We start from the raw sequence: 71,556 nt of genomic DNA, 5'->3' as shown, positions 1-71,556 counted from the left end.
AGGATGAATCCAAGAAGGAACCGGAGAGGAAAAAACTGGAGAATGCTCAAAATTCTAGCTCCAGTCCTAAGGAGCTAGGAGTACTGTAGCGGCAAATGATGGAAACCCTAATCCTAGTTCTGCAAGGATTCAAGTGGATACACAAGGAAAGGATGGTTCATTGGGTTCAAATAAGGTTTGGGGCTCCTAGAGAGGTATTAAATGTGACAGTGAACTAATCATGTCATGATGTGACCTCACAAACGATGGAGGAGTCTTAAAAGGCAATAAATCACACTAGAGCAACAAACAATGGTAATGCTTTGTGGAGTGATGAAGTAGACCTTATTGAGGATATTCCTGGAGTTAATTCTAGTGCTAGGACCAAGGATCAAAGGGGAAACACACAGGAGAAATAGGAAGACACAATTGACCCTAATGTTATAGTAAACCCTAGTTTGAAAAAAATAAAGTTGAGAATAATCAATGAGTTAAGAGGTAGTAGTCAATGCAACCAGCTGGAGTTGATAAAGGGTCATTAGAAAAGGCTAAAATCACTAGGGTATCAGATGTTGAAGCTTCAGGTAAGAAGAAGGCCAATGGAACAGAAAACTCTAGTGGTACTGCCTAGGTTATTGCTACATCTAGAGGTACTCTGGTGGAAATTGAATGTCTTGGACAAGTTGATAATGTTAATGTAGAGGTTTTAAGTTATATAGTGGGGTCACACAACAAAACAACTGATGGAAAGGTCCCTGAAACCAATAGTACAGTAATTCCTGCACCTACAACTATAAGGACTAGCTTAGGGTCTGCCTATGATTTACAGTTCAAGGTGATTCAAGAGGCAATGGGTGTTATGGAACAGAATTCTAAGGTGTTGAAGGAGGAAACCATGATGTCAAATGATCAAATTGAGTAGGCCATTATACCTAAGAACACATGTGCAATTGAGGAAATCCCAATGGCATGTGCTCCAGAAACTGGGCAGCCTATGCAACTTCAAATTAATGTACCATAGAAAATACCAAATCAGATCATGCATGACATAGTTATACATAATACTACTCTTGTGGACATTTAGAATGCCTTGTTAGAACAAAAGCAATTTGAGGAGGAAAGTGAAGATGAATCAACAGTAGGGAATTTCAAAGCAGTGGTAAGGGAGGCAAACCAATCACGTAGAGCTACTATTAAGAGTGGTAAGAAAGGAAAGAAACAAACTCAAAATTAAAGAAGTTCCGCGACCTACAAGAATTTTGCCCAAGAGGGCAGTGTCACATTCTAAATGATAATCAATACTTTGGTTTGGAATATAAGGTCTGTGAATACTCAACAAGACATTCATAGGGTGATCAACATGCAAAGGGAATATGTATTCTTTGTAGTTGCATTGATGAAACCATTTCAGAATTCAAGACACATTTAAAGATATAGGAGAAGACTTGGCATAGAGGTTGCTTTGGCTAACATTAATGGAAAGATTTGGTTGTTCTTTGATGCCTCTGCGGTGTGGGAACTAGTGATAGATACTAAACAATAATTTACCATTAAAATGTACCATCGGGACATTGTGCAAAACATTATGCTCATTTTTTGTATGCTTAATGTTCAGTACTTGATAGATTGGAGTTGAGGGATAATTTGTACTATCTTGCAAGTGATATGGAATTGGTTTGAGTGGTTGGTGGAGACTTTAATATGGTACTTCATGAAAGGAGAATATAGGAGGCCTTCTAGTTTACTCTCTTGGATATGAAGACTTTACCTTTTGTGTGAACTCTTGTGGACTGTTTGATCTTGGCTATAAGGGGAGTCCATTCACTTGGTAGAATGGAAGAACAAATGTAGAATGTATCTTTAAGAGATTGGATAAAATATTTGTCAATCCACCCTTCCAGAATTTCTTCCCATATATTAATGTGGAGCACCTTATAAGGACAAGATCAGATCATGCACCATTGTTGATGAGTTGTGGAGAAGAAGTTGCACAATTTGTGAAGCCATTCAAATTCCAAAATTTTTGGACCAAGCATGAGACATTTAAGGATGTTGTTAGGCAGAATTGGGTGGCAGACTTTATGGGATATCCATTCCTCATGTTCAAACAAAAATTGAAGAAAGTGAAGGTGGCAATATCCAAATGGAGCAAGAAAACATGTGGGGATATTTTCAAAAAACTTGCAAATATGGAGTATTGTGAGAGTCAAGGAGATGTTGTTTGAGGAAGAGCATACATTTAAGAACATGATATATTACTTCAAAGATTCAAGCTGAGTTGAAGAAGTACTTGAACATTGAAGAACAATACTGGAAGAAAAAGACAGGTGTGACTTGGTTTTCAGAAGGAGATAGAAACATTAGGTTCTTTCATAATCATGTGAATGGAAAAAGACGGAAGCTGCAACTTAAAAGGGATCCAAAATAGAGATGGTGATTGGATTGATACGCAAGACCTTATGGCCAATTTTGCAATGGAGTTTTTCAGAAACAATTCACATAAGAAGGGGATCCTACAAACTTTGAGACACTGAATAATGTTCCTTTTTATGGTGACCTTTGATCATAACATCGAGCTTTGTAGGTTTCCAACTATAGAAGAGGTTAAGAAGGCAATCTTCGCATTGAGTGGTGATAATGCTAGTAGTCCTAATGGCTTCACCGACATTTTTTATCAAGAGTACTCGGACATTATAGGTGAAGACATACTCAATATGTTGCTGGTGTTCTATGGTAGTGCCTCACCACCAAAGTCAATTAAATATATAAACCTTGTGCTATTGCCTAAGAAACCTATGTTGCAAACATTTTTAGACTTAAGACCTATAAGTCTAAAAAAATTATAAACAAGATGATCTCTAAGTTATTGCATAAAAGATTGGAGACGATACTGACATCCTTGATATCCTCAAATCAATCAGGCTTTGTGAAGGGTAGAAGCATTATTTAGAACATTCTTCTCACATAGGAGATTGTGACTGACATTAGGTCAAAAGGAAAGCCTGCTAATATGGTGATTAAACTAGACATGGCTAAGGCTTATGATAAGATGTCTTAGAAGTATTTAGTGCATGTATTGAGGAAGATGGGGTTTGCTGAGCACTTCATCAACATGATCTGGAACTTGCTTGCTAACATTTGGTATTCATTGTTGATCAATGGCCAAGCTTAAGGCTTCTTTCATTCCACAAAAGGGGTAAAACAAGGTGATCCTCTATCTCCAGTATTGTTCGTCCTTTCATCTGAGTTATTGTCAAGATCCTTGAAAATATTGTTTGAAGATAGGAGGTTTATTGGTTATGGCATGCCAAAGTGGGTTGATCCTTTGAGTCACTTGGCTTATGCTGATGACACTATCATATTTGCTTCTGCTGATCCTTATTCATTAGAGAAGATTGTCGAGGTGCTGACAAAGTATGAACAAACATCTGGCCAGTTGATAAACAAGTCTAAGAGTTCATTCTATATGCATTATAATGTGGCTGGGGCCTTGTTCAACTCAGTTGATGCTATCACTAGATTCACAAGAGGTGAGTTTCCATTTACTTACCTTGGGCGTCCAATCTTTTAAATAAGGAGGAGGAAGGATTATTATGATGATCTCGCCAAGAAGGTGAAAGCCAAGCTTCAGTCATGGAAAAGAAAACTACTATCCTATGGAGGTAAGGCTACACTTATATCAAGTATACTTTAAATCATGCCTACTCATATACTATCAATGTTGGATCCACCAGACAATATTGTAGAGCATTTGCATAAGACCTTTGCTAGGTTCTTTTGTAGTTCAAATGAATAAGGAAGAAGTAGGCATTGGACCAAATGGTAGAACTTATGTATACCTTTCAGGAGGGTGGCCTAGGGTTTAGATTACTGTTTGATGTGTCTAAATCCTGATTGTTAAGTTATTCTGGAAGTTCAGAACCTCTAAATCTCTATAGTCCAATTTTATGTGGAATAAATACTGCAAAAAATGAGCTACCTACAATGGTACAATTTATAGAGGATTTACATATGTGGAGGAAAATGTTAGAAGCAAGAGAAGAGGTGGAGCATGAAATATTATGGGAGATGAATAGGGGTTCTACCAATGTATGGCATGAGAATTGGACTGGAGTTGGTGCATTGTATCATGTGGTTCCTCCAAACTTCTACATCAATGAAGAGGTGCAAGAGGTCGCAGATTTGAGGGATGAGGATGGATAAAATAATCAATTACTGGACCAGACCTTCTTAGAAGACATTGCCGATCACATAAGGCAAGCAGTGTATTTTGAAAATAGTGATGAATTCTTTGACATTCCTATGTGAATTCCAACATCTTCAAGTTATAGTTTGAGGCATATATCTCCTACAAATCCTGAATATAAGTTGTTGTGGACCAAATAAAAATCTCCTTCTTCCTTTGGGATTATGGAAATGGAAACTACTTACTGATGATATGTGGACGAGGAATAGATACTTGACTGCTTCTAGGTGTTGGTGTTTCTTGCAGCCACAAGAGGAGACCTTGCAGCACTTGTTCCTAACTAGTACTACTGCTTCTAGGTTGTGGAAAACATTCTTTCAGGCTACATGTATAATTGTGAACTTAGTGCAGCTTCATCAAACAATTAAGGCATGGTGGAATGGTGAATGTTGTGCCAGGCTCAAGTCATTATTTCAGTTAGTACCAACTACTATTACATGAGAGATTTGGAAGAAAAAGAACATAACTGTTACATCCCGTACTTTAACGCTAGGATTCGTCGAAGTAATAACATATGAATTGGAAGGGATTAAGGTTATACATAAAGATATGGATGTAAGACCCTGTAAGTTTAAAGAATTTTGGAACTACTATATATTGGCTTGATATATATTTTCTTTGAAGTAAACTATTTTTGGTAAAAGTTGACAGATATAATTTTATGTGGTTGTGATAAGTTTTAAATTATATACATGACATGTGGGAGTTTATAAATGAGGATTTATTTATTATAAGAGTAGAGAGTATTTTACCGTAAGAAAAGTTATCCTTTTTCCGTTTTGAGAATTTATAGTACAAAAAGAATTTCTTTATTGTAAAGATAAAAATTATTTTCTCACAAGAAAAGAAGGTTATATTTTTACCATTTTAAGAATTAAGTGAACAAAAATTTGTACTCTTTATATGAGACTAGGAAGATTAGAAGTTGATAAAATATATGTATTTTTTTACATGGATGTTTTAATGAAATATTAGTGTATGTATTTATTTTATACGGTCTGAACTATAATACCCGGTGTTTATAGACTAGTGTCATACAAGGTACCACATGACCATGATAGTAAATTATATAATGTGTATTAAAAATGAGTAGTATTTTAAATAATTTGAGATAACTTTTAATTATGTGGGTGATTGGTTAATTATTGAATAATGAGGTATTACCCAATTAATTAAGGATTTATTTTGGATAATGATCAAGGGCATGAGGTGGCAGCCCCCATTCAAATTAAAATGATTCATAGCTTTGAAAGGAAAAGAAGGTGTCCATTTGCCAACTCTTGCATATAACACGTTCATTTTCTAGCCCCCTCCATAACATTCATACAATTGTACACCTCTCTCTCTTCTTTGTTTTGATTCTTCCTGCAAATTAATTTTCCGATAGTCCCCAAATTATTTTTTGTTTGACCTCGTGATTACTATGTATTTGTTTCTAATTGTTATGTAGTACATTTGTTGTGTCTGTATTTCCTTTTCTTTTGGTTGTTTGTCTATCTGTTTTTTTTTATTTAGTTTAAATATGAATGTTAGGTCATACATGAATAGTTGCAATTGTACTGATGTAAATGGTTTGATATATGTTACATTTCCAACAGGTCTAACTGTGATTTTAGTTTTTTTGAATTAGAAATTCTGTGAAGTTGAATTATTAGAGTGATGATAGCATATTTTTATAGCCTACCCTGATTGTTCGAGCACATTTTTTGGTTGTCTTAAGTACCTACTAGGCGTTCGCTAGTGTACAGCTGTATAGTGCAGAGGCTGATTTAGATGACTTATCTAGGAATCCGCTGTTAAATCTGGACGTATACAAGTTGATGGACAAAAGGTGCATCTTTCATATGTAGTGCAGTCATCACAAAAGATTAGCCATTTCTTGCACAAGTATGTTAAGGCTAATCCTTCTTTTTTTTGGCATGATCCGAGTAACGATACGTAAATGTAATGTTATTCCATAAGTAATTCTACTCTTAGCAATTAAGGATGTCTATAATATTCATTCATATGTTGTGATATTTTCTAGTGAAGGTCTCATAAATAGTCTAGCTCTAACATATTCGTACGCAGAAAGTAGTACGCTTTGGAGGGCAGAATTTTTATGGAAAAAATATAAATGAGCTCGATCCAAACTTGTGGAAAATTTAGTTGGCTGGTTTATTGCTTTAAAATGTAATGCAAGGCCCAGAGTAGTGCCCTTGCCCCTTTGTTAATGGAACAAACGAATCTGAGTTAGCCCAGCTAATTTTATTTAAATTGTTCGTTGGACGCTTCATAGTCCTCCCAATTGACTAGCTTTCTGTTACAATGACAACACAAAGAAAAATGTACTACAATCCTTTTAGGAATCAAATTTTATTTCTACAAGGAAACAAAGTTATAAATAGAATTCCTAGGTCTAATTTCCTTTTCAGTCTTTGCTCTTCGTTTTGCGTAAATCTTCTTAACGAGTTTAACGTCTTCAACTTGTGAATATATATATTCGTGCTTAATATAATTATATATGCTTTTTGAAATTACGTAAGTGTAATAGAATTGCAAGTGCATCCTCATCAGCCGGCACAATATTCCTCTCTAACTGTTATTCCGATATCCCAAACCAAAAACAAAGAAAAATAAGAAACAAAAAGAGTAGAGAGGAATATTCTACAACTGTTGCGGGAAAAATACTTACATCTACCAAGCGACGTTTTAACTGTTGTGTGATTAGTTATAATTCTCTAACAATTAAGAGGTTTTAAGGAAGTGATTTATTTGTGTAACACATATATGATGTTTAGAAACTGATACAATACTTTGGTAGAATTAATCTTGCTATGGAACCACAAGAGAATCAATAGTACTTCCCATTCAAAAAGGCCACAAGTGGAATCAAGTTACGGATTGGGATATGACTCTACGAGTGATGATTATAAACTGTTTAGGATTGACGAGGAAGAAGCACTCGATGAAATTCTCGCATTGAAAAATGGTTCCGGGAGAAAAATTTATAAAACCTCAGGTAGAAAAATTTTATTGACGTACTTCTCATGCATTTCATACATTTATACATGTACATTTACCCATGACTCAGACAACGTTATATACGCGTATATATGTATATATATATATATATGGGATATGAGAAAAGGTTATGGCGTTATATACACACCACCACCTGATCAGCTGGTATACTTTGATGATTTTGCACACAGTGGCACCAGATGGTGTTATATATGCGTATATATGTAAATATATGTATATAGGATTTGGAAAAAGGTATTTGGTTGTATTCCCGAAGTCGGGAAGATCATGAGCAGCACCTGAGGACTGTGCTTCAGACTTTGAGAGAGAAGAAGTTATATGCTAAATTCTCGAAATGTGAGTTTTGGTTGGATTCAGTGGCATTTCTAAGCCACGTGGTATCGAGTGAGGGTATTCAGGTGGATCCAAAGAAGATAGAGTCTGTGCAGAGTTGGCCCAGACCATCCTCAGCTACAGACATCCGTAGTTTCCTTGGTGTGGGGGGTTACTACCGTCATCTTGTTGAGGGGTTTTCGTCGATTGCAACCCCCATGACCAGGTTGACCCAGAAAGGTGCTCCGTTTCAGTGGACGGAGGAGTGTGAGGCGAGCTTTCAGAAGCTTAAGACATCTTTGACAACAGCCCCAATTTTGATACTACCTACAGGTTCGGGGTCTTATACGGTCTATTATGATGCCTCGAGGGTTGGCCTCGGAGCGGTGTTGATGCAGGACGGTAGGGTGATTGCCTACGCGTCCAGATAGTTGAAGATACATGAGAAGAACTATACTGTTCACGACCTTGAGTTAGCTGCCATTGATCACGCCCTGAAGATTTGGCGCCATTACTTATACGGTGTTCCCTGTGAGATTTACACTGACCATCGGAGCTTGCAGCACTTGTTCAAGCAAAAGGATCTAAATTTGCACCAGAGGAGGTGGTTGGAGTTGCTAAAGGACTATGATATCACTATTTTGTATCACCCGGGCAAGGCCAATGTGGTGGCCGATGCTTTGAGTCGCCGGGCAGAGAGTTTGGGAAGTTTGGCTTATTTACCAACATCGGAGAGGCCTCTGGCGATGGATGTTCAGGCCTTAGCCAGCCAGTTTGTGAAATTGGATCTTTCGGAGCCCAGTCGGGTTCTAGCTTGCGTGGTTTCTCGATCTTCCTTATTTGATCGTATCAGGGAGCGACAGTATGATGACCCTCATTTACTTGTCCTTAAGGACAAGGTTCAGCACAGTGATGCTAGGGATGTGACTATTGGTGATGATGGGGTATTGAGGATGCAGGGTCGGATTTGTGTACCCAATGTCAATAGGCTTCGAGAGTTGATTCTAGAGGAGGCCCATAACTCGCGCTATTCCATTCATCCTGATGCCGCGAAGATGTATCAAGATTTGAGACAGCACTATTGGTGGAGGCGGATGAAGAAAAATATAGTTGGATTCGTAGCTCGGTGTCTCAACTGTCAGCAGATGAAGTATAAGCACCAAAGACCGGGTGGGTTGCTTCAGCAGATAGAGATTCCGGAGTGGAAGTGGGAGCGGATCACCATGGACTTTGTAGTTGGGCTCCCACGGACGTTGAGGAAGTTTGATGCTATTTCGTTATGTTGATACCCAATTTTTTCTGTATATTTTTAATATGCAAAATACTCTCAAAATAGCATGTATGTACATATATAAGTATGTCCCAAGGTTTTATTATTTTTCTCTTAATTTTTAAAGATTTTTAAATCAATTTATTGCCCTATTTTATCAAGAAAAACCCAGTAATTATCCCCAAAATTACCATTTTGGGTGATTCATTTATTGGATTCTCATATTTTTGTTAAAATATAGCTAGCATAATTTTTGCATATTTGTACAAATTTATTTAGTATTTTTAAAGCTAAATTGCATATAATTGCAATATTGGCCTCTTTCAAGATTTAATTGTAATTATATTTATAAAATCTACTCTAGTATTTTTAATTTGATAATTATGTATTATTAATCATTTTAGTACATTTAATTTATTTTCAGAAATTATTTTACTATTTTTTATAAAATAAATAAGGGAAAAATTGCTATTTAAATGTTAGCCCATTTGCATTTCAATTTTAGCCAGATTTGACACCCCAATTAAACCCAATTTCAAATCTAATTACCCAGCCCAAATCCTAAATCTACCCGACGCACGACCCTTTAAAATAACCCGCCCGGATTCCCCTTCAATCCAGCCCATTGATCAAAATGATCAACGACCACCCTTAACCCCTTCCTTTTTTAACCCGACCTAACTCCTAAACCTAATCATTTCCCTTTTGTAGCCGCCCTTTATTCCCCCCTTTCTCCCAGTTCTCTCTCAAACTCCCCTCAAACCCTAGCCGCCTCCCTCCGCTTCCACCCTAAAATCACCGGAATCCATGGCTTCCAAGGCCACTGAAGTCCTATACCAGCCTCCTATAAATCTTACACGCTTGGTTGCTATAGTTTCAAGGCCTGACCCTGAAGAAGTTTGGCCTAGATTTTGTTCGATTCGAGTTCTATGGTCGTTTCCGACCTTGCTCCGGCCAACCATGGCTATTCGAGCCTGATCTTGACTTCTCCTGCTTAGATCAATGACTTTCCAAGCCTTTCTCACCATGTGGGTTTTTTTGAAACCCTAACTTTTGAGGTTCTTCTGATTTCTTTAGATCTGTTCTAGATCCGTGTTTTCTCTAAACTTTCAAACGCTTTCTCAAAGTTTTTTTCAAAACTCTGCTTTCAAAACCTTTATCTTTTCCGATTTAGGGTTTTGGCAAGACATTTAGAAGTCTCTCTGATCTTTAGCATGTTCTACTATGTTTCTTATGTTGTTCTTCTACTATGACTCTTATGTTGACTCTTCTACTGTGTTTCTTTATGTTAAAGTCTTAAGTTCTTTCTTAGGGTTTTTTATTTTATTTTCTTTGTTGATATTTTTGCCTGATTCTCTTGTCTTTCACCTCTATACTCGATTGATGGCAAAACCCCTAAGATTTGGGGTTCATTCGAGTTCTGATATTATTTGCTATGTGATTTGTTTGTTCCTCATCTCCGAACTTGCTTGGTTTCAAAACCCTAATTTCTTTGGACCTATTTGAGTTTCTGAAGTTGTTTCATCTGTTACTCGACTGAATTTCAAAATCTTTTGTTTCTTTATATGATTCTGAATCCCTGCTAAACTCTTCTAAGGACTTTCCACTAGACCCTTTCCATGCTATTTGATACTATCTCCCTTCTCCATTGCTGAGTTACTAAAACTGACCTATGTGACTACCATGTTCCTATAGTCCACTACTTACTGATTTTGCAATTGCATGACACTTTTCTTTGTCCTAAATTCAACCTCTCATGCCTAATACATGTGTGCTCTTTATATATGATGAGCTTCTCCTCTAAAATGACTTTCAATTTTTGACTGATTTCAAACCTCCTTGTGTAAGTCTGATTGATTCTTTCCTTGTTTTACTAATTTCCCTGTTTCTTGGTTTGATTTGAAAACTTTCCTTAGCCTTTCTGACTTGGTTTATTCATGAACTGGTAATTTCGAATCTCTGACTCCTTGATTTACTATGTACTGATTGATTCTTACCTTATTTGTTTAACCGTGTATTTCAAAGATCCTTCCCTAATTAAACTCCTATGTATTTACCCCTAATTGTCTACTTTGCACAAAATGCTTATTTGATCTCTTTCCTTAAATGATTCCTGTTCATTACCGTTTAAGTTTGAACTCCTTAATTAAATGAAGTTCTTCTACTGATTAATTTTAATTGGTACATGGTTATTTTCTTGCCGTATTCTCTGTCTGTTTTCAAACTATAAATACCATGTTTTTTCATTGACACAAACACACGACCACTCTTAGTTTTCTGAACTGACACTCACATTCAAAAAGCGCTCTCTCTCTCTTGTTACTTGTACCGTGTCCTGTTTTCTTTCAAGTACTGATACTGCTGTATTTTGCTCCTTTGAAACTGGTATGTCCTGATTAAGGTTTTCAGCAACCACAACAATGTGTTTATTTAATACCTTCACTTGCATGTCTGCCTATTGCTTATGTTTAGTTCGGAATTTACTTTAGCATGCTATAATTTCCTTCCTATTATGAATCCCAAACCCCCTACCCTAATGTGTTTGATGTTAATGGTTTGTTTGAGGCATCACAATATTAAGTATTATTGTCTATGGCTCAAACTTGATTCCCTTGGAATCATAACCTCCATGCCACTATCATATGTTGTGTATTCTTGTTGATTTTAGGCATAACAACACTCTCTATTGTTGTGCATGCCCGAAATTAGCTAATGTCTAAGCACATGCACATGGACTCTTTGCAACTTCCTTATTCCCCTGAACCCCTTTTGTGTACTTGTTTGTAGTTGTTTCCCTCTCTTTCACCCCTTTACAACTTTGTTCCTCACTCGCACTCTCTCTTAGACTTTAAGTTCTACCCCCCCCTCTTGTGAGACTTGCCTTGGGACCCCTTGAGCTCCCTCTGAACTTGGACACTTGAGGGTTGGCCCTTCCACACTACACTTATCCCCATTTTGATAATGCAATTTGGGTGTGAGCATTGCCCGGAGTCCCATTGAGGCTCTAGGGAACTTTGACACACTCAGATTGGAGAAAGGCTTTGGATCAATGGTCTTTGAGGTGGGTCTATCATGTAACTCAGAGAGGAAGTCAGAATCAAGCTTCCTCTAGTTGTACTTTTTTTACTTTTTCTGATGTAATTTTATTTATTCTGGTTTGTAAATAATTTGTAATAAATATTTAGGGCTGGTTAGTGAAGAAGGGTGAGTAACAATGTATGCAAGGGGTAGAAATCATGACTATAGGACTACTATATTCCTGCATATTCAACCTCATATGAAACTATGTCTATAGGATTCTGCATATTCAAACTTCACTTAGAAATCATGTCTATAGGATTCTGCATATTTAACTTCACTTAGAAATCATGTCTATAGGACTTTGCTTATTCAAACTTCACTTAGAAATCATGTCTATAAGGCTTCTGCAGTTCGACGCTATGTCTACAAGGTCTTAAAATCAATAATGCCTAGAAAGCATGCCCATAGGAGTTTCTAATAAAAAATCTAATTCGCCTCACTCAGTGTTAGATATAAAACCAGTAGTAATGGCTGCTATTGTTTGTAGAACTTGTAATCAATTCGTTTAAATTCTGCCTCTCTCTTTCAACAACCTGAGCCCCTCACTTAGCAAGTTTAACGAGTATGCATTCAAACAATTCATTTCGAGCCTTACTATTTCATTGCTTTCTGAATCCAGTAGATACCATGCTTATAGGATCCTTGTCCAACATTTAGGCAAGCCCTAGGGTAATAAATATAAACTGAATTTGCTTCTGCTAATAATTACAACTAGCAAGCAGGCCTGATTCAGACTTCTTATCTGAGTTATGTGATAAGCTGAAACTGTCTCAACAATTTCCTCTCACTCGTCTTTAATACCTTTTAAATCAGACCTAAACAATATGTGTAAGTCATGCTAATTATGTGTTTCTTTGTTAAGGAGGTATATCTGAGCCTCTGCTTGTTATATACTTTCCCCAATTTGCAATACGTGTTTTGTATGTTGCCTTAGAGTTTTTCCTTTTTAAACTACAAATAAGCCTAATATCCCTCCCTTTTAGGATTAGTAGTCCTAAATACCTCCGGGACTAATAGGATTGGGACGGATAATAGCATGTAATAAGTAAACGAGATCAATCTGCACTTTAAATACCTTAATGGGGTGGGAAGGATAGATATGGATATGATGACCACGTGATAATGTCACGTGTAGCCCCCCATTGAGGAGTGATTACTGGATATTGTGTGGGGTGATCCATATTGTTAATAAACCTAGGACCCCTTTCCCTTATTTCTTCATTTCTTTTATCATTTCAACTCCTTTTAAAAAAATCAACTTTCTTTGCTCTTCCAAACTTTGTTTATTTGCAAACTATTATATGAAACCCTCTCTTATTTGAGCCCTATTTGTCTACATGTTAATTGCACCCCAAATTCACAATAATTGTCTGGTCGGGAACCACACTAGTGGATTCTGAGGGGTGCCTAACACCTTCCCCTTAGAATAATTTCAAGCCCTTACCCTAATCTTTGGTTATTCAAAATCAAACTCTTTTGGTGTCCTAATGTACCCTAATCATTAGGTGGCAACTCTTCAAGCGCAAACCCAATTCCCAAAAGGAATGAGTTGTCCCTCCAAATGTCATAAACCCAATTTTGCTCTAGAAAAAGGGGGCACGACAGGGTGATTGTGGATCAGCTGACCAAGTCCGCTCATTTTATTCCTATGTGTACTACTATTCCTCGGAGCGGCTAGCGGAGACCTATATCCGGGAGATTATTCGTCTGCATGGTATTCCAGTTACCATCATTTCAGATAGAGCCACTCAGTTCACATCACGGTTCTGGAGAGCCGTTCAGCATGAGTTGGATACTAGGGTGGAGTTGAGTACATCATTTCACCCTTAGACGGACGGACAGTCCGAGCACACTATTCAAATTCTTGAGGATATGCTCTGAGCGTGTATGATTGAGTTTGGAGGGTCTTAGAATCAGTTCTTGCCATTGGCGGAGTTTGCTTACAACAATAGCTACCAGTCCAGTATTCAGATGGCACCGTATGGGGCTTTATATGGGAGGCAGTGTAGATCCCCGGTGGGTTGGTTTGAGCCAGGTGAGACTAGATTGTTGGGCAAGACCTGGTTCAGGATGCTTTGGAGAAAGTTAAGGTGATTTAGGATAGACTCCGCACATCCCAGTACAGACTGAAGAGTTATGCAGACCGGAAGGTTCGTGATGTTTCCTATATGGTTGGAGAGCGGGTTCTGCTTCGGGTTTCGCCTATGAAGAGCTTTATGAGATTCAGGAAGAAAGGGAAATTGAGTCCGAGGTTTATTGGCCCTTTTGACTATTGAGGCGTGTTGGGGAGGTTTCTTATGAGCTTGCCTTACCTCCCATCTTGGCAGGAGTTTATCCGGTATTTCATGTTTCGATGCTCCGGAGGTATCACGACAATCCGTCGCATGTGTTGGATTTCAGTTCAATCCAGTTGGACAAAAATCTATCTTATGTTGAGGAGCCAGTGACAATATTGGACAGACATGTCAGAAAATTGAGGTCAAAGAACATTGCATCGGTGAAGGTTCAATGGCAGGGCGAGCCGGTTGAGGAGGTGACCTAGGAGACCGAGCAGGATATGCACAGCCATTACCCTCATCTTTTTACTACCTCAGGTATGTCTCTATGCTCATCCGAGGACGAATGAATGTTTAAGTGTAGGAGGATGTGACGACCTGGACGGTCGTCTTAAGAATTAATGCCCCGATCCCTTATTAATTGTTTATTTCTACTATTTTGATTTGCCGGAATGTTCGGTTTTGATTTTCGGGGAGTTTTGGGACACTTAGCCCCAGAATGAGAGCTTAAGTGTTAGAAAGTTGACCATAGTCGGAACAGTGTGAAGAAGGCCTCGGAATGGAAATTCAACGGTTCCGTTAGCTCCGTTGGGTGATTTCAGGCTTAGGGGCATGATCGGATTATGTTTTGGAGGTCCGTAGCTAATTTAGGCTTGAAATGGCGAGAGTCGAATTTTTGAAGTTTCCGGTCCGATAGTGAGATTTTGATCTAAGGGTTGGAATGGAATTCCGAAAATTGGAGTAGCTCCGTAGTGGTTATTGTGATGTGCTTGCAAAATTTTAGGTCATTCGGACGAGATTTGATAGACCTTTTGATCGAAAGCATAAGTTAAGAGTTCTTGGAGTTCGTAGGCTTGAATCCTATGTTAAATTGGTGATTTGATGTTGTTGTGAGCATTCCGAAGTTTTGAACAAGTTTGAACGATGTCATAGGACATGTTGGTACAATTAGTTTGAAGCCCCGGGGACTTGGGTGAGTTCCAAGTATGTTCTGGGATGGTTTAGGCCGAAAATCATAGTTGTTGCAGGTCCAGAAGAGTTGCAGGCCTCGAAACCCACCAGTGCGTCCGCGGTGGGGCTATGTGGCCGCACAAAATGCAGTGCGGTCCACGGTGAGGAAAATTTCATTGGTCTTACTTAGGAAGCTCGTATCTTTTGATCTACAAGGAATTTGGGGATGACTCAAAAATTAAAGTTGTAGCCCTTCATGTCTAGTTTCCAGAAAGGTAAAGAAATCAAAATTTGAAATCTGTAGAGAAAGTTATGGTCCAAATACTAACGCCTGTCACTGCAGTCAAAACCTGTGCGGACAGTACTGGTTTTGTGCGGACAACACTCGTTTTTGAGCGGTCCGCATTTGTGTAAATCTGGGGGGTGCCCTATAAATACGAGGTTTTGGGTTTTATTTCATATTTTGACCTAATGAGCTCAGATTTTTGGGGATTTTTCGAAGGTTTTTCAAGAAATTCATCGGGGTAAGTGATTCTAACTCAGATTTGGCTAGAGTACATGAATCCATCATTGAATTCGTGATTTGGAATGGAATTTGGGAAGAAAACTTGTGAAATCTTTCAAAATTTTAAAATGATGATTTGAAGGATCAAATGGTATCAGAATTGGATAATTTTGGTATGGTTAGACTCGTGAGGGTATGCGGATTCTGAAAATATGAATTTTACCCGATTCCGAGATGTGGGCCCGAGGGGTGTTTTGGTCATTTTGCATAATTTTGCGTATTAGCTTAGAATTTAATTGTAGAATCGGTTACTTGAAGTGTTATTTACATTATGCAATTGAATTGAATAGATTTGGGCCATTTTGAGTCGAGTACTCGTGGCAAAGACGTGGTGTTGGGTTGATTTTGAGCCGGTTCGAGGTAAATGGCTTGTCTAACCTTGTGTGGGGGACCTTCCCCTTAGGATTGATATATTTGGTAATTGAAATGCCTTGTACATGAGGTGACGAGTGCGTACTTTTGCAAATTATTGGAAATCCGATTTTTCTTTAGTATTTATTACTTATACTATTAAGCCCGTTCTTAGCTTAGAAAAGCATGTCTAAGTGATTTAATCGCTTTAATTGTTCAATCTGTTTACCTGAACTCAGTGCAGCCTGCTAGGCTAGAATTATTTGTTGCCTTAACATGAAATTTCCCTTCTCTAAATATTTTCTTACGGTTGTTGTGTATTTACATTGGGACTACGGATGTGGGATTCCGGTAGCTCCCCCTTGTCTGTTTACTTTGGGACTGCGGATTAGATTCCCGATAGATCCCCGTGCACATTTACTTTGGGAATGCGGGTTAGATTCCCGATAGATTCCCCTGCACATGGAACTCTGGGAATGCACTTGGTAGATTCCCCCAGTACTGGGTATTTACATTTGGGACTATGAATCGGCTTTCCGGTAGATCCCCGTGCATTGATAGTTGGACAACGGGATAGGATCCTGGGAGATCCTTCGGACATATATATGATGGACTATGGGACGGTATCCCGGGAGATCCACTAGACAGTTGTAATTGGGACTACAGGACAGTATCCTGAAAGGTGCCCCGGTTGTTGCCTCTGTGTTGAGTTGTATTTCTTTCCATGGTTTGTTTTATCTCTGTTCTAGTTGTTGTTGCTCTATCAATTCTATGTTATTTCTTACTGTTGCACTTATTTATACTATTTTATTCCACACTGTTAATCCTTATATTGTATTCAACCTCAGTAGGGCCTTGACCTTCCTCATCACTACCCAACCGAGGTTAGGCTTGGCACTTACTGAGTACCGTTGTGGTGTACTCATGCCTCTTCTGCGCATGTTTTTCATGTGCAGATCCAGGTACTTCTACTCAGGCCTACCATCCTTGAGGGAGGCGACTACTTAGAGACTTCGAGGTACATCTGCCTCATCTGCAGACCGTGGAGTCCCAATCTATTCCTGTTTTCTAGTATTTAGCCATTCTGTACTTTCTGTTCTTATTAGACAAATTCTGGAGTTAGAGCTATGTAGCATTTCTTTTTCTTAGCTAGTGATTTGTGGGTTTTCGGGTCTTGGATTTAGATATTGGTTTTGAGATCTATATAAATATGGTGTTGCCGAGCGGCACATTTAACACTATTATTGCCTTATTTCTATTTTAAAATTGTTTTACTTCCGCAAGTTTTGGTTATCTTTCACAAGTTTAGGCTTACCTAGTCGTAGAGACTAGGTGCCGTCACGATGGTTCATGGAGGACGAACTGGGGTCATGACAGGATCCTACATCACCTCAATCTAAATAAGTCCGCCAAAAACAAACTGACTAAAGACTCTTTATTCAACTTTAGTCTCTAAACCTCACAACCTAATCTCCAACATCCCAAATTTGTATAAGACTCGATTCTTGCATATATACATTGTATAAGTCTACTTAACAAGCTGCATCAAGCCCTAACAATACTCCAAGATATAATCACATGACGTACCACATAACTCATGAACTCGTAGTAATATCTTCCGACTATAATAGCTGCTCATTACCCAAATTCGGTACCGACAACACACCTAATATCATGTAAAACCTTCCTCCGAACCTTCACAATACAACTAATGATGAAGGAAATATGTGAAAACTCATAAACTCTCGCCCAATCAACAAGTCGTGGAGATCTCTCGCTCGACAAGGATCATTGTCGAATTCTAAGCTGAATAATGACATTATTCTTCCAAACATACTTTGTCCCAATCCGATTGCTTTAATTTCGGGTTCAATAACATCATCTTACCCAGTACAAGTTGCTCGGTCGACATGCCATGCGCAATACCACCTAAAGCCACATATGACACAATCCTCACCCAACAAGTAACTTCTCAAATATATCCATAGATAGAAAGAAAACCAAATAAGAGAGCCACCCAACAAGTTCAACAAATACCACCACAAAGCACAACTCTATAAACCCATCTCACAATTGAGAAGTAGAGCACATGAAGTAAGCATGAAGAATTATGTCCTATCATAACTCTGCTATGATGTGTAGCCCGATCCATATAGAACACCCATCGGGTCATAATGCTCACGATCCATAACCATGTGTGCATAAACAGAAAACACGTGAAGTGCATGATCATAATCATGAAGAAACATATAGCACCAAATACCATAAATAGAAAACCACAACAACGACGCAATAAATAATTCAACACACCAGGAACCATGTCAATCGATGCTCACTATAAAGCCCAAATAGAACCAAATCATGTGTGCAAATAGTCAAGTAATCTCACAGCCCATCGTAGCATAAGAGATCAACACATGAGACATACCAAAAAATTATCACAACCCAAAATCCCAACCAATCGGGATCGTTATGGATCCTAACAGTTCTTGCTAGGTAAGCCAACACACGATAGATAAATAGGAAGAACCACTATATAAGATTGACATTAGAATAATAACATAATATAAAGGCAGTTCTAATATAAACGTAATAAGTCTAAAAACAATATCTAACGCGAATATTCCAAGATCTGGAGTCACAAGTACATTGAGCTTCTAGATTAAACTAAATACAATATTTGAAAGAAATACAACATTGTCCGAACAAAATGGAAACAATATAATGAAAATTGGATAATGACTATAAGACCTGCAAATGGAATGCAGCTCTAAATTGGATCATTGTTTGGTATCCGCTAATTAACTCTTGGTACTCCGTTGGTATTAATATCCGAATCTGCATAAAAAGTACAGAATTTTAGTATGAGCACAACCGACCCAATGTACTCAGTAAGTGTAGAGCCTAAACCCGACGAGATAGTGATGAGGCTAAGATAAGACACATACTATAAATATGTGCAGTTACATATAACAAGAAGTCGCAAAATAACAGATAAAAGAATCAAACATAAAAATGGATAGGGACACGTAAAGGGGACAATAAACAAAAACAATAAGTAAGAATATTACCAAGTAAGCCTCTTTCCAACGAAAATAACAAAACCAACAAGTCAAGTTCACATTCCAAGTATCAAGATAAATCCCAATGAAATTATCAAATTTGATGGCATCACCTTCATGCTTTTACTCTTATCCTCATATGATAATAATAGTAAAGCAAGTGCACGACACAATGCTTCATGCTTTTACTCTCATCCTTACATATAAAATAAGAACGCAATTGGCATCACCCTTCATTCTTTATCCTCACGTTCACTCAAGCAATAATATCAATATACAAATACGTCACGGTAACATCCTTCATATTTTTTTCTCTTCCGCACCAAACAATCACAACAATACAATACTAAGCAAGGTGGGAAGCAAATTCCACTTCAACATTAGTATTTGAATACAACTCATCGTATGAGAAAATTTCAATAATTAGTTCCAACAACAAATCAAATAAGTCCATGACCTCAACACCCTATATCACATTAATCTCAATATAAGAATAAGCATAAAAGCGTGTAATCAAAGAATTAACAATCTATCTAAGGTATGGAAGACATAATACATAAAATAACATGGTACAAGTAAGACTAATTCCACCCGCATACTTATTCCATGGCCAACATATATAAACTTGCCACCTCGCATGTACGCCACCCCAACACATAATTCACGTAGAAAATAGACTTGATTCTACCTTATTTCCCTCGAATTAAGGTTAACCAAGACACTTACCTCTTTTCGTAAATAAGTCAACAATCCAACACAACCTTTTCTTTAAAATAAGCCTCCAAATCAATTGAATCTAGCCAAATATCATTCAAACAATTAAAAACAAGCTTTACAAACTACCCAAGAACGAAAAACGTTCAATCTTTAACTAAATTAAAAAATTCAACCCGGGCCCTCCTGGTCAAAATCCGAGATTAAGATCAAATCCTGATTATTCATTTATCCCCGAGCCCGGATATATGATTTGTTTCGAAATCCGACCTCAATTTGAGGTCTAAATCTCAATTTCATAAAGTTCCTAAATTCTACCCAAAACTCCCAATTTCTACTTTACAATTCATAGATTTAATGATGAAATTCATGAAAAAGTAATTGAATTTTATTGAAAAATTGTTAAAGTTGATTACCTATGAATTTTGGAAGAAAATGCTCTTCAAAAATCGTCTCTATGGAGTTTTGGGTTAAAAATAGTGTAAAATGAGTCAAGTCCCAAAATTCTCAACCTTTACCTAGCTGCAACTGTCGTAATTGCGAACTCTTGTACACAATTGTGACCATCGCAAAAGAAAACCATTGATCACAAATGCGATCAGTGTCTCAGCCACTCTGATATTGCAAAAGTGACAAAGCCTTAGCATTTGCGAAGGTCCCCTCTCTTGTAAATACGAACCAAACTTCTCTGTTAAGAAGCTCCTCAAAATTGCTCAGTGTTGCAAATGTGATACAACATTCGTAAATGCGATCGTCCAACCATTCGCAAATGCAGCTCAGACAATGCAAATGTGAAGTTCCCAATCTGAGCCCTCCTTCACAAATGCGAACAATCACTCGCAAAAATGATGCTCTCATTTGCGAGCAGTACCTCCCAAATGCGAGATCTGCAGTCATTCCATACAAGTAGTGCATCAATCAAACCTAAACCATGTACAACCCATTTGAAACTCATCTGAGCCCCTCGAGCTCCAATCCGAACATTCACTCAAGTGTAATAACATCATACAAACTCGGTCTCTATCTCAAATTATTAAAGTAGCATCAAATATCAAGAATTGATCATCAACTTTAAGAGTTATCTTTTAACTTTTCCCATAATGAGCTGAAACAGCCTCGGGACACCCGGGACCCCAACCAAACATGCGTACAAATTTAAAAAATCATACGAACCTGCCAAAATTGTCACAATACTGATCCGAGTTCGTTGACCAAAAATATTGATCGTGGTCAACTCTAGCCTCATTTTATGTAAAAAAATCACTTTTTTGTTGTTAAATTTTCGCATGTGAACTTTCCAAAAAATGACCCCATGCACGCAAGTCATAAATCATCAAGTAGAGCTACGAGAGGTCTCGAAACATAGAAAAGGGAGCTAGTACTCAAAATAACATATCAGGTCGTTACAAAAATAAATAAGGTCAACTCTAGCCAATGGCACCCCCTCCCCCTCCCAACAGTTGCTATGCTGAGTAAACAAACCCGATCCGATGTAGAATACACATTTTCATTAGGCGTACTAATGGGCCTCAAACAATTTTTAACAATTCCAAATTGGGTAAATAGCCTTCCAAAAGTCCGCAGTAACCTTTCCATAACACATACCATCAGTTGTCTAACTCTTAGTATCTTCACAGTCCACAGCCAAGGAATCTGCCTTGGAGAATATATTGTCTCTAAACCTCAAAGATTTAGTAATCTACATATATGATCCCAGGTCCACCACTTAAATGACTGACGCATCACTCCTACACAATCATCTTACATAAATCTTCTACGGCACGTAGAAAAACCTAAACCTTAGCAGCCAACAACTAGGCGATTAATGTAATACTAGTCATGGATCCACAAGTCAAAATACAGTGCGTCTCCTAACACGCATACCCTTCTCAAGCAATATAAGATAGTGTTGACATCTTCTTAAACATCTCAAATCTCCCATGATGTATAGAACTCATGACCTTCCTTTCGATTTTGAACTGCAACCTTATTCCTGCAAATCTCAATCCCCCAAGGTACACTGTAACTATCATGCTAACATATAAAAATACAAAAATCTCATAATCAAATCTAATTCACAAGTAGGATAGACACTTCATTAACCAAGGACCTTCTAGTTTACTCAATCCAGGAAAACATTACAACACATATTAGACCTTCTATACTCGTAGAAGACATCAACCTCGAACCATGGTAAAAACTGTCACGAACTCTTCAAAACCCGTTAGCACATAGTAAAGATATCAAAACTTAGTCTACAAAGTCAACCAAGTCATGCAAGTTGCCGAGCCCAAAAGCAGCACAAAGAAAAATGCTCGCTCAGAAAAGACTTCCTGTGAATCAGAAACTATTTCTTGCATCTCTCTAATATTTCCATGTAGAGTGGATAATGATGTAGAAGTGCCGCAAGTCTCGACACCATCCAATACAGATCTCAAGTCTTAGCCATACACAAATTTGAAAATCCTTAAATACAACATATGGATCTTGAACCCATTAGAACCTTCTCGATAATCATCCACTCTGCTCCAATCTCTAATGCACAGCTAATACGCACCGAACAACTTGTGCTCCACTAGCATATGAATATCCAAAAGAAGCAACCAAGCGATTCATTTTCCTTGCACACTACATCTACAACAAATATCAAACTCAAACTATGCCAAGATTTTCATATAGCCACATAGTATACCATGCCTCCAACCAATCACATGCTCGAATCATCCTAGAAGTCATCATTATCCAAGTCATAACTAATCTACAAATGTCCCTTAGTCCTGAATCTGATATAACATATGACCATGCAATCCAATTATCGATGACAGACTTCCCCACTTGGTTCGAAGTGATAGGACACATCATTTGTAACCCATAGTACTCTTCCTTTATAAATGCCCCGATCTCACACTACCAATCAACTGAATACTTCATAACTCATGTAACACCAGTCGTAAAAGACTCTTAAAACTCTATCAAGTGCATACTCATCCTTTGACAGTCGTGTGAGCTTCCTCATGCCCTCCGAAATGGTAGTATATACATTCCACTTAATAGAAGCCACACACGAAACATACAACCTAAAATCTTCTCCCAGGAGATAACCCACCTACTTAGCCTCCAACCGATATTCTCTATGACGCTGCCATGGTCACAACCACTTATGCAATAAATTAATCTTCCCAAGTCTGTACTCATCGACCAGATACAAGAACCCGTTTTATCCTATCAATGAACAGCTAAAAGATCTACCAATACATCCTCGTATAGGTCTAGACAACACATCGGGATGATAATCAAACATCTATAGACCCTCATAGTCCATCTGTAGCATCACAAGTCGTCGGTGAATAGTGATACCTAGTGCGCAACATCACATACGAGTGAATGGAAGGAAATCAAAGATATAAGCTCCAAGCTGAAACAAAGTTGCACGATAAGGAAGAAAGATGAGAAGTTTCCTAGATTCCCTATAGCCTCTCGAAGATAAGTATGGACATCATCATACAGATTCACAAGAATCTACTAGACATTTGCTTTTGACTCGTAGAACCTATGAACCTAGAGCTCTAATACCAACTTGTTATAATCCAAAATCCCACCAAGTCGTGATGGTACCTAACCCAACCTTCTAGGTAAGACAAACAATATAAGTTATTACTACAATGAGAAATTATCAATATAATAATAAAACTGCAATAGAATTTAATACAACTATCTCGAGTACTGGTAATATAAGTTATGAGTCTCTGTGATTAAAATTTACAAGGTTGATAAAAGAAATAAATACAATATTTTTTTAAAAGTTACATAAATAGAAATAATGTGCTAATCTACCATAAACAAATGGTAGCTCGAATATGGGATGCATCTACAAATTCAACATATGCCTTCGTCATCCACAAGAGCCCAGCTCAAAGAATCTGCACGCAAGGTGCAAAAGTGTAGTATGCATACAATCTCCCAATTGTACTGAATATGCATCTTGACTAACCTCAAAGAAGTAGTGACAAGGTTTTTAAATCAAAAGATACTCACTTTGCAAAATCTATGCAGCTCAATAATATATATAATACAGAAAAATATTCAAGAAAGATAATTACAGAATAAAGAGTATGAGATAGTAGGAGTGAAAAATTGAGATAAAGATCAATTTCCAAATAACATGTTCAAGAGAACTTACGAGAATCCAATGCATCAATGCATGATGATAATTTCTTTTTTCTTTTTACATCAATCTGTTATGCTACAACAACTCAACCAAACATGAGATATCAGCTCAACATGGGTAATTTCATCTTGAAAACCAAATTGTCAAATAACAATAGAGGCATAGATTAACATGTTAGATGAAACGTAAAAACATGTAAAATGCACCATAAATCATAAAGAATTCACTTGCACCATTAAGGTAACACCCAGTTTTGACAACAATTCATCAAATAGATACAAAAAAAATATGGCACCTCATGCCCATATTTTTCTGCCACAATAATAATATTCACCCTTTTCACACCGCCCTAACACAATATCACAATATCCAACCGTATCACTTCGCCCTGACACAATATTACAATATCCAATAGTATCCCTCTGCCCTTACACAATATCACAATATCCAACCGTATTGCTCCGCCCTAGCACAATATCACAATATCCAACCGTATCGCTCCGTCCTGACACAATAATCACACTCGCACGGAAAAACCTTGTGCCATCACCCTAATCAATCCACTCAACATGTCTACATGTGCCAAAATCACAACAATGCAAGACAACAAATAATCATCAAGAGACATATCCTCATAACTCATCAATAAAGCGCACAAGGATATGATAACAACAAAAATACAGATAGGGTTCAACATAAAAAAATATGACTATGTCTATATCAAATATAGCAGCGAAGTTTGAGTAGTCATACAAAGGATCACATATATGTCACAGAGTGCACACATCCCAATCAAGGCACACACAAAAATAAGTACGAATGTGTATTCATAACATACAAGATTAGTCCATCATATTCAAACTAAGATACCAATAGCCTTAACATTAGTTCTATCCTGGTTTATATGCTCACGTATTCAATTAATCGAATAATACGTAGAATCAAGTAGAACACGCAATCAAATAAGGCATAGAGAAATTTAAAATGCACCACGAGAATGAATACACATGGTACATGTATATATGTTTGTCACCTCCTATATACATTACCCCCACATGTAGCAAATAATACCAATTATTAGAAAAAAAATTCCCTCAACCAAATCTACACTAGACACTTACCTCAAACAAGCCAAATCAATAATCTAAAAATGCCTCCCGCGTGAATAGACACCCGGACAGATCGAATCTAGCCAAAAATAACTCAATAAAATCAAATAATTCCATAGGAATCAAAATCAAATAATAAAATTCGAATCTTTAATCAATTACTCGAAGTCAACAAAAAGTCAACACAGTCCCACACTCCGAAACCCGTCAAAACTCACAAATCCTAATTACCATGCGTATACGAGTCAATATATATATGTTTCATCAAAAATAGACTCAAATAGGGGATCAAATCTCTAATTTTTTACTTTAGAAAAGTTTTGCCGAAAATCCCCAAATTTCCTCTTAGATTTACCAATCAAATGTAGAAATCAAAGATAGAATCATGAATAATAATTTAGTCTGAGTCAAGAACACTTACCCAATCCAAGTAGGGAAAAATCACCTAAAAATCATCCTTATCCGAGCCCCTAATTCAAAATATGATAATGAGCTCAAAGTGCAAAATAAGAACTTAAAATATATTTTTCTGGAAGTACCTTTCGTGATTGCGATACCTACATCGCGATCGCGAAGTACAAGGATGATCACTGCCCAAATTACACTTCAAATTTGCGGCACACACCTCACGAACACGATGAGCAAAGATGTCAAACCTTCACAAACGTGTCCTAGACCTCGCAAATGTTGAAGAAATTGCACCAGCTCTCAGCTCTCAAACATGAATGCATCACATCTACGCGAATGTGATGAGCAATCGACTAAGCAACTGCGAATGCGACCACCATGTCGTGAACGTGTAGAGGAAAAATACACAGACCCAACAAACACCCTTTGCTAACGTGGTTCTTAACTCGTTAATGCGAAGAAAAAAACTCCTCAAATCCACTTCCTTATCCGCGAATGAGATGATTCCTCTGCCAACGCAATTCACAGCTGAGACCAGCAAAAACCAACAATACAAACATGAGAGAAATGGTCCTAAATCACCCTGAATCATACCCGAGGCCTCCTGGACCCCGTCCAGACCCTATCCAGTTGTACTAACAAGTCCAAATACATTATTCAAACTTATCCAAAGGTTCGAAATATCATAAATATCACTAAAATCAAGAATCGAAGATCAAGATCATTCTCTTAATTTTTAAACCTTCAAACTTCGTCGAACACGTCTGAATCCTTCCAAAATAACTCGGAATAGAACCAAACTTTGCGCAAAAGTTTTAAATGATATACCGAACCCTTTCAAATCCCTAAATAACAAATCGGAACCTGATATCACCAAAGTCAGTTCCTGATCAAACTCATAATTTTTAAGCCTTCAAATTGCCAACATTCGCTGAAATGAGCCAAATCAACCTAGGAACCTCCAAATACAAATTCAGACATACGTCTAAGTTTGAAATTACATACGAACCTATTGGAACCATCAAAACACTAATCATAGATCATTTACATAAAAGTCAAACCTTGATCAACTCTTCAACTTAAATCTTCCGAATTGAGAATTACTTTTTCGAACCACTCCTGAACTTTCCGAAAATTAAAACCAATCATGCATGTAAGTCGTAGTACATCATATGAAGCTACTCAATACCTCAAACCACCAAAAGAAATGTCAATGCTGAAAATGACTTGTCGAGTCATTATATATTTCTTCTATAACCCCTTTTATTACTTTCCATATCCCATTCGGGAAATTTTATAGCTTAGTAAGCCATATTAACTTGATAATCTTTGATAATTTACCATATTCCATTAACAGAAAAATTCGAGTTGCACCTCCAAATTTTAAAAAACGAAAAAAATTAGCTCTATATACTAGTAAAAATTATTTTCACATGCGAAGATTGTATGATTGGATGCTTTATTGGAGGATAGAGATATCTTAGTTGATTTCATGAAGTTATAGTTAGCATTTATTTAAAAAGTATATACATGCAAATGAAATGGATAGAGAGCTAATAATTCCTTTTTTCTGGTTAGTTCTCATTAGAACTAGGTGTTAGTGAGGGAATAGCTTAGTTGGTGGGGATGTTCACCTTGGTGTAAGGGTTTGATTCTTCACCTTGTAATCTCCTTCCCCAATTTTTCCTTCCCCTACCCACTATCCCCTATGTATAATAATTTTTTTAAAGCAAAAAAAAATATTAGTGGGAGTTTGTAAAGATGGAGACGTGAAGGATAAACAGAGCTCGATCTTGGGATCCAATTGTGGAACCTTAGAAGGTTCTCGAAGAGAGAGAAAAATGAGAGAATCTGTTAAGTGGGAAAAATGAACTAACTAACTTGGATTACCTGTGCAAATGAGTACATATATACAACACAAGTGAGAGACACACGTGAGACTAATCTAAGCTCAACTAATATAACTAACACTAACATAGTAGTTAACAGCTAAACTAAGTTTGTATATAATTAATACAATATCTCAATACCCCCCCCCCCCAAGTTGGAAGTGATGTTGTCACTGCGAACTCGCTCATAACTGATGGATGCTTGACTCCAGTAAGGGCCTTGGTTAAGACATCAGCTAACTGGCAATCAGTCCCAACATGATGAAGAGACAACAAGCCTTCCTACAACTTGTCTCTTACAAAATGGCAATCGACTTCAATGTGTTTGGTTCGTTCCTGAAAAATAGGATTTTGAGCGATGTGCAGGGTTGATTGACTGTCACACAACACTGGGACATGCTTAGGAAAAGGAACTGCCAGCTCATCAAATAATCTGCACAACCAAACAAGTTCACCAACTACATTTCTCAGGGCTTTATACTCTGTTTCAGCAGAGGATAGGGATATGGTGTCCTATTTCTTAGACTTCCAGCTGATTGAACTATTACCAAGAAGTACCAAATACCCACTAGCAGACTTCCTAAAGTCTGGACAAGCTGCCCAATCAGAGTCACAATACCAACTAATAATACAATCTGAATTGGCAGACATGAAGATCCCACGGGTAGGATCAGTCTTTAAATATCTAAGTAAATGATAAGAAGCCTTCAAGTGAGGTTCCCTGGGATCTTGCATGAATTAACTAAGGTGTTGAACATTGTATGCAATATCTAATCGTGTATTAGTGAGGAAGTTCAATTTACCTATCAGGGTCCTGTAGGTAGAAGGATCTGTTAGGGGCACACCTTCCTTGGCTCTGAGTTTGACATTAGGATCCAATGGTCCACTGAAAGCACTACAATGAAGGCACTCATACTCCTTCAGTAGATCAAGTGCAAACTTCCTTTGATTATGGCACCATCTTCCCTGTAGAAAACTTCCAACCTAGGAAATAATGCAATATTCCCAAGTCTTTAATTCTAAATTGAGCATGCAAAAAAAAGTTTCAACAAGACGATCTCCTTTGAGTTGTTCCCTGTAATGATTACATCATAAACATAAGCAACAACATAGATGATAGAGGAGTCAGTCTTCTTGTAAAACAGAATAGTCATTAAGGGAGTGAACATATTCTTTGGAGCATAGAGCCTCAGCTGGTTTAGCATACCACTGCCAATTGGCTTGTTTCAAGCCATGTAGTGATTTATTCAGCTTGCACACTAGTCCAAGTGCATCAACCAATAGGCCAGGAGGTAAATCCATGTACACTTCCTCATGGAAATCCCCATGGAGGAAGGTATTATTTACATCAAGTTGAAAGATTCTCCAATATTTTTTTACTGCAGTTGCTATGAGTGCCCTGATAGTGGTCATCTTCACAACTGCTGAAAAGGTCTCAGTATAATCAACACCAGCCTATTGGGTATACCCTTTTACCACCATAATGGCCTTAAATCTCTCAATACTAGCATCAACTTTGTGTTTGATTTTATACACTCATCGACAGCCTATTGACTTCTTCCCTATAGGCAAAGGAACTAAGTCCCAAGTGTGATTGGCATGGAGTGCTTCAAAATCTAGTGTCATGGTTGCTTGCCAAGCAGGGTCCAAAGTTGCTTCCTCATAAGAGTTTGGCTCACTGTCATGACAAATACTTTGCACAAGGTGCTGACTATCAGGAACTAAGGAGTAGAAGAAAACATGATGATGTGTGGAGAAAAGAGCATTAGGAGAGAAAGAGGAATCTAAAGTGGATGTGGTGACAGGAGATGATGAAACAGATGTAGGATATGTATCAGGGTGTAAGTTAGGCATGGAACATAGGCATTCAAAGCTTCTTAAGTGGGAATAGGTTGGTTTTTTGTTGTAGAGGACTTCAATTAGACATTTATTCTTCAGGTAAGTGGTGGGGAGTCTGCTTATAATATGAGTTGCAGCCAATACTCACTCACCCCAATACTGCAGGGTAACTTAGACTGAAAAAGGAGTGCGCTAGCAATTTTCAAAAGGCACTTATATTTTCTTTCTACTACCTCATTTTGTTGAGGAGTGTAGGGACATGTTATTTGATAAATAATCCCCTTTGGCAGAAAATAGGATGAGGCTTGTATAGTTACAAATTCTGAACCATTGTCTGATCTGAGGTACGTTACATTTGTTTTGAAATGAGTTTCAACCAAGCATATGAACCCTTTGATGACTTGCAATGCATTGCTTTTATTGGTCAAGAGGTTGGTCCAGGTGGCCCTACTATAATTATCCACTAAGGTGAGGAAATATCTATTGTTGTCATGGGGGCCATATGGTATGGTCCCCAGAGGTCTACATGAAGGAGTTCAAAAACAGAAGTTGTGGTGTTGGTTCTGTGGGGGACTGCAAGTCTAGGTTGCCTAGCCAGGGGACTAATAGAGCAGAGAAAGGTTGTTTGATTGAGAACTAAACAGGAATAGAGGATATCTCCCTCACTTGACAAAAGGTACATGTCTCAATCTATAATGCCACAATAAGTCAGCTAGATTCATATCAGACAACAAAGAATGTGATGGAAAGCACTGAGTTTTATTACCAATGGAGTTATTTACAAATGATTGTGAATTGCAAGTGGAAACATTTACAAGTGAATCAGAATGTTGACATTGCAAGCTATTTATATCACAGGTTTTAGACAAAACTGAATCTGAATAAGAGAAGAGGCATGTGAATTGGAGTAGGAATTCTTCAAACAGCTTGAACATAGGAGGTATAATCCATCCCTGACCTTACCAATCTCCAGAGGCCTCTTCATTAAAGGAGCCTGCAATAGACATAGGAAGTCAAAAAAGGCAACCAAACCTTTAAATTGAGAAGCTAAAGAATGTATTGGAAAATGATTGTATTTGAAGGATGGAACATAAAGAACTCTATGCAGGATAATGTTTGGTGCAAGAGTAACTTTTCCAATTTCAGTGACTTTAATAGTCGTTTGGTAAAGTAATTAACATAGGATACACTAAGGTTTTGATGTGAGAGCAAAGATTTGTTGAAGGTCATATGATTAGAAGCCCCGGAATCCAAAATCCAAATGTTAGCCCTTGACTTAAAGCATTATATGACAAATCAATAGAGAGAACAGATACAGAGCAAGGTAGAATACCTGCAAAATTTACAACCCCACCAGTGATGTTATTATCTGAGTTATCTCCGCCAGAGCTAGCCTGGAAGTGCTAGAGTAAAGTCACCAGTTGCTCATATTGTTCTCTAGTGAGACTGACATTGGAGCTGCTGCTTTGGGACTATATTTCCTCACCATTCATAGGAAATGCATCAATTGGAATGTTTGTACATTAGTCGCAGTCCTTTTGCCTTTATTGTACTTGAGATTATGATTAAAGTCTTGTGGATAACCGTGGAGTTTGAAACATTTGTCTTTGATATGACCAACACGCTTACAGTGATCACAAAAGGGACGAGGTCTGCTAGTGGAGGAATAACTATTTGGATAGTAATTGGTTCTGAAGTTGTTGTTGTGCGTAGATGCCCTGTTTAAACTGTTGTGTGTAGGAACATTGGCATTCAAAGAGATAGATTCCATCACGAGCTTATTGTGTGGTTTCACTTCTCTTTGCTTTTCCTCCTGAATAAGCAAAGAAAAGGCTTGTGCCATAGAAGGTAAGGGATTCATCATGAGTATATTGCCACGTACCGTGGTGTATACCTCGTTTAATTGCATCAGAAATTGAATAAGTCTTCTGTCTTGCTCAACTTTGGGCACATTTTCCTTAGCCCCACAGGTACACTGGCAACTACACTGCGACTTGGCATCTATCATATCCAATTTCTCCCAAAGTTTCTTTATTTTTGTGTAGTATCCAGTAATATCTAGGACTCCTTGAGTTAAATCGTTGATTTCCTTTTGGATTTGATACAATTTGGTGTCGTTGGTCTGGTCGTACCTATCCTCTAACTCTCTCCACAACTTAAAAGCATTACTAGCATATTCGACACTATCGGCAATATATTTGCACAAAGAATTCAGGATCCATGAGGTTACCATATCATCACACCTTTCCCACTAACAAAATTATAGGAAATCTAGGTCTGGCCGTTTATAAACCTATTTTATTTTTGAATGAAAGAGCTCTAAGAACACTTCTCCTCTATGATCTATATCTGATGTTGTTGAACGAAGCTGTCACTAGCATCGCACAAAGTATTATTCGACGGGTGCATGTAGAAAGGGTAGCTTAAATTAATTATAGAGTCAACGCCGGCGACAGGAGTAGAGCTACTCGATTCAAATCCAGATTCATTGTTTGGATCAAGAATAGCCATGGAAGGTAGTATCAATTCGTTGAAAAATGAAACAGAAAAGAGAAGAAAATAATGGATCGAGAAAAATTGGGCAAAACTTGAGAACTCAATTGAGATCGTGATTTCAGCTTTAGAACTCAATTGACAGAGAAATCCAGGACAATAGTGAGGTGACTATTGTGCTATGATTTCATGTAAAGATGGATAAGTGAAGGATAAATAGAGCTCGATCTTGGGCTCCAATGGTGGAACCCTAGAAGGTTCTCGAAGAGAAAGAAGAATGAGAGAATCTGTTAAGTGGGAAAAATGAACTGACTAACTTGTACCTGCGCAAATGAGTACATATATATAACACACTTGAGAGACACACGTGACACTAATCTAAGCTCAACTAATATAAATAACACTAACAGAGTAGTTAACAGCTAAGCTAAGTCTACATATAATTAACGAAAAAGGGCCAAAACTACCCCTTGACTATTGGGTTTGGTATGATAATTTTGCAAAATTTGCCCCTACCATTTTCTTTTCGGCTCAAACTACCCTTATGACTAACAGCCTTATCTTTTTTTTTAAAAATCTATAATTAATTATTAGGTGTCATGTTGCTATTGGACTAACTTAAACCCATCCCAAATTAACTGAACCCGCCCATAACCCGAAAATTGACCCGCCATAATTTTCTCCAAAACCCTTCCAACACAACTTTCTTCTTGTACTTGTCCAAGTTAGCCGACGACTCCACCATTTTTTCCGGAAACGATTGCTTCATTCTTTTTTTACCTTATTTTCTTCAAAGGGTGATGATAATAGGCTAGATTTATGTAATTTCGTGATTGTTTATGCCCCAACTTGATTATGTTTCACTGTGATAATATAGTTAAATGATGATAAAAGGGCTTTAATTGTGAATTTCACACGTTGCAAGAGTGAGTAGCATGTATGAGGCCTTAAAGCTGTGATTGGAGCTAAACTGAAGCAAGAAAAGCCCCTAGGAGCTGAGTACATGGGAAGTCGAGAAAAAAAGAAGAGATGAAATGAAGACCTAGACTAGCGCGGCCATTAGCACGACCGCGCTAGCCCAGATGGTCGAGGCAGAATGATAGGGCATATGTGGGGTCACTAGCGCGTCCATTAGCGCGACCGCGCTTGCCCAGTTCTGGAAAAGTAAACTTCAGGGGTAAAATTGGAAGTTCGGGGGAAATCCACTTAACCTATAGAAGGTCTAGCTCGCCCAAGAGATGATTATCAAGGTTTTCATAGTTTAGTTCAAGGCAAGGAGAGGCAAGAGGCAAGGAGGATAATTCAACATCGAGTTCTTCCTTTCTTCCTTTTGTTTTTACGATTTGTGATGAATTTGTATATTGTTATGATGAACTCTAGTATGAGTAGCTAAATATTTAGTCTAAGTTTTGATGGAACCTATTGAAGGATGAACTTCTTGTTATGTTAATATAGTTTGCCCAGTTTAATCTCTATTTGTTCAACTATGTGCTTGTTGTAGTTAATTGACAGAATCCTCAATTAGCTATGCCTATTCAGTGTGCATAACTCGGGAGAGAGTGCATATTTTGGTAATTGTTAAACAACACCACTCCCAAAGTATATGAGGGATCAATAACTGAGGGTTTAAAAGCGGGATTAGGGATAATGAAGCCTTGGGTGCAATCTAAAGTGAGCTGTAATAAACAAAGTCAACTAGCGTATCTTGGGAGAGTACGGCTAGTAAGTTATTGTGATTTCTCGGGAGAGATTTACGGTAATAAGATTGCTCATGATTGATAGAGACGATTAGGAAAATCTATATGAAACATAACCGGAAGGGATTCCATCAATAAGGGAAATCATAACCTTAGAACCTTCTCTTAATTGTTTACAACTTAATCATAGTTAGTTTTCAGTTGCTTATTTACATTCATTCTTAGTTAGTAGAAACATTCTCAATTGTTATTCAGAACGTTTGGAAAGTTGATTCCGTAGAATTTAGTAAGCCTAACGAGAGTAATTGATAGGTTAATTCCTTATGGGTTCGACTCTGGGCTAAATACTCAGATTATATTTGCAACGTCCGCGTGTCCTTTTTATAAGGCATAGTTGGGCGTGATCAAATTTTGGCATCGTTGCCGGGGAATTAACGGTGTTATCAATTACAATTGAAAGAAGTACAAAAATTCTTAGTGTAGTCAATTTTCTCTATACCCAATCTTTATATTGAAATTTTAACGTTTGTTGACTTGGTTGTACAAGTGCATGCCTAGAAACTCATCGAGAACTGGTGAAGTATTTGAAGCATTATCAGATCCCGAGAAAGTTTTCAAGGCCTTGAATTGGGCCAACCAGAAAAACAAACAACAACAAACAACTGAACAATTCAAACCAGATATGGGGGATCATGTAGTAGACCCAGCTGCGCTGGTGGCACCTCTTGTGCCAGAGGCTGCGCTTTATGATTGGGCACAACCCATAGCTAAAAATTTGACCACAACGATTTTAGTCCCGCAGATACAGGCTGAATCATTCCAAATCACTAATAACATGATGCACTTGTTGCAAAACAAGGGACTATTTTCGGGGTCACAAGTCGAAGATCCTCAACAACACTTGAAGAATTTCCTGTCAATCTGCAAAACCCAAAGGCATCCCAACGTAACTCAGGAAGCAATCAAGCTGTTATTGTTTCCGTTCTCAGTGACAGGAGCTGCCCAGACCTAGCTAAACTAACTCCCCATTAATTCTATAACAACTTGGGAGGAGTTAGTCAAGCAATTCGTGAACAAGTTCCACCCACCCAACAAGACCACTCAACAAATTGATGAAATTTTGAGTTTCAAACAGAGACCAATGGAAACACTGCATGAAACATGGGAACGATTCAAAGGGATGCTGGTTATATGTCTGCATCATGGTATTCCAGATTTGATGTTAAGGCAGCGATTTTATGTGGGATTGTCAGATAGCGTGAAGAACATTGTTGATGCTTCAGCTGGTGGAGCATTTTTGAGCAAAACATGGAGAGAAGGCCAGAGTCTGCTTGGCAAGATGGCACAGAATTTGGGATGGACAATCAGGAATGCACCTATCACTCCATTGGTTCACTCAGTGCCCTTAGATCCATCCAACTCTATGGCTGAAAATATGGCCACCTTATTGAAACAGATGAGTATACTCACCAAAAAGGTAGAAGAGTCAGGGAAGAAGCAGCAGGTACACATAGTAGATACTACCAATGAGGGCTTGTGCACATCTTGCATTAGTCAGCCAATTAGTAACCAGTGGAATGCAGAATATGATTATCATCACTACCCTGAAGACATGAACTATGTGTCTAATTATGGAGGCCAGAGACAGGGTGGTCAGTATTGGGGCCAGCAAAATTAGCCGTACAGGCCAGTCCAGCCACAGTTCAACAATGGGAACATAGGAGGTATGAGACCTCCTAACAATATGGCACTTTACCCAAGGCCAAAGGGATATAACAATCAAAATCAACAACAGGGGTATCACCCTCCTCAGCAGTAGCATGGTGGACGGTAGGAAGATGGGTTTGCTAGACTTGAGGCAATGATGCAGTAAGTTATTGGGTCTAATGCAAAAATTAGTGAAAGAGTAGATGCATATGATTCAGCTATCAAGAATATTGAAGTGCATATGGGCCAAATTTCGATGTCTCTAAACAATCGTCCTCATGGGACATTATCTGCACACACCCAAATAAATCCAAAAGATCAAGGCCCGAAGCAGCTGATGGCAGTGAGTCTACATAATGACAGAGATTTGGATGTGGAGAAAGAGAGGGTGCGAGAAAGCAGACAGGTTGAGACACTCATACCAATGCACATTTAGCTAGATGAGTCAACGAAACTGACAGAGGTGACAGTCCAGGCTGCCCAGGAAGAACATAACATTCAGATTGAGACTGAGAAAGAAGCTGAGACAGCCCAGGAACAAGTAGTTGAGGTGGCAGCTGATAAAGAGTAGTCCCAAATCATTGGGAAGGAGAGACCTCCCGCACCATTCCCTTAGAGGCTGGCTAAGTACCAAAAAGAGGAGCAATACAAGAAATTCTTGGAGATGCTGAAACAAATTCAGGTAAATATTCCATTGATAGATGTTTTGAAAGAGATGTCTGGGTATGCAAAAATGATGAAGGACTTAATGTCCCGAAAATTCGATTTTCAAGACTTGGCCACGGTGACTCTTACTCAGACCTGCAGTGCAGTGGTGACTAGACCAATTGCGGAGAAGCTATCTGACCCAGGGAGCTTTACAATTCCTTGCACTATTGGTAATTTTGCTTTTGCTAAGGCACTTTGTGATCTAGGGGCCAACATAAATCTTATGCCCCTGGCGATTTATAAGAGGCCGGGGATTGGAAGAGCTAGACCCACCTCTATGTTGTTGCAGCTGGCTGACAGGACTGTAAAAACACCCTCTGGTATCCTGGATAATATGTTGATTCAGGTGGGGAAATTTGTGTTCCTTGCATATTTTGTGATCTTAGACTGCAAGGTGAATGAAGAAATTCACATAATTTTAGGAAGGTCGTTCTTTGCCACTGGGATAGCTCTCATTGATTGTGAGTCTGGGGAGCTCAAGATGAGATTAAACGACGAAGAGATAACATTCAACGTGCAGAAATCTGTGAGGCGACCAAATGAATTTACCAATTGCTCTCTCATTGATGTCGTGGATGTAATCGTAGAAACTGATGATGAGATGCTGACTATTGAGAACCCTTTTGTTGCATGTCTGACGAATTTAGATGAGGTGAATGAAGAAGAACTGGCAGAATGGGTATTGGCGTTAGAGGGCAGAGGGTTCTGGGATAGAACTCTTGAATTTGAGCCCTTGCACTTAGAAAATAGAGAAACTCCTCCAGCCAAGCCATCCATCGAAGAACCACCAAAGCTGGAATTGAAGCCACTGCCCGCCCATCTCAGGTATGAGTTCCTTGGACCTGACTCCACATTACGTGTTATTATCTCATCTAGTTTGTTAGATGTGCAGGCACAACAACTCTTGCAGGTACTCAAAGAGTATAGACTGCCATTGGGTGGACCATGACAGACATTAAGGGGATCAGCCCCACCTACTGTATGCATAAAATTTTGCTGGAAGAGAGACAAAAACCTTCCAGGGAACACCAAAGAAGGTTGAACCCCAACATGAAGGAAGTGGTGAAGAAAGAAGTGGTAAAGTGGTTAGATTTGAGAATCATTTTCCAAGCTCTGACAGCAGCTGGGTTAGCCCAGTGCAATGTGTGCCTAAGAAGGGTGGCATGATGGTAATCAAAAACGATAACAATGAACTAATTTCTACAAGAATCGTCACGGGCTGGAAAATTTGCATGGGCTACAGAAAGTTAAATCTGGCCACCCAGAAAGACCATTTCCCACTTCCCTTCATTGATCAAATGTTAGACAGATTGGCAAGGAGGTCACACTTCTATTTTCTGGATGGGTACTTAGGGTACAATCAGATCTCCATTACACCAGGGGACAGAGAGAAGACCTCCTTCACTTGCCCATATGGCATTTATGCCTTTCGGAGGATGCCTTTTGGCCTATGCAATGCACCCGCCACATTCTAAAGGTGCATGATGGCCATATTCACTAACATGGTAGAGGACATAATGGGGTATTCATGGATGATTTCTCAATGGTGGGGAACTCATTTGATGAGTGCCTTATAAATCTGACTCGTGTGTTGAAACGGTATATTGAGACTAACCTGGTTCTTAATTGGGAGAAGTGTCATTTCATGGTACAAGAAGGCATAGTCTTGGGACACCGGGTGTCAAGTAAAGAAATTGAGGTGGATAGCGCTAAAGTTGACGTGATAGCAAAGCTGCCACCTCCAACTTCAGTCAAGGCAATCAGGAGCTTCCTCGGGCATGCCGGTTTCTACCGGAGATTCATAAAAGACTTCTCAAAATTTTCCAACACTCTTTGTAAATTGTTAGAAAAAGATCACCCTTTCTTGTTTTCTGATGATTGCAGGGTAGCATTCGAGGAGTTGAAAAAGAGGCTAGTAATAGCATCCATCATTGTTGCCCCCGACTGGGAGCAACCATTCGAACTCATGTGTGATGTCAGTGACTACACAGTGGGGGCAGTGCTGGGACAACGGAAAGACAAGCTAATGCATCCAATCTACTATGCTAGTAGAACGCTGAGTGGAGCCCAGTTGAACTACACTGTGACTGAGAAGGAGATGTTGGCTGTGGTGTTTGCTTTCGACAAATTCAGATCGTACCTGATTGGCTCTAAGGTAATTGTATACACTGATCATGCAACTCTCAGGTACTTGATTGAGAAGAGGGAGTCTAAGCCGCGCCTGATTCGTTGGGTGTTGCTACTGCAAGAATTCGACCTCGAAATTCATGACCATAAGGGCACAGAAAACCAAGTCGCTGACCATCTATCACGACTTGAGGGAGCTGAAAACTCAATTGAGGTTGAGGACATTCTGAAAACCTTTCCAGACGAGCAGTTACTCGCTACTAGTCTTGAGGAAGTGCCATGGCATGCAGACTTTTCAAATTGCCTGGCCAGCGGTATAGTTCCCTATGACCTTTCCTCTATACAAAAGAAAAGGTTTTATCGTGATTGCCGCATTTATTATTGGGATGAACCTTACCTGTTTCGAATATGTGTTGACAATATGATCCGGAGGTGTGTCCCCGAAATAGAACAATCTTCTGTTTTGCAGGCATGTCATGCATCGACATATGGAGGGCATTTTGGAGGAGTCAGGATAGCTGCGAAAGTGCTAGAGGCCGGTTTCTTTTGACCTATAGTGTTTAAAGATGCACACCAATGGGTGAAGGATTGCAATGAATGTCAGCGAACAGAGAACATTTCCCGTCGCCATGAGATGCCCATGAACCCGATTCAAGAGGTGGAAGTGTTTGATGTCTGGGGGATTGACTTCATGGGACCCTTTATCAACTCCTTTGGCAATAAGTACATACTTGTTGTTGTGGATTACGTGTCCAAATGGGTAGAAGCTGCAGCGTTGCCCACTAATGATACAAGAATGGTAGTGGGATCTTTGAAGAACATTTTCACCCGTTTTGGGACCCCGAGAGCGATTATCAGTGACGGAGGCACCCACTTCTGTATTCGAGCCTTTGAGAAGTTGCTAGCGAAGTATGATGTGCGTCACAAGGTGGCAACATCGTACCATCCGCAGACAAGTGGACAGGTGGAAGTGTCTAATAGAGAAATAAAAAGTGTATTGACCAAGACAGTGAATGCCACAAGAACTGATTGGGCGAAAAAGTTAGATGATGCACTCTGGGCTAAATACTAAGATTATATTTGTAACGTCCGCGTATCCTTTTTATAAGGCATAGTTGGACGTGATCAGGTGATAATAAAGCTCACGACATCAGCCACAGTAAAAACTAAAAAGAAAACTTTGGATCACTAGTTAGACAACGCACATAAACATGTTCGCGTGTCAAAATGAGTTTTCAAGGATTGTTACAATTTCTTGTATCATAATTTTAGCCACTTTAATTCACCACAATACAAGCATGATATTAAGCTTTCTCACTCAATATCTCTGCCTCCATCAAAATGGAAGAAATCGTGTCAACAAAGCGAGGTCGAGTCAATGACCGGAACAAGAAATCTTTGACTCATAAAACCCAAAAGTTATCTTCATCGAGTTCACCAGTTTCAGAATCTCCCGTCATTTTTCGTTCGACTTATACCAGATTTCGACTTTGCAGAATCTCAATATCGGTGATAACAATTTTGGTGGCTCCATTTCCTCTGACTCCTGCTCTCTATCTTCTCATTTACACTTCTTGAATATTTTTCAAATTACTTTGTTAGTAAGCGGCGGAGTTTATAGCCAAGTTTGATAACCTGATTTCCCTTGATGTTAATTTCAAATAATTTCTCCGTTGATATTCTAGCGAGTTTAGGCTGATTACCCACATTACAAGAGCCCGACAGTGCCAACAATTGGGGCATGCGGGTTATGGATCTTAGGATACAGGTAGGTTTATTTTAATTTGGGGTGGGTTTAAGTTAGGCCAATAGCAACATGACACGTACTAATTAATTATAGTTTTTTTTTAAAAAGATAAGGCTGTTAGTCATAAGGGTAGTTTGAGCCGAAAAGAAAATGGTGGGGGCAAATTTTGCAAAATAGGTGGACGGAGGGTATTATTATATCAAACTCAATATTCTAGGGGCAGTTTTAGCCCTTATCCGTATAATTAATACAATATCTCAATAGAGTTATAGACTGAGAAGAGAAAGAAAATAAGACCTTATTAGAAAGAAATAGTTTTTTTCTAAAAGCACCACTTTTAGAATTTTAAATAATATTACTGGTGAAACTTTAATTTGGAGAAATATATTAAATTTGTCTATGTAATGTATAAAATGGAAAGTTGTATACTTGGCCCTGAAGGGTAGCCCGAAACTAATTAATTTTTTAGCTTTGTTTTTTTTTTTTAAACATATTGAATTTACAAATTTGATAATTGAATTTAAATGGTTTATTTTTAAGTACCACTCTTTAAAAGGTTATGTCTGTTAAGACGGTCACATCTTATGGGACATGTATATAAAGTGAAAATGGCGTGTAGTAGCCACTAAATAAGAGTGTATTTAATTTTTATTCACTATTTAAAATGCTTATCAAAAATAGCCACTACTAAGAGGGAAAAAGACACAATTACCCTTTCTCTATTTCTTGTATAATCCCAAAATCGACGAAAACCCTTATTTCATTCGTTCAGAGTTCTGCGCTTCTTCATCTTCCTCGTATGCAAACTGCAATCTCAGTTAAACTTCTGCTCCTTCATCTTCTCCGTCATCTTCCGTCATCTTCATCTTCATCTTCTCCGTCATCTTCTGTCCTTCATCTTCTCTGTCATCGTCTCTGTCATCTTCGTTTTTCTTTATTTGTAAGTTGGTTCAATGTCGTGTGAAGTATGTGTGAAATTTCAAAAATTAGCATTATATGTTGATTCAGTGTAGTATATTTTGTGTGATTCTGTTTTTGATAAATTTTTAGTGTGTGAAATTTGAAATGTGTTTGTGGTTGATTCAATATATTTGATTATGTAGGTATATTTCATAAAAATAGTCGTAGAAATTCATAAGCTTACTGATTATGAATTTTCAGTTAACTGTGTTCATTAAATGTAAAGAAGAAACGACATTAAATTTTGTAGTTGGAATTCAAAGTTAAGGACTGATTGTCCTTAACTTTTGCACATGAAACTTGAAGTTAAGGACAAAGTGTCCTTAACTTTGGATGTTGAAAGTATATGTTAAGGACTGTATTTCCTTAACCTATGCACTTACAATTTAAAGTTAAGGACTGATTGTCCTTAACTTTTGCACATGAAACTTGAAGTTAAGGACTAAGTGTCCTTAACTTTGGATGTTGAAAGTATAAGTTAAGGACTGTATTTCCTTAACCTTTGCATTTACAATTTAAAGTTAAGGACTTATTGTCCTTAACTTTTGCACATGAAACTTGAAGTTAAGGACTAAGTGTCCTTAACTTTGGAAGTTGAAAGTATAAGTTAAGGACTGTATTTCTTTAACGTTTGCACTTAAAATTTAAAGTTAAGGATTGTATTTGCTTAACTTTTAAACTTAAAATTTTAAGTTAAGTCCTAATCTTTATTTGTTTTTCCTTCTTTTCTAGTGTTATAATGGAAGGCGATCATTTTTTTTATTTTGACGATTGGCGTAATTTTCTGGTATATTGGAAAGGAGATTTTCAATATAAGGAAACAATTAAAAGTTTTCTGTCGAATAGCCAATGGAAGAAATTGAGGGAAAGTATTTTTGGCAACTTCTTCAGATTACAAAGTGTGAAGTTCTCGGGTAAACTTATGCACTGTGTATTGCTTTCTGAAATTGTTAGTAATGAACCTGATTCGATGACCTTCAAGGTATTTGACCGCGATATTAAGTTTACTCGTGATGCATTCCATATTATTACTGGTTTGAAGTCTTATTCGTCGCTTGACATGAAAGGTTTAAATGAGAAAGAGAATAGGCTTTTAAGAGTCTATTTCCCTGGAAAGGACAAAATTGAGTTGGCTGATTTGTATAGTTTTATTTCTAGTCGCCCACATGGTACAACTTCATCATTTGCTGGCAGTGATGATGATGCTTTGAAGTTGGCAACACTCTATTTTGTTGAGTCGGTTTTGATGGGCTAGAGGAAAAATAGGAATGTGTCGGAGCAAATAATGAAAATTGTTGACGATGATGCACTTTGCGCTTCCTTCAACTGGGGCTCTCTTGCTTATGAGACGCTATTAAAATCATTGAAGAGTTGCTTGAAATCAAATGAGAATGATGTTCAGAAGGAGAAAGAGAAAGAAAAAGATATTGATAGCTACACTTTAGTTGGCTTTCCTTTTGCGTTTTGTGTCTGGATTATGGAAGTACTTCCTATTTTCCAAGAGAAACAATTTGTGAACTTCAAAGAAGTTGGTTATCCTCGAATGTTATGTTATTCTGAAATGAAGTCTCCACAATTTGATGCTCTTTGTAGAAAATATTTCCATAATAAAAAAGTAAGTTAATGTAATTACTATCTCTTTTTTTGTTTATTTGTTTTAGTTATGTATACTTATGTTTAGTTTTTCTTATATAATAGGTGTTTAAGTTGATTGAGGTGTCACCCTTTATTCCCGTGGAAGAAGAAGATACAGAGCCTCTTTGTGTAGAGGAGCCAGTTTCACAAGATCAAGGCTCAAGGTCTTCTTCCACACAATTTGACGAAGGCGTACTTAAGGAAATTGTTAGAGTATGTGTTTCTGCCTTTGAATAGTATTAGTTTTTTATTTGATTATTTCTTGCTTACGAACACCTTTTTTTTATATTATGTTTTTTGATTCAGAGATTATCAGAGAGTTTTAAGAAGGATTTGCAAGCAGAAGTTACCAGAGTTAATCAAAAAATTGTTGTATCAGAAAAAAAGATTGAGAACGAAATCAAGGTAATTTCAGTTAGTCCAACTTTAGGATTTTGTGTCCTTAAATTTTGAACTTGGAATTGAAAGATAAGGACTTCTTGTCCTTAACTTTTGAACTTTGAAATGAAACTTAAGGACATCATGTCCTTAAGTTTTGAACTTGGAATTCAAAGTTAAGGACTTCTTGTCCTTAACTTTTGAACTTGGAGTTCAAACTTAAGGATTGCATTTCCTTAAGTTTTGAACTTTAAGTTCAAACTTAAGGACTGCCTGTCCTTAAGTTTTAAACATGTCCTTCTCTTTGTAACTTAGTTGCTTTCTCAGGATTTAAAGAAAACTCTAGGATCAAAGCTTGATACTTTGATGAACATGTTTGGGAAAGCTGATCAGATGAACACAGATAGAGAATCTAGTGTTCCAATTAGAAAATATGGAGTTGATGATCATTGTCGTGCTACTGAGCGTACTGGCATATTCAACCAAGATGCAGGTGGTGTTGAACGTGATTATATGGATGTGCATGCAGAGGGTCAGTATGAAAGAGAATTTAGAGATGCACATCTAGATGATGAAACTGAAAATGTTACTGATATTGGGAAAAGGTTAGTTATAGATTTTGATTTTTATTTTCGTTGAAATGTATATTCAATAGATTAATACATATAAACTATGCATGTGCATGCAGAAGTTTGTGGAGTGCCGGAGAAAATTTGTAGAGTTTGTGGATTGCAATCACAGGAGGATTTAACAAGTCCATTGGGGACAAGTGTCAGCGAGATTGTATGCAAATGCTTAGAAGGAACGTATGATCTCTCTACACCGCTGTCATACAAAGAAAAATTTGGAGTTCAAACTTGTGCCAGTCAAGGTTAGATAAAATTTTCATTATATATTGTATCTTTATTTCATTATATATTGTATCTTTTGAAGCAGCAAGCGAAGAAGCTGGAGTGCAGTATCAAGAGAAAACTGGACTACAATCTCAAGACATAGGCAGAAGTGAGATTGGTTCCAAATCTATAGATGCAACATGTGATGATGATGATGTAGCTGGAATGATCTTGGATATTGCAAATGGTTAGGCAGTGCTTTTTTAATTTTATATATGTTTGTTTTAATTAAAGATTATTAACATGTTAGCTGTTGTAAATATTTTTGTAGAATCTTGTCAACAAGCATCTAAAGATCATGGTGAACAACTGCAAGATAAAGAAAATGTGGAATTGCAAGAAAAATAAAATCCTGCACGCAATATTTTAGCTGAGTTGTCTCTTGAAAAAACACAAGAAGATACTGCGGAGAAGACAGGTACTGATTGTGCCCTAATTATTATATGTACAATTGAAATTTTGTCTCTTCATTTGACCTGTTGCAGAAAATTAATATGAATATGTATATATATATATATATATATATATATATATATATATATATATATATAGTGTCGCCAGCAGAGGAAAACAAAGAGGACACCAATGATGACAATCTTAACCAATATACAAGGAAAAGAAAGAGAGACAGTATTGGTTATGATGGTCCGTCATTTTCTCTTCTTACTCCTACTCCTCCAAGTATACAAATGGACATTGATGCGACTTTGACTATGGAGGGTGAAGGAAATGTTGAAGAAGAACTTGGTCGAGGTAAAAGGAACAAGAAGTTAAGCTGGCAGTTGAAATCTCCTTTTGATAAGGAAGGAAAAGCAGTAAGTTCCAAGGCAGACAATCAAAATACTCTGAAGAGTTCAGGTTGGATAAAATCAACCTATACTCGTAGGTGTATTTTTCATTATGCCAAAGAAGATGAAAAATTAGTGAAGAAATTCATTGTGTGGTTGGGCAAGGAGAAAAGGAGAGGTCGCAAAAAAGAGTAAGTCTCTTAATGTGTTTCACTACATCCTTAACTTCTGTGATTGTAAGACTAATTTTAGGACTAACTGTCCTTAACTTATAGATTCAAGTTTAAAACTTAAGGACTTCTTGTCCTTAAGTTTGAATTCAAAATTCATAAGCTAAGGACATGCAGTCCTTAAGTTTGAGTATCAAATTCAAAAGCTAAGGACACTTGGTCCTTAAGTTATAGATTAAAGTTTTCAAAATTCTAACTTGACATTTTCAAAATTTTCAGGGGACAAATTGATTTATATGCTGATGATAATAGTTTGAGGAAAAAACCATACAAATTGTATCATCAAAAAATCAGTAGCAAAATGTTTTTCCTTGAGCTTTCAGATAGCAAATTTGTTCTTGATGATAAGGTTAGATAATTCACAAGACATTTATTTTTTCTATTATTAATTTATCATTTTTTCATTATTTTATGACTGATTTGTTATTGATTTGTTTTATTTTTTGCCTTTTTATGAAGCATATTGACATTGCTCTCTATTTTCTGAGAAAGAAGGAATGCTACCACCCTCGCGATCATCCTTTTCGATGCACAACTACTGATGTTCTTTTTGATAATTATATGGCATTTGTGTATATAGATTTTAGTGAAGATGCTAGTGATGAGTTTTGGTGTGCTGGTGATAATCAGTTATTTCTGACACCATATGTGTGGGGGGACAGCCGTAGATGTGGAATTGCATGGACTGAGGTTGACGAAATCTTTTTTCCATGTCGGCTTCCTTCAGAAGATGATGAAGCTGTGACACACTTTTTGTTGGGAGTATTGGACTTGAATCAAAAAAAGATTAACGTATATGATTCCATATACAGTGAGCCATATGAAGCAGGAATGAACTACATGCAAATGTATGCACGCATGATCCCCCATTTGCTAAAGTTCTCACAATTTGACAAAAAACACAAGTCTTTTGGGAATGTCTTCAACAAATTTGATATACAGTGGCAAAGATAACCACACCAAACTGGATCGTACGTGTTATTATTTGTTATATTATTTATATGTACTTAAGATTTATTGTTTAATTCACTGAATATCTTACATTTCTCTTAGGACTGATTGTGGTGCATTCCTGATCAAATTTGCCGAGTTGTTGATGATTGGAAAGGACGTGCAGCAATTCCAACCCGAAGACATAAAAGACTTTCAAAAAGAACTTGCTGCAAATCTTTGGGCACATGGTGAATCGAAAAGAAATTCTGGTTATGATACTCCACCAGAAAATGTTGGTGATGATTATGAGAGTGAAAATGAAACATTCTGTCCAGAGGAGTTGTAAAGAAATTGTGGTGTTATTTTTGTACAAAATTACTGTAAAGGTGACATCTGAATTATGCCAGTTTAGGATAGTTCTGAAATATTCTGTAAATTTGTGAAAAAGGCACTTATATTTTGTTTTGTTGGCATAGCGTAATTTTTTGTAACAGCTATGCAAAATTACAATTTCAAAAGTTATGTCAAGGCATTTTGTTATTTATTTCGTTGTTTCTCTCAACTGTTGATTTGTCCATTGAGTTTGTTAGTATTTGTTCATGACTAAGTGTAAGTGAACTTCAAATTCAAAGTTAATGAACAAATGTCTTTAACTTTTGAACTTGAAATTCAAAGTTAAGGACCGACAGTCTTTAAGTTTTGAACATGGGACTATAACTTAAAGACCTCATGTCCTTAACTTTTGAACTTGTATTTCAAACTTAAGGACTCCTGTAGTTAATGACAAACAGTCCTCAAGTTTTTAACATGGGACTATAACTTAAGGACCTATGTCCTTAACGTTTGAACTTAAAATTCAAAGTTAAGGACAGACAGTCCTCAAGTTTTTAACATGGGACTATAACTTAAGGACCTCATGTCCTTAACGTTTGAACTTAAAATTTAAAGTTAAGGACAGACAGTCCTTAAGTTTTTAACTTGTATTTCAAACTTAAGGACTCCTGTAGTTAATGACAAACAGTCCTCAAGTTTTTAACATGGGACTATAACTTAAGGACCTATGTCCTTAACGTTTGAACTTAAAATTCAAAGTTAAGGACAGACAGTCCTCAAGTTTTTAACATGGGACTATAACTTAAGGACCTCATGTCCTTAACGTTTGAACTTAAAATTCAAAGTTAAGGACAGACAGTCCTCAAGTTTTTAACATGGGACTATAACTTAAGGACCTCATGTCCTTAACGTTTGAACTTAAAATTTAAAGTTAAGGACAGACAGTCCTTAAGTTTTTAACTTGTATTTCAAACTTAAGGACTCCTGTAGTTAATGACAAACAGTCCTCAAGTTTTTAACATGGGACTATAACTTAAGGACCTCATATCCTTAACTTTTGAACTTGAAATTCAAAGTTAAGGATAGTCCTTAACGTTTGAACTTAAAATTTAAAGTTAAGGATAGACAGTACTTAAGTTTTTAACTTGTATTTCAAACTTAAGGACTCCTGTAGTTAATGACAAACAATCCTCAAGTTTTTAACATGGGACTATAACTTAAGGACCTCATATCCTTAACTTTTGAACTTGAAATTCAAAGTTAAGGATAGACAGTCCTTAAGTTTTTAACATGGGACTATAACTTAAGGACCTCATGTCCTTAACTTTTGAACTTGAAATTCAAAGTTAAGGACAGACAGTCATTACGTTTTTAATATGGGACTATAACTTAAGGACCTCATGTCCTTAACGTTTGAACTTAAAATTCAAAGTTAAGGACAGACAGTCCTTAAGTTTTTAACATGAGACTATAACTTAAGGACCTCATGTCCTTAACTTTTGAACTTGAAATTCAAAGTTAAGGACAGACAATCATTACGTTTTCAAAATTGCAAGTTGAACTTACTGACTCCTGTTAATAACTTTTAATTGTTGAACTCAAAAGAAATTAAAAGAACGTAACAAGATATAAATATTGAAAATCTAGGCATCCGCTCAAATTAGAATAATAATGAATACAATCTATAGCAAAAACTTAAAAGAGTCGATAAACATAAGTGTATATTTCTACTCTTCTCTATGCTTTCTTGAAAATGGATGGAGTGCCGGAGAATATATACAAGCTGTTCTATTATGACCAATTCTTCTGCAACGACCACATTTGAATGTTATTTTTGATGGCTCGGTAGCAGGAATATGCCTTTTCTTTTGCCTTCTACCTGGTGGCACTTTGAAATCTGGAGGTTTAACAATTTGTGACTTAACACTCTCTGGTACAATCCATGAATCAGTATGTCCTACAGGATGTATTTGTCTTTCATATGTTTTCAGCCAAGATTCCTTTAAGTACCAGTGCGAACAAAAGTCAGACTTCTTGATGTTTCTCTTCTCGATAGCTGTAATTGCATGTATGAATGGTAATTCATCAAGTTGAAATTGAAAACAATCACATGTTCTTTTGTTTAAGTCCACCAAGAAAGTTATTCCTTCTTCTTCAACTCTAGAACGCCATGAATCAACAGGGAAGACCTTCAATGTTGAAAAATTATAAGTGAGTACATTATGTTAAAAAATGTCAAAATCATAATATAAACATAAAACATAATACTTACGTTCAAAGTAAATGCTAAATCTATTCTGTTCTTCAATTCCTCCTCTACCCAACAAGAAACATCATAAAATGTTCCTTCTGCTTTATTTCTTCTTTCATAAAACCAATGTTGTAGCTTCACTTGAATGAAATCCATCATTCTTAGTATAGGCAGCTCCCTTGCTTCTAATAGCACTGAATTCATCGACTCAACTATGTTTGTTGTGAGCATGTCATATCTTCGTTGTGGACTACAAGAACGTGCCCATCTTTCCGGTGGTTCTTCCATCAAGTAGTCATAAGTTTTCTTATCTACATTTGCAATATCTGACATGTATATGTCAAATTCTTTACGCTTGTATACTCTTGCAGCACTTTGGAAAAGTTTTATGACCTCACTTTTCACCTTTCTTCGCTTTAGGTTCTGCTCCAAATGATAGATGCAAATCCCATGATGGCTTTCAGGATATACCTTTACAATGCCATTTGCAATAGCTTGATGCCTGTCTGATAAAAAAATCAAATTCTCACGGCTCCCAATTGCATTGCGAAGCTGACTAAAGTACCACTCATAGGAATTGTTGTTTTCAGATTCTGCTATTCCAAAGGCTAATGGGAAAATTTGGTTATTTGCATCTTTTGAAACTGAAATCATTAAAACACCACGATATTTTGACTTCAAAAAAGTCGCATCAATAGCAATCACTGGTCTACAATGATTCCAACCAGCTATCGATGATCCATATGCGTAAAACATATAAAGAAACCTGAAAATACAATATAAAACAAGGTTAAAATACCCGAAGTTTAGGACAGTCAGTCCTTAACTTACATTTACAAGTTATAAAGTTAAGGACATGCTGTCCTTAACTTTTATTTCAAAGTTCAAAACTTAAGGACTGGAAGTCCTTAACTTTTAATTACAAGTTCAAAACTTAAGGATAGGCAGTCCTCAACTTCTGGTTATAACTCAAAAGTTAACAAGGCTAAAGACAGCAAGTCCTAAATTGTTTACCTGTTGTTGTCGTCTATCTTTATGTTAGTATAAGTTCCCGGGTTTTTACTTGTCATCATATACAAGTATGAACACAATAATTCATAATTTTCTTCGGGACTTCCTCTTATTAAAGCGGAAGCATGTTGAATAGCACGCCACGCCTTGTGATATCCAATGTCTAGTCCATGCAATTTTTGCATCTCTGCCATGACAAAAGCTGGTGTAACTTCAAATCTTGGGTCCCGAAGATTATCGATAATGTAACCACTAATCAACTTTGAAGTAGCATGCCTTTGATCTGCTTTCCTAGTGTTAACAGAGCAGTCATGCTTTTTCTCAAGCTTTACTATCTTGAATAATGTTGAGTCTTTAATTCTGAAAGCACGCACACACCAACGACACCTATCATCATTGTATGTCAACGAATATCTTGTTGAGCTTGATCTTACAACTTTGAATTCAAAATGTCCTTTGATTGCTACATTAGAAAAACAATTAATTATGCTCTTCTTCTTGTCAAATACTGATCCGACTTTTATTTGATCCAAAGAAGCATTTTCTCTTAATATCGTAGTTGGGGATTCTTTTTGTTTCAAATTTGATCTTCGTTTAGTTATTTGAGTGCAGGTTTTGTCAGCAACTACTTCGATTACCGGTGCACTCTCTAAGACTTGAATACCCAAAGCTTGTTCGTTGTCAATCTCTATAATGCTTTGTCCTTCTACTTGAATAGAATCAAATGTTTGATGCACCTCTTCATTTAATGGTTGAGCTTCAACCATATCTACTTCAACTATCTGTTGGCATCGCTCTTGATTGTCATGTTGAGTTTTTGTGTTGGCATGTTCATTGCTTGTTGATGCAAAAACTCTTTCCGAAATATCAACTATGAAACGACAGCTCTTGAAGAGTGAATGAGTTTTTAGCAACTCTATACATGTGTGAAGATCTAAATCTTTGGATACAAGCATTCCTTTGCTTGTTCCAAGGTTGATATCAAACCATATCACTATTTCAAACTTTTCACTATCCAATTCAATAAGCTCAAAAATCTGTTTAACGAAATCTTCAAACTGAATTGACTCAGGTGCTAGGAAAAGCTTTGTTTGATGATCAAGATATTTATAGTCTTCAGTCCATCTACCATTAAAAGCAACTATTATGCATATTATTTCCATCCTACAAGTCAAGAGAATGGGAAACAAAGGACATACGTTATAAAGCAATCCTTGTAGAATTAAGAACAGGTGTACTGTAAGTGCAAAACCAAGATAATGACTGTCTGTCCTTAACATTTAAACATGTAAATAAAGTTAAGGACTGCCAGTCCTTAACATTTAAACATGTAACTAAAGTTAAGAACTGCCAGTCCTTTAACATTTAAACATGTAATTAAAGTTAAGAACTGTCAGTCCTTAACATTTAAACATGGAATTAACTGTTAAGGACTGCCGGTCCTTAAGTTTTAAACATGGAATTAAAAGTTAAGGACTGTCAGTCCTTAAGTTTTAAACATGGAATTAAAAGTTAAGGACTGTCAGTCCTTAACTTTTGAACAAAAAATTAAAAGGTAAGGACTGCCAGTCCTTAACATTTAAACATGGAATTAAAACTTAAGGATTGCTAGTCCTTAACTTTTGAACCAGAAATTAAAAGCTAAGGACTGTCTGTCCTTTAACATTTAAACATGGAATTAAAATTAAAAGTTAAGGACTGTCAGTCCTTAAGTTTTAAACATGGAATTAAAAGTTAAGGACTACCAGTCCTTAACTTTTGAACCAGAAATTAAAAGCTAAGGACTGCCTGTCCTTTAACATTTAAACATGTATTTAAGAGTTAAGGACTGTCAGTCCTTAACATTTGAACCAGAAATTAAAACATACAATTTGAAACTCAAGCTACAGGACTTTGTATACAGAAGAACAACAACAAAGTGAAGGACATTTTGTCCTTAAGTTTTTTTATTCAATTTGCAAAATGAGGCCAGTAGAATCAAAGTTAAGGACATAGTGTTCTTATTTTTTTGAATTCAATTTCCAAAATGAAGACACTATGTCCGGAATACAGAATTATCATAGGAGGCGGTGTCTATAAATTTATCAATCCAGAAATTCAAAAAAAATCAAATTCTTATCTAATATATAATCAAATCAATACAGATCTAAAAAAGTATAACTATAGCGAAATAAAAATTGATAGAAACACATGAAATTATAACTTACTGTTTATCTATGTTGTTTTTTTTGGATTAGATTGCTGAATTTTTGAAATCGGGAAGAGAAATGGTGGTTCGTCCTCAGTTGATCGTCGCTGCTGCTGTTGCTCGCTTCTTCTCTTTGTGTAACTGCTGCTTGTGTTGATAGCGTAGGTATAAGTTATACCAGAAGGGTATTTTCGTCCAGTCAGGTATAAGTTTTTTAAAAGGAGTGGCTAAAGTCTAAATACATTGAAAACAGTGGCTTTTAGTGGCTATTTGTGCCGTTCGCCCTGTATATAAATGCATTATAAATACATGTTTATTATCTCCAAAAAATACATATAATCTGATTTGTTAAGCTTCCTTTTCTTCTTCAATATTTTCAAATATTCACATAGTGTTCTCGTAATGTTTTTGCTAAACTTAAATTTCATTTAACTTTTAGCATGTTTGCCCAAGCTTCTCCAAAGTTAAAAATATTTTTTTTTTTCAAAAATAGAGTACTTTTTACTCTAAGTTAAGGTGTTTAGTCAAACTTTTAGGAGGAAAAAATTCTTTTGAGTAGAAGCATGAGCTATTTTTTGAAAGCTGAAAAAGTAATTTCTCCTTAAAGCAGAAGTTGTTTTTAATTTTCCGACAAAGATACCCTTAGCAAAAAATATATATATCAAAATAACTATACTCAATTTAACCTAATGGGAACATAAAATCCTTAATAATAATAATAAATATACTATTCATAGCTTTTTTTTTCTTTTCCTGCAATCTTTTCTCCAGCACTAATTAAGATGCCAGAATAGTTGCCACTAGAGGGAGCAAATACGAAGTCTAGTCATGTAAAGTTGTCCAGTATGATATTACCTTCAAGTGGCCCTATCTGTACTTTTGTGCACCCTCATTTTGTAGGCGTTTGGACATAAAATTTGTAATTTTTAAAAAAATAGTAGTTGCAATTAAATTGCAAAATGGTATTTGGAATTTGAAATTATGTTTGGATATGCACCTTACTTGAAAAAATATTGCAGATTTGTGAATGAGGAGCCAAATTTTTCTGAAATTTTTTCATTTTTGCGAAATTTTTTAAAAAACATACAAAACTTCATGAATAAACACATTTTTGAAACAAAAAATCGAAAAAAAGAAAAAAAAGATCTATGGACAAACGGGTCCAAATAGTTTTGGTTGGTTTTTAATTGTTTTCCTTTTCCTAGTAAAATTTCCATCTCCATTAAAATTGCAGAAAATATTTTTTTATACAACACATATATTTCCTATTTTTGCCTTATACTCTTTTCGATGTTCTGTCACTGAAAGTGAGAAACCCACCCCCCACATATATATATATATATATATATAACAGCGGCATTTATAATGTTGTAGCCATGGATGTAGATTTTATTATTAGTCTCCATGAAGACAGTATTACCATGGAAAATAGACTAAAGGAAAAAGAAGAGTAATAAAAACTAACTCCATTAGACTCGATATATTTCAAATTGTGCAAAATCTCCTCACAACGATCTATAAGGTCACGCATATCAGCCACTGGATCACCATTAGTATAAGTGGAAGGCTTCTACTCCTGAAACATTTTCATCTTTTACTGCTCATCAATAGTCATAATTGAATGAATCATTAGCTGAACAGCAGGTTGCAGTGCAATAACAAGTTACGGTATTACAACAGGCTGAACCGCTGGAGATTGAAATATAAGTGCATCCCGCTACAGCGGAACGTGTGCTCCCCCTACTGCCTGAGCCTGAGAAGTCGCTGGAGCCATAGATATAGCCCCAGTCTGAGCCACACTATTAAAGAGAGGGGAAAAACTTCACTGCCAAAATCGACTGATGTTGGTTAATAATTGGCAAAAACCGCCACGAATCGGCAATCATGTGGTCGGTAAATGTTAGCCCCTTGACAAGGTTCCTCGGTAGGTGTGGGTTGTGACAAGGATTTTTATGATGGCCTTGGCACACAACCTGAAAAATAGGGCACGTCATGACGGGCAGCTCGGCATGACGGACGATGCGGAGTTGACAAACGCACCTTGAACGGAAGCAAGACGAATTTCACTTGGACGTACGGGTTGGCATAACAATGGCAAGGCAAAGCCATGTCAAAGCAGGGGCAAAGACATGACAAGGCAAGGCAAGGCAATGCGAGACAAGCAATGACAATTGATGCAGGCAGATTTGATCAAGTTGGGGGCGACTTGACATAAGCGGGCAGCTGTGGCAATGAACGTGTGCGGCTAAGTCAGTGGGCGGCAAGCTGTGGCCATGACATTGGTGCGGAGCAGTGTCAAAGGGCAAGGCTGGGCGCAATTCCAGCCTTGGGCACACAGCAGCTGGGCAAAACAGACACATGCAGTGCACAAGCAGCAGTTGTAAAACGTGTACAAGGCACATGAGAGGCAGTTGGTGGTTACAAACCACATCCCAAACATGGTTGATCATGGGCTAAAAGTGTGGGCACGTTTTTGTAGTTGTCTTAACATGTTTTCCCATCCGTTGGGGCTTGTCAACTGATTGTTTAAATCCTGCCTTATAAATATGTGCATAGGCTATCCTAAACAAGGCAGAAAAACTTAGTCTTGTGGCAAGTGTTAGCCAATTTCGTCTAAGTGTATTCCTAAGGGTAGGAAATCGTTTTTGGGGCTGGGAACTAGGGTATTCTTTGTTCTTAGCCATAGGGTTGGCTTATTGTGTTCTTGTATTCACAAATTAATACGAGTTGGGAAGAAATTCCTGTAAATTGTGTGTGCCTTTACTTATTTCGTTTTCTTCCTAAATCATTCTAAGTCCAAACATTCCTAAAATTATTCTAAATGTTGGAAAGGCTGAAGTCAAGGCTGGGCTTGACTGCCGCACAAGGGTGAACCTCGGGAAGAACTCGAGTGACATAAAACACCCCTGTGACAGTAGAGCCAACCGACCGAATTCGGTTAATTCCACAAACAACCAAAAAAGAATAAATCTGCTAAAAAATGACCGAAATCGATCGGTATTTTTAATTATGTAATTTAAAAATCTGCCATTTGGGAATCGAACCGAGGTCTATACCAAGGCAGGATAATATTCTACCACTAGACCATTGTTGTATTTTGGCTTAAGACTCTATTTTATTTTATTTATACTCTTTAATTGTATTTTTACGCGAAAATAACCTACTGAAATCGGTTGGATTTTTAAAATTACCGACCAAAATAACCGACCGACTTTGGTCATTTTTTTAAATATTAATTTTAATTTATTTTAAATTAAAAACTGAGTTTCTTGAAAAATAAATTTTGCGGGATACAAAAATAGTTTTCTGCATTTTTGCATTAAAAAAAGACCGAAATTGATCAGTTTCGTAAAAAAATTAAAAAAATAAAATATTTTAGGAAATAACAGACTTCGCTCTATTTTCGGCAAGTATTTTGACCGACCCAAACTGATCAGTCAGTTGCTATCGATTTTGACCGAATTTCTAGTTGTGATACTCTCCACCAATCCAGTAATGAATCATAGTCTTCTAAATTACATGTGTCACAATTAAAAGAACTTTGGAATCTGAGTAGGAACGTGGAACTACAAAAGCTGCAAGAGAATCAACTAAAGCATTTTTACCACGGCCACCAACATGAGAAGGTGCTTTAGCTCTGGCTCGTGTCACTATAGGTGCCCTGGCCTGTGCCGCAACCCGTCCTCTAGGCCTGCCTCTACTCTTGGCAGTAACTCCAACATTAGGCACTACCTCTTACTCACCGAAGATCCATAACTGTGTCCTCATTATCTATGAGAAAAAATAATATATATAGACTTTAAGCTGAAACAAATAGCGCACGAAAATAAAAAAAGAAAAGTTTTCTAAATTGCCTGTAGTTTCACAAATATAAGTATAGGTGATCTTTGTATGATCAAAAAGACTATTAGACATTACTCGTGACTTGTAAAGCCTCTGAAACCTAAGCTCTAATACTTTTTTGTCATAATCCAATTCGCTTATTTCGTGATGGCACCAACAACTCCCACGTCAATCAACACATTACAATAAATCAATACATACGTCCTCAAAAATAGATAAAAAGTCTAGCATAGGAAAAATAACATAGATATAAAATCTAATACAACAAAAGGCTAGACAAACTTAAGTACGTGTGTCGCAATTCATGAGCGAATAAAAAGATACAACACTGTCAGAACTTGGTAAGAAATTAACTTTAGTAAGAACAAGTCTCAACTAACCTGAGAACAAGTCTCAACTAACCTTGATTTCTTCTTATGAAATACTTTTGCATCTCCAAAGGTTTCAATTCACTAAATCAACCTCTACATAGTTAATTCAAGAATTAATTCTAAAAGTCTCAGAAGTTTCAATTTTAGTAATCCTAGGTTTCACTTCTCTCAATTTTAGGACTTATAGCTAATCCAGATTTTGTAGTAGTTCTCTAAAAACGATTATCAACTATAATCTTCTCTAATAACTATATTTGAAAGAAGCTTGTGGATTCTACCTTGATTGTAAAATCCTAGGCTTGGAATGAAGACCTTGTTCTTGAATTTTTATTGAAAATCTAATGATTCCAAAATTAATATGGTTAGAATCGATGTTTGAAAGTAGTAATTTAATTTAATCGTGATAAAAACTTATCTTAGATAGTATAGAAACTCTTAGATGACTTGGGATTAAGAGAAATGATCTTATCTTTGAAGAATGAAGCTATTTTATATTTCCGAGTCCCGTTGTAATGATTTGGAGCTGTGTGGGTAGCTACGCGGGCCAAGTAGGCTGTGTGGGCCATGCCCAACCTGTGCATTGGCCATGCAGGTCTTGCCCTTTCCCTCATCCTCTTGACCTCTTTGCTGGAAGTGGCCCCGCAGACTATATGGTCAGTCTGTGGCTCACGCAATTGTGCAGCTACACACTATCCTTCAGAAAATACTCATTACTTAGTAGGAATATCAAAATGATAAATTGTTTGTGTTGGCCCAAGCGAAGGTTTGTTTTGAAGATTAATAAAGGAAGCTCAGACATGAACCAGGTCCATCCCTTATGTGCGTAGAAACGGGCAGATTCAGGCATGTGGGATGCACGTAAAGGAGATAAGTTTAACTTGGTATAATGGATATCTCCTGATCGAAAAGGTTGCATAATTGATAAGGAAAATGACTCCTTACTCAAAGAGAACACTATCCAAGATAGGGAAGGAGTTAGAGGTTGAAGTTAACTAGAACTCTTCCACCAAGGAAGAGTAGCATTAGAGCTCTAGTTATTTTCTATTCTAGTAACTCTATAAATCGCAGGATGTTCTCACTTTACAGGTGATGCACAAAAGCAGAAGTTAAACGTGAATTGAGAGCAAAATAGCAAAGCATATTGCAAGTAGTTCGTGTGTGATTCAAGTGTGCAAACTTGTAGCTACATGAACCAGATAGAAGAACCAGTTCCAAATATCTGTCTTTTATCCTAGTTCAATTGTAGTAGGTGTTTTCATATTGTACCTTTCAGCTTTATCTAAATGCAATTATAATAGGTAATCAGAGTATTCAAGTTAGAGTTAACTTGGAGTTATCGCAACAGGTAGGGGCTGTATGCCACAACGGGATTAGAGTTAATCCAAGATTTACAAAAGAGTTCTGTAAATGCAGTTTTTGGTTCAGCGATTTAGTGGAGAGTTTTGGAAAATCCTACTGAGAAGTAGGTCGTAGTTTTTTCACCTTTTGAGCCAGGTGTTTTCCACATAAAAATACTTGTGTTCTTTACTTTCCGTATTTACTATTTCAACAATAGTAGGTTAAAGAACACTTAGAAGAACCAAGTCCTTTCATAATCAGTTTAAGCAAAAATTGGACACCACACAAATCACCCCTGTTGTGTGGTATTGAAGTTAAAACATCAGTTTGAAATTAAAAATTAGACTTGAAGACTTTTTAATTTGATAGGTGATCACCACATAAATTCTTATATCTTTGGAGTTGTGCTCGTTTGAAACTGGAGTGTGTGCAATTGTTATTGATTTCTCCCCTTAAACATCTTCATTTTGTTCCCAACTACCTCTCCATTCTTATAAACGTCCATACAACCTTCTAAATCTAAGATTTTTGTGTTATACACCTTTCATCGAACACCCTTACATCCATCATTGAGCCTGAACTAATACGTGATACTTAGCGAATTGTTTTGGGGCTTTACACAGTATCTGCACAGAAAATACAGAAGTATAACATGAGTGCGAAAAGTACTTAGTAAGTATCGTTGGTCATTCCCAACAAGGTAGTGGCTAGAGTTTTGTCGAAAATACTTACTTTATAAACTTGTGGATATTATATCCAACAATAACAGTAATAAATTACAAAAATCACATAAACAGGTATGCACAAGTCCATCGTTTATTATGAATTGCAATAACAAGTCTCAAGAATGAGTATTCAAGATAAAAATTCAAATTTAACAGTAGATAAATATTTTCAAAGTCTCAATCATGATTCATGTGCACGCTCCATCAAGAAAGAAAAAGACTAGTGACTCATGATGAATGGGGATAAAAATTTGCATGTCATATCTGGAGCCTTACGTCTACTATTAATCCTCACGGATAGCTCACGTACCAACATCATATTTAAATGTGAAATATGTACATATGTAGATGACGACACATATTTACTATGCATGACTACGTTAACCAAACCATGTACTCCGACATACAAGTAATCTATAATGTTATTCTAACATGGGAAAGACTATAATACATGCTAGCATGTGAAGAATGTATAAATAGTCATGTCATGGGAAGTAGCAAGTTTTTTATTTTGCTCATTAACCAAAATTATATTGATTTAAATTATGTCATTACAAGGAGCCTGTTGCAATACATTACAAAAACGACATCCAAAATGTTGATCGTTAGAGTGATCGCATTCCAAATAGGTGGGATTGTAGGACAAGTGTGTTGTACATGGAGACTTCACCAATCTTGGGTAGACAGTGCCTTGGTGATCAGCCAAAAGGTGTGGTAGCAAAAAGGATGGTGCTTGGGTGAAGATTGTTGTGTAGTCACTAGCATCAGCAGATGAACCATGTTGAGCTAGAGTATATGCAACGTAATTTTGCTCTCTGTATGTATGGATAACCGGAGGATTACCCAGTTGTTGTATTAAGTACCTACATTCCATTAATATGAATGAGTAGTGCATATTTTCATTGCTAAGCATTGATATTACCTCAGTGGAATCAACGTTCACTTCCAATAGAATGAGTTGATGAATCCATGCTAGTTGCAAACCCTGTAATAATGCATTTAATTCCATATAGGTGGAGTTACTGGTAGAACGTTTACCCATGAATCCTAGTAAAAATTATCCCATTGTATTTCAGAATATTCCTCCTATACCATTTTTAGACGTATTGGTTTTGGCTGCTCCATCAGTGTTTAACTTAATTCGACCTATAGGTGGTGGATGCCATTTGACATACATATGTGTGCGTGGTTATCGTTGTGCATTTTGTTGAATAAGGTAGTGATATTCAACTGCTTTATTGAAGGAGGTGTGTGTGAGTTCATATTAAAAAGATAGTGGTTCCGTAGCTTCCAAATATGCCATACTATGTATGCTATAAGAATGCGTGATAGCAAGTTGAACGGAAGACTGTGAGTGTTAGCTATTAAGTGGTGTATGATTTGGATGAGTGATAAGAGTTGTATGTCACAAGTATTTAAAGTAGTGTCACGTCTCAATTGGGACCAAATAATGATCGTTAGAGGAAACTGGAAAAGTAGATGATTAATTGTTTCTGCGGTGTGAAGGCAAAGATTACACGTATTGAATTGTGTGACATTTATGTGGTAGAGGTAAAAAGTTGTGGCTAATCTTTGGTGTGATATTAGCCAAAGGAAATGTGTTATTTTTGGATGTAATTTTTATTTCCAAAGCCAATCGTGTGCATAAGCTGATTTTGGTTCTTGTAGCTTATGGTATAGAGATTTAACAGTGAATTGGCAATTAGGAGTGAGCCCCCAGATAATCTGGTCAAAAGCGTGGGGGTTGGTTAAAGTGGGGTATGGATTTGATTAATCAAGGAAAGGGTGTGTTCCGGAAATACAAAGGGTAATGAGTTTGTTTCAATTTTTGTGTTGATGATGTGGTGACTGAGTGTGTTATGTAATTCATTAGAGTTTAGAGGTCCTTATATAGAATTTCTAAGAGTAATATTAGGTCCAAGCCATGGCTCAGTCCAAATGTTGATATGCGTTCCCCTTACAATACTCCATACTAAGCCTAGTTGGCAAAGTTTCCATCCTAATTGAATATTTTTTCCATGTAAGGGATGTGGTAGATACTGTGGTTATGTTTTGATACTTGCTCAATAATAGAGAAGCCCATAGTGTTTTAGGATTTTTAAACATTCGCCAAGCTAGATTTCCTAATAAGACAAGATTTTTAGTAGTTAGATTTTGAATGCCTAATCCATCTTGGTGCTTAGGTCTTTGTACTACTGACCAACTAATCAAGTGAATTTTCTTTTTGTATTCAGTAGTACCCCATAGAAAGTTTCTTTGATATCTATTCATTCTTAGGATAACCTGTGAAGGAATCTTGATGTATTGCATTACGTGGTTTGGTAGTGAGTTTAAAGTAGATTTTATTAAGGTAGTACGTCATGCCATTGAAACCATATTAGTTTTCCATCCCAACAACTTAGCTTTGAAGTTGTCTAAGATGTACTGAAAATTATGGGATGTTGGTTTATTAAAAAAACAAAGGGAATCAAAGGTATTTTCCAAAGAGGATACCCTCCCTCATGTTAAAAGAGGTAAGGACAAATGATTTGTCAGATAGTGTAGTATTTGTGGAGAAATAGATTTTCCATTTTATAAAATTGATACTTTGGCCTGATTTTTATATAAAGAGTGATAGTGTATCAATAATCGTGTGGACAGTAGATGTTGTTAGTTTGGAGGTCAAGATTATATCATCCGCAAACAGTAGATGAGAAATTTGTGGTCCGTTGTTCAATATTTTGATTGATTTCCATTGTTGATAGTCCACCACTTGGTGTATTTGACGGGAGAGTCTTTCCATGCATAAAATGAAAAGGTAAGGGGATAACGAATCCCCTTGACTGATTCTCCTCGATGAGTAGAAGAAAGGTAAAGGGTGGCCATTGATAAGGATGGAAATAGAGGTAGTTGTGATGCAAGCCATAATTATACAGATTATTTTTTGAGGAAAATTAAAGTAGTGTAGTGTTTTTTTAACGAATCCCCATTCCATTTTGTCAAAAGCCTTTTCTAAATCTAGTTTAATCAAAAAATTTGCTATTTTACCTTTCTTCTTTCGAAAGTAGTGTAGAATTTCTTGAACGATTATGGCATTATCTGCCGCTTGTGACGACCCAGTCGGTCGTCTTAAGAATTTACACCCAGATCCCCCATTAACTGCTTTCCTCGAGTTTATTTCTGCTATTTTGATTTGCCGGGATGTTCGGCTTTGAGTTTCGGAGAGTTTTGGGACACTTATTCCCTAAATGAGAGCTTAAGTGCTGGAAAGTTGACCGTAGTCGGAACAATATGAAGACAACCTCAGAATAGAAATTCGATGGTTTCGTTAGCTCCGTTGGGTGATTTCTAGCTTAGGGGTGTGTTCGGATTGTGTTTTGAAGGTCCGCAGCTAATTTAGGCTTGAAATGCCGAAAGGTCGAATTTTGAAGTTTCCGGTTCGATAGTGAGATTTTGATCTGAGGGTTGGAATGGAATTCTGGAAGTTGGAGTAGCTCTATAGTGTTGAATGTGATGTGTGTACAAAATTTCGGGTCATTCGGACGAGGTTTGATAGACTTTTTGATCGAAAGCGTATTTTTAGAGTTTTTAGAATTCTTAGGCTTGAATCCGATGAAAAATAGGTGTTTTGATATTGTTTTGAGCATTCCGAAGGTTGGAACAAGTTTGAATGAAGTTATGGGATATGTTGGTAGGTTTGTTGAGGTCCCCGGGGCCTCAGAATGATTTCGGATGGTTGACGGAAGGATTTAGGAGGTTGGAGTTGCAGCTTTAGCTGGTTTTCTGTCATAACAGCACCTGCGGTTTGGGTTTCGCAGGTGCGGAGCCGCAGAAGCGGCAGATCAATCACAAAAGCGGAAATGGGGAAGTTCAGCAGGGACTGTAGAAGCGGTAGTATTTTCACAGGAGCGGTACCACATCCGTGGATGGGGAGTCGCAGATGCGGAAGATGAGTTTTAAATGGGAAGTCACAAATGCGACAAGTGTTCCGCAAAAGCGGGACCGCAGATGCGTTAATAGCTGGGCATAAATATGAAATTTCGAGGGTTTGGTTTCAAAAGTTGGAAATTCGATTTGGAGCTCGGGAGAAGGCGATTTTGAGAGGAAATTGAAGAGGAGATCATTGGGTAATAATTCTTAAACCCTTTCTAGTTATATTCCATCAATCTATAGTTAGTTTCATCATTTAATTTCGGATTGGAGATGAAAATTGGGGAAAATTTGGAAGAAAGTTCTTAGAACTAGAATTTGACTTTTGATTGGGAATTTGACCTTAGATTTGGATAATTTTGGTATGTATGAACTTGTGAGAGTATGAGGATTCTGAGATTATAAATTTTACCCGATTCCGAGATGTGGGTCCAAGGGGCGTTTTGGTCATTTTACCTAATTTCGCGTATTAGCTTAGAATTTCTTTGTATAATCAGTTACTTGAAGTGTTATTTACATTATGCAATTGAATTGAATAGATTTGGGTCATTTGGAGTCGAGTACTCGTGGCAAGAACATGGTTTCGAGTTGAATTTGGGCCGGTTTGAGGTAAGTGGCTTGCCTAACCTTGTGTGGGGGACCTTCCCCTTAGGATTTGGTATTATTTTTAATTGAAACGCCTTGTACGTGAAGTGACGAGTGCGTACTTGTGCTAATTCTTGAAAATCCGTTTTCCATTAAGCAATTACTAGTAGGTGTGACGACCTGGCCGGTCGTCTTAAGAATTAATACCCTGATCCCCTATTAACTACTTTTCCCCAGTTTATTTCTGCTATTTTGATTTGTCGGGATGTTCGGTTTTAAATTTCAGAGAGTTTTGGGATACTTAGTCCCTAAATGAGAGCTTAAGTGTTTGAAAGTTGACCGTAATTGGAACAGTATGAAGACAACCTCGGAATGGAAATCCGTTGGTTCTGTTAGCTCCGTTGGGTGATTTTGGGGTTAGGAGCGTGTTCAGATTGTGTTTTGGAGGTCCGTAGCTAATTTAAGCTTGAAATGCCGAAGGTTGAATTTTTTTTGAAGTTTCCGGTTCGATAGCGAGATTTTTATCCTAGGGTCGGAATGGAATTCCGAGAGTTGTAGTAGTTCCGTTATGTCATTTGGGATGTGTGTGCAAAATTCAAGTCATTCGGACGTGGTTTGGTTGGGTTTTTGATCAAAAGCGGATTTCGGAAGATTTTAGAAACTTAGGCTTGAATACGACGTGTTTTGGTTGTTTTGATGTTGTTTGAGGTGTTTTAAAGATTGGTATAAGTTTGAATAAGGTTTTGGGATATGTTGATGCCTTTGGTTGAGGACCCGGGGGCCCCGGGGTGATTTCGGATGGTTAACGAGAAAATTTAGAAAATGTTGCAGCTCTTGTATTTTTGCTGCTTCTGGTATTTTCGCATTTGCGGTTTGGGGACCGCAGATGCGGTGAAGCGGATTTTGACCTTTCCTTCAGGTTCCGCAGATGTGAAAGGGACACCGCAGAAGCGGTGTCGCATCTGCAAAAATGTAATCGCAGATGCAGTTTCCGGTATTTAAATGAAAGTCACAGATGCGACGAAGTTTTCGCAGAAGCGGGACCGCAGATGCGGTCCTAGGGTCGCAAATGCAGAAATTGCTGGGCAGAACATATAAATTGTTGCCTTCGCGAATTTGATCTACTCTTTCACCATTTCCATCCGGGTTTGAATCTTTGGAGAGGGATTTTTGAGTAAAACAAAGGAGAATTACTTGGAGATAACATCCTTGACTTCATAACTCGTTTTTATTTGATTAAAGACCTAATTAGTGGTGTAAAATTTGGGAAAAATAGGTAATTAGGGCTTGAGTTTAAGAGACATTGAATGAGGATTTGAGGGGCCATTTGGACTCCGACTTCAGTGTTCTTATTATGCATAGACTCGTGAGAGTACGCGGTTTCTGAAAATGTAAATTTCACCCGATTTCGAGACGTGGGCCCGAGGGGCATTCTGGTCATTTTACATAATTTCGCTTATTAGCTTAGACTTTAATTGTAGAATCAGTTACTTGAAGTGTTATTTATATAATGCAATTGAATTGAATAGATTTGGGCAATTTGGAGTCAAGTACTCGTGGCAAAGACGTGGTGTCGGGTTGATTTTGAGTTGGTTCGCGGTAAGTGGCTTGTCTAACCTTGTGTGGGGGACTTTCCCCTTAAGATGTGATATATTTGATAATTGAAATGCCTTGTACGTGAGATGATGAGTGCGTACTTGAGCTAATTGTTGAAATTCGGTTTTACTTTAAGTATTTCAATTGAGTTCCTTTTTCCTGTTTTATTCTACCTGCGAATTTAGCCTGTTGTAGTTTAAAAAAGCATGTTTAGTTGACTTAATTGCCTATTTGCTTAAAATGATTTAGTTGCATTACGTGAAGCATGTTAGGCTAGAATTAACTGTTTACTTGGTACAAAATTAGCATTTAATTGAGTATTCTTGTGTTGTTTCTGTGTGTTTTTAATTTGGGACTATGGGACGGCATCCCGGGAGATTCCCTGTACGTATTTATGATCTTGACTGAGGTGCGGGATACCAAGAAATCCCTGGCACATATGTTGAGGATACCAAGAGATCTTCGAGATACCAAGAGATCCCTAGAATATATTGAGGATACCAAGAGATCCTCGGGATACCAAGAGATCCCTAACATATATTGAGGATACCAAGAGATCCTCGGGATACCGCGAGTTCCCTAGCATATATTGAGGATACCAAGAGATCCTCGGGATACCAAGAGATCCCTAGCATATATTGAGGATACCGAGAGATCCCCAAGATACCGAGAGATCCCTAGCATATATTGAGGGTACCAAGATATCCTCGGGATACTGAGAGATCCCTGGTTACTTCCTTGTGGTTTGCCTTCATCTCTGTTTCCGTTATTGTACTCTTATTATCTTGTGTAGATTCTTACTGTAGATTCTCAATTTATTTAATCTCAGTAGGGCCCTGACCTTCCTCGTCAATACCCAATCGAGGTTAGGCTTGGCACTTACTGAGTACCGCTGTGGTGTATTCATGCCCCTTCTGCGCATATTTTTCATGTGCAGATCCAGGTACCGCTACTCAGGCCTACCATCCTTGAGCGAGGCGACTGCTTAGAGACTTCGAGGCACAGCTACCGTGTCCGTAGACCGAGAAGTCCCTTTCTATTCATGCTTTTAGTATTTAGCCCTTCTGTACTTCTGTTCTTATTAGACAAAATTCCGAAGTTAGAGTTATGTAGTATTTCTTTCTCTTAGCTTGTGATTCGTGGGTTTCCGAGTCTTGGATTTAGATATTGGTTTTGAGATTGATATAAATATGGTGTATGTCGAGCGGCATATTTAACACTGTTATTGCCTTATTTCTGTTTTTAAATTATTTTACTTCTGCAAGTTTTGGTTATCTTCCACAAGTTTAGGCTTACCTAGTCGTAGAGACTAGGTGCTGTCACGATGGTTCATGGAGGGTGAACTGGGGTCGTGACAAGTTGGTATCAGAGCTCTAGTTTCGTAGGAATCATGGATCACAAGCTGGTTTATTAGAGTCTTGCTGATAGGTATGGAGATGTCTGTACTTATCTACGAGAGGCTATGTAACTGTTAGGAAAATTTCACTTCATTTGATTTCCTTATCGTGCGATGTTTTGACATCACAATTCTAAACTTTTGTCTTCTATTCTCTTACAGATGGTGAGGACACGTGCTACTCGATATAATTAGGCACACGCGCCCCCTACTGCAGCTGTCAGAGGCCGGAGCCGGGGTAGAGGCCGAGGATGCGCATGTGGTGCAGCCAGAGCACCTGCGCGAGCTGCCGCCGAGGTACCACCAGTAGATCCAGCCAGAATTCAGGCATCGGACATGCCTACTACTACTACTAATACTCCAGCTCTTCAGGAAACTTTGGCACAGTTCATGAGCATGTACACCACCTTGGCTTAGGCAGGGTTGCTTCCCCTTGCTGCAGCTACATCTCAGGCCGGGGGAGGAGCATAGACTCCCGCCGCCTGCACTCCTGAGCAGCGAGTGCATATTGAGTAGGTCCTTGAGATTATTCCTGTACCGCCTGCAGTGCCAGTTCAGCCCGAGGATAGGGCAGCGACTTCTGAGGATGAGCAGTTGAGGCTTGAGAGGTTCAAGAAGTACAAGCCCCCTATATTCAGCGGTCTAGCATTGGAGGATGCTCTAGGATTTCTAGATGAGAGTTACCACATTCTCCGTACCATGGGTATAATAGGATCGAGTGGGGTTTCTTTCACTACCTTCCAGCTTCGAGGAGCTGCCTATGAGTGGTGGCGCACCTATGAGTTAGACAGTCCAGATGAGGATGCTTCACTGACTTGGGCTCAATTTTCATATCTGTTCCTGAGGGAGTATGTTCCTCAGAGCCTCAGACGCATAATGCACAGAGTTTGAGTATTTGCGCTACGGTGCTATGACTATTTTAGAGTATGCTGTCCGTCACACCAGTTTGGCTAGGCATGCACCAACCTTGGTTTCTACTGTCCGCGAGAGGGTTTGCCGGTTTATTGAGGGCCTTATTCCCAGCATCAGATCTAGCATGGCTCATGAGTTGGAGATGGATATTTCGTATCAGCAGGTGGTGAGGATTGCTAGGAGGATTAAGGGTATGCATGCTAGGGAGAGAGAGGAGAGGGAGGCCAAGAGGCCTCGAGAGTCAGGCCATTATTCTGGTGTCCGTACCCCAGCTGTAGGTCGCTATGGTAGGGGTTATATGAGTCACCCTATTCATTTAGCTCTTCTAGCAGCCAGTAGTGCTCCAGCTCCTCCTAGATCTCAGGAGCCTTATTATGCACCTCCGGTTTCTAGCGCGCCTCCTGCGCGGGGTGCTTTCAGAGGTCAGTCCAGCAGACCTGGCCCTATCCAGTCACAGCCACCACGTCCTCCCAAAGCTTTTTTTGAGTGTGGTGACACACGCCACATGGTGAGGAATTGCCCTTGACTTGGGAGGAGTGCACCTCCATAGACTTCTCAGTCACAGCGTGCCCTATAGAGTTCTCAGGCTATGATTACGGCTCCAGTTGCTACCCCACCTGCTCAGCCAGCTAGAGGTGGAGGTCGGGGAGGTAGAGGTTTCCCTAGAGGGGGAGGCCAAGCCAGATACTATGCCTTTCCTGCCCGTACTGAGGCTGTTGCCTCTGATTCTATCATTACATGTATTATATTGGTTTGCCAAAGAGATGCATCGGTTCTATTCGATCCAGGATCTACTTACTCTTATGTGTCTTTTTATTTTGCTCCGCATTTGGGTGTACCTCGGGATTCTTTGAGTTCCCTTATTTATGTTTCTTCTTCTGTAGGAGACTCTCATTGTGGATCGCGTTTATTGGTCATGGTTGGTTGCTCTTAGTAGTTTTGAAACCAGAGCCGATTTATTGTTACTCAGTATGGTTGACTTCGATATTATCTTGGGCATGGACTGGTTTGTCGCCCAATTATGCTATTCTTGATTGTCACGCCAAAACCGTGACGCTGGCTGTGCCAGGTATACCACATGTTGAGTGGAAAGGTACTTTAGATTACACTCCCAGTAGAGTTATTTCTTTCTTTAGGGCTCAGCATATGGTTGATAAGGGGTGTGACACATATTTAGCTTATGTGAGAGATGTCAGTATTAATACCCCTTCAGTTGATTCAGATCCAGTAGTACGAGATTTTCCTGATGTGTTTCCAGCTGATCTTCTAGGCATGCCGCCTGATAGAGATATTGATTTTGGCATTGATCTGTTGTCGGGCACTCAGCCCATTTCTATTCCTCCGTATCGTATGGCTCCTCTTGAGTTGAAGGAGTTGAAGGATCAGTTGCAGGAATTGCTTGATAAGGGTTTTATTCGGCCTAGTGTTTCACCTTGGGGTGCTCCTGTCTTGTTTGTGAAGAAAAAGGATGGTTCTATGCGTATGTGTATTGATTACCGTCAATTGAACGAGGTTATAGTGAAGAACCATTATCCTTTGCCTCGTATCGATGATCTATTTGACCAGCTTCAGGGCGCACGAGTGTTTTCTAAGATTGATTTGTGCTAAGGTTACCATCAGTTGAAGATTCGGGAGCCAGACATCCCGAATACTGCTTTCAGGACTCGGTATGGTCATTACGAGTTCCTTGTCATGTCATTTGGGCTGACCAATGCCCCAACAGCCTTTATGAATTTGATGCACAGTGTGTTCCGGCCGTATCTTGACTCATTCGTCATTGTCTTTATTGATGATATCCTGGTGTATTCCCGGAGTCGGGAAGATCATGAGCAACACCTGAGGACTATGCTTCAGACTTTGAGAGAGAAGAAGTTATATGCTAAGTTCTCGAAATGTGAGTTTTGGTTGGATTCAGTGGCATTCTTAGGCCACATGGTATCGAGTGAGGGTATTCAGGTAGATCCAAGAAAAAGATAGAGGCCGTGCAGAGTTGGCCCAGACCATCCTCAGCTATCGAGATTCGTAGTTTCCTTGGTTTGGCGGGCTACTACCATCGTTTTGTGGAGGGGTTTTCATCGATTGCAGCCCTTATGACCAGGTTGACCCAGAAGGGTGCTCCGTTCCAGTGGACGGAAGAGTGTGAGGCGAGCTTTCAGAATCTCAAGACAACTTTGACCACAGCCCCAATTTTGATACTGCCTACAGGTTCGAGGTCTTATATGGTTTATTGTGATGCCTCAAGGGTTGGCCTCAGAGCGGTGTTAATACTGGCCAGTAGGGTGATTGCCTACGCGTCCAGACAATTAAAGATACATGAGAAGAACTACCCTATTCACGATATTGCGTTAGCTGCCATTGTTCATGCCCTGAAGATTTGGCGCCATTACTTATACGATGTTCCCTATGAGATTTATACTGACCATCGGAGCTTGCAGCATTTGCTCAAGCAAAACGATCTAAATTTGCACCAAAGGAGGTGGTTGGAGTTGTTGAAGGACTATGATATCACTATTTTGTATCACTCGGGCAAGGCCAGTATGGTGGCCGATGCTTTGAGTCGCCGGGCAGAGAGTTTGGGGAGTTTGGCTTATTTACCAGCATCGGAGAGGCCTTTGGCGATGGATGTTCAGGCCTTAGCCAGCTAATTTGTGAGATTGGATCTTTCGGAGCCCAGTCGGGTTCTAGCTTGCGTGGTTTCTCAGTCTTCCTTATTTGATCGTATTAGGGAGAGACAGTATGATGACCCTCATTTGCTTGTCCTCAAGGACAAGGTTCAGCACGGTGATTCCAGAGATGTGACTATTGGTGATGATGGGGTATTGAGGATGCAGGATCGGATTTGTGTAACCAATGTTGATGGGTTGCGAGAGTTGTTCTAGAGGAGGCCCATAGTTCGTGGTATTCCATCCATCCGGGTGCCGTGAAGATGTATCAGGATTTGAGGCAGCACTATTGGTGGAGGCGGATGGAGAAAGATATAGTTGGATTCGTAGCTCGGTGTCTCAACTATCAACAGGTGAAGTATGAGCAGTAAAGACCGGGTAGGTTGCTTCAGCAGATAGAGATTCCGGAGTGGAAGTGGGAGCGGATAACCATGGACTTTATAGTTGGGCTCCCACGGACTTTGAGGAAGTTTGATGCTATTTGGGTGATTGTGGATCGGCTGACCAAGTCCGCTCATTTCATTCTTATGTGTACTACTTATTCTTCGGAGCGGGTGGCGGAGATTTATATCCCGGAGATTGTTCGTCTGCATGGTATTCCAGTGTCCATTATTTCAGATAGAGGTACTCAGTTCACATCACGGTTCTGGAGAGCCGTTCAACATGATTTGGGAACTCGGGTGGATTTGAGTACAACATTTCACCCTCAGACGGACGGACAGTTCGAGCGCACTATTCAGATTCTTGAGGATATGCTCTGTGCGTGTGTGATTGAGTTTGGAGGGTCTTGGGATCAGTTCTTGCCATTGGCGGAATATGCTTACAACAACAGCTATCAGTCCAGTATTCAGATGGCACCGTATGAGGCTTTATATGGTAGGCGATGTAGATCTCCGGTGGGTTGGTTTGAGCCGGGTAAGGATAGGCTATTGGGAATAGACTTGGTTCAGGATGCCTTGGAGAATGTTAAGGTGATTCGAGATAGACTCCGTACAGCCCAGTCCTGACAGAAGAGTTACGCGGATCGAAAGGTTCGTGATGTTTCCTATCTGGTTGGTGAGCGGGTTCTGCTTCGGGTTTCGCCTTTGAAGGACGTTACAAGATTGGGAAGAAGGGGAAGTTGAGTCCGAGGTTTATTGGCTCTTTTGAGATATTGAGGCGTGTTGGGGAGGTTGCTTATGAGCTTGCCTTACCTCCCAGTTTGGCAGGAGTTCATCCAGTATTTCATGTTTCGATGCTCCGGAGGTATCACTGCGATCCATCACACGTGTTGGATTTCAGTTCAATCCAGTTTGACAAGGATCTATCTTATATTGAGGAGCCAGTGGCAATATTGGACACGTAGGTTAGAAAGCCGAGGTCAAACAACATTGCATCAGTGAAGGTCCAATGTCGGGGTCAGCCGGTCCAGGAGGCGACCTGGGAGACCGAGCAGGATATGCGCAGCCGTTATCCTCATCTTTTCACTACTTCAGGTATGTCTCTATGCTCATTCGAGGACGAATGAATATTTAAGTGTAGGAGGATGTGACGACTCGGCCGGTCGTCTTAAGAATTAACGCCCTGATCCCCTATTAACTGCTTTCCCTAGTTTATTTCTGCTATTTTAATTTGTCGGGATGTTCGGTTTTATGTTTCGGAGAGTTTTGGGACACTTAGTCCCTATATGAGATCTTAAATGTTGGAAAGTTGACCGTAGTCAGAATAGTGTGAAGAGGGCCTCGGAATAGAAATCCGATGTTTCCATTAGCTCCGTTGGGTGATTTTGGGGTTAGGAGCGTGTTCAGATTATGTTTTGGAGGTCCGTAGCTAATTTAGGCTTGAAATGCTGAAGGTTGAATTTTTGAAGTTTCCGGTTCGATAGCGAGATTTTTATCCGACGGTCAGAATGGAATTCTGAGAGTTGCAGTAGTTCCGTTGTGTCATTTGGGATGTGTGTGCAAAATTTCAGGTCATTCAGACGTGGTTTGGTTGAGTTTTTTATCAAAAGCGGATTTCGGAAGATTTTAGAAACTTAGGCTTGAATCCCATGTGTTTTGGTTGTTTTGATGTTGTTTGAGATGTTTCGAAGATTGGTATAAGTTTGAATAAGGTTTTAGGATATGTTGATGCCTTTGGTTGAGGTCCCAGGGGCCTCGGTGTGATTTCGGATGGTTAACGAGAAAATTTAGAAAATGTTGCAGCTGCTGTATTTTTGCTGCCTGGTATTTTCGCATCTGCAGTTTGGGGACCGCAGATGCGGCGCCGCAGAAGTGGCTAAGGGACCGCAGAAGCGGATTTTGACCTTTCCTTCAGGTTCCGCAGATGCGGAAGGGACACCGCAAAAGCGGTGTCGCATCTGCGAAAATGTAATTGCAGATGCGATTTCTGGTATTTAAATGAAAGTCGCAGATGCATTGAAGTTTCCGCAGAAGCGGGACCACAGATGCGGTCCCAGCGTCGCAAATGCGGAAATTGCTGGGCAGACCATATAAATAGTTGCCTTTGCGAATTTGAGTTGCTCTTTCTCCATTTCTTTCCGGGTTTGAAGCTTTGGATAGGGATTTTTGAGGAAAACAAAGGGGAATCACTTGGAGGTAACATCCTTGACTTCATAACTCGTTTTTATGTGATTAAAGACCTAATTAGTGGTGTGAAATTTGGGAAAAATGGGTAATTAGGGTTTGAGTTTAAGAGACCTTTGAATGAGGATTTGAGGGATCATTTGGACTCTGATTTCAGTGTTCTTGTAATGCATAGACCCGTGAGAGTATGAGGTTTCTGAAAATATAAATTTCGCCCCATTCCGAGATGTAGGCTCGAGGGGCATTTTGGTCATTTTACATAATTTCGCGTATTAGCTTAGACTTTAATTGTAGAATCAGTTACATGAAGTGTTATTTACATAATGCAATT

At 38.1% G+C, this 71,556-nt stretch overlaps 5 protein-coding genes, 1 long non-coding RNA gene and 1 other non-coding gene across 7 annotated transcripts; 4 read left to right on the top strand and 3 right to left on the bottom strand.

Annotated features, from left to right (window-relative positions):
• Positions 1-29,880: 29,880 nt before the first annotated feature.
• LOC104221400 (uncharacterized) lies at positions 29,881-31,477 on the bottom strand. Its single transcript, XM_070169266.1, has 6 exons — positions 31,139-31,477; positions 30,767-31,057; positions 30,578-30,647; positions 30,208-30,238; positions 30,027-30,087; positions 29,881-29,934 (listed from the first exon to the last, which is right to left on the bottom strand). The coding sequence occupies exons 1-6, from the start codon at positions 31,475-31,477 to the stop codon at positions 29,881-29,883; spliced, it is 846 nt and encodes a 281-aa protein (XP_070025367.1).
• A 3,059-nt stretch (positions 31,478-34,536) lies between these two features.
• LOC138888826 (small nucleolar RNA R71) lies at positions 34,537-34,643 on the bottom strand. The gene has a single exon (XR_011406405.1). It is a non-coding gene; the product is annotated as a small nucleolar RNA R71 (small nucleolar RNA).
• A 1,162-nt stretch (positions 34,644-35,805) lies between these two features.
• Positions 35,806-37,202, top strand: LOC138887507 (uncharacterized). Its single transcript, XM_070169265.1, has 4 exons — positions 35,806-36,528; positions 36,742-36,759; positions 36,872-37,018; positions 37,155-37,202. The coding sequence occupies exons 1-4, from the start codon at positions 35,806-35,808 to the stop codon at positions 37,200-37,202; spliced, it is 936 nt and encodes a 311-aa protein (XP_070025366.1).
• Positions 37,203-42,681: 5,479 nt separating this feature from the next.
• Positions 42,682-43,128, top strand: LOC138886876 (uncharacterized). Its single transcript, XR_011405810.1, has 2 exons — positions 42,682-42,723; positions 43,024-43,128. It is a non-coding gene; the product is annotated as an uncharacterized lncRNA (long non-coding RNA).
• A 240-nt stretch (positions 43,129-43,368) lies between these two features.
• Positions 43,369-43,937, top strand: LOC138887506 (uncharacterized). The gene is made up of 3 exons (XM_070169264.1): positions 43,369-43,567; positions 43,633-43,776; positions 43,861-43,937. Exons 1-3 carry the CDS (start codon positions 43,369-43,371, stop codon positions 43,935-43,937), a joined length of 420 nt encoding a protein of 139 aa, XP_070025365.1.
• A 213-nt stretch (positions 43,938-44,150) lies between these two features.
• LOC138887505 (uncharacterized) lies at positions 44,151-45,886 on the top strand. The gene is made up of 4 exons (XM_070169263.1): positions 44,151-44,568; positions 44,827-44,956; positions 45,067-45,455; positions 45,661-45,886. The coding sequence occupies exons 1-4, from the start codon at positions 44,279-44,281 to the stop codon at positions 45,884-45,886; spliced, it is 1,035 nt and encodes a 344-aa protein (XP_070025364.1). The 5' UTR covers positions 44,151-44,278.
• Positions 45,887-47,600: 1,714 nt separating this feature from the next.
• Positions 47,601-50,415, bottom strand: LOC138887504 (uncharacterized). The gene is made up of 3 exons (XM_070169262.1): positions 49,139-50,415; positions 48,146-48,890; positions 47,601-48,062 (listed from the first exon to the last, which is right to left on the bottom strand). Exons 1-3 carry the CDS (start codon positions 50,413-50,415, stop codon positions 47,601-47,603), a joined length of 2,484 nt encoding a protein of 827 aa, XP_070025363.1.
• Between the last annotated feature and the right edge of the window lie 21,141 nt (positions 50,416-71,556).

This window comes from Nicotiana sylvestris, chromosome 3, assembly GCF_000393655.2.
Source record: "Nicotiana sylvestris chromosome 3, ASM39365v2, whole genome shotgun sequence".
NCBI lineage: Eukaryota > Viridiplantae > Streptophyta > Magnoliopsida > Solanales > Solanaceae > Nicotiana > Nicotiana sylvestris.
Note: the sequence above shows the minus strand (reverse complement) of the source record. Positions and strands in the feature narration are given on the sequence as shown.

Bases quoted from the DNA above. Each gene is read 5' to 3' on its own strand.
- LOC104221400 (XM_070169266.1), bottom strand. From the start codon at position 31,477: ATGGTAACCTCATGGATCCTGAATTCTTTGTGCAAATATATTGCCGAT. The intron at 30,648-30,766 runs GTACAAACATTC...ACTTTACTCTAG, and splicing joins GCAAAAGGACTGCGACTAAT to CACTTCCAGGCTAGCTCTGG. The intron at 30,088-30,207 runs GTAAGGTCAGGG...TGATATAAATAG, and splicing joins GAAGAGGCCTCTGGAGATTG to CTTGCAATGTCAACATTCTG.
- LOC138887507 (XM_070169265.1), top strand. From the start codon at position 35,806: ATGCTGAAACAAATTCAGGTAAATATTCCATTGATAGATGTTTTGAAA. The intron at 37,019-37,154 runs GTAATCAAAAAC...ATCAAATGTTAG, and splicing joins CTAAGAAGGGTGGCATGATG to ACAGATTGGCAAGGAGGTCA.
- LOC138887506 (XM_070169264.1), top strand. From the start codon at position 43,369: ATGCATGTGCATGCAGAAGTTTGTGGAGTGCCGGAGAAAATTTGTAGA. The intron at 43,568-43,632 runs GTTAGATAAAAT...CTTTTGAAGCAG, and splicing joins TCAAACTTGTGCCAGTCAAG to CAAGCGAAGAAGCTGGAGTG. The intron at 43,777-43,860 runs GTTAGGCAGTGC...ATATTTTTGTAG, and splicing joins GATCTTGGATATTGCAAATG to AATCTTGTCAACAAGCATCT.
- LOC138887505 (XM_070169263.1), top strand. From the start codon at position 44,279: ATGGACATTGATGCGACTTTGACTATGGAGGGTGAAGGAAATGTTGAA. The intron at 44,957-45,066 runs GTTAGATAATTC...CTTTTTATGAAG, and splicing joins AATTTGTTCTTGATGATAAG to CATATTGACATTGCTCTCTA. The intron at 45,456-45,660 runs GTATGCACGCAT...CATTTCTCTTAG, and splicing joins GGAATGAACTACATGCAAAT to GACTGATTGTGGTGCATTCC.
- LOC138887504 (XM_070169262.1), bottom strand. From the start codon at position 50,415: ATGTTAAGGACAGACAGTCATTATCTTGGTTTTGCACTTACAGTACAC. The intron at 48,891-49,138 runs GTAAACAATTTA...TTGTATTTTCAG, and splicing joins AAGATAGACGACAACAACAG to GTTTCTTTATATGTTTTACG. The intron at 48,063-48,145 runs GTAAGTATTATG...TCAACATTGAAG, and splicing joins ATTTAGCATTTACTTTGAAC to GTCTTCCCTGTTGATTCATG.